This window comes from Sinohyriopsis cumingii, chromosome 17 (genome assembly GCF_028554795.1).
Source record: "Sinohyriopsis cumingii isolate HCF-2022 chromosome 17, ASM2855479v2, whole genome shotgun sequence".
NCBI classification, from domain to species: Eukaryota; Metazoa; Mollusca; class Bivalvia; order Unionida; family Unionidae; genus Sinohyriopsis; species Sinohyriopsis cumingii.
The window spans coordinates 105,765,108-105,837,196 of NC_142977.1; the positions used below are offsets into that span (position 1 = coordinate 105,765,108).

General features: G+C 39.0%; 1 protein-coding gene across 1 annotated transcript; it reads right to left on the minus strand.

Moving 5' to 3' along the window:
- Positions 1-3,294: 3,294 nt before the first annotated feature.
- On the minus strand, positions 3,295-55,207 carry LOC149779618 (uncharacterized). Its single transcript, XM_089940406.1, has 4 exons — positions 54,959-55,207; positions 11,513-11,712; positions 8,174-8,317; positions 3,295-7,171 (listed from the first exon to the last, which is right to left on the minus strand). The coding sequence occupies exons 2-4, from the start codon at positions 11,703-11,705 to the stop codon at positions 6,978-6,980; spliced, it is 531 nt and encodes a 176-aa protein (XP_089796532.1). The 5' UTR covers positions 11,706-11,712; positions 54,959-55,207; the 3' UTR covers positions 3,295-6,977.
- Positions 55,208-72,089: the final 16,882 nt, after the last annotated feature.

A 72,089-nucleotide genomic window follows, 5' to 3' on the forward strand; every position in this document is an offset into this window, starting at 1 on the left:
TAAAAATGGGGTATAGAGATTTACCAGATGAAATTAGCGTAGGGTCGTCTGTGACAAGATGTGTGTTAGAATACGATGCATACAAGGCTAAGTCATTGATAAACAATATAAAGGGAAGAGACCCTAATATAAACCACTTAAAATATGACTTGATTCGGAAGTGTGCTTACTCATCCAAATAATTTGACCTCTCTCAGTGAGATATAAAGTTAACCAAACAACTGATGGAAACTTGTAGGCTGATAGTTTTTTTAATGAGTACTGAATGGTCAACCAAATCAAATGCTTCTATAAAATTAGTCAGGATTGCACCAGTAAGTTTGCCATATTTGATCGGTAGTATCCACTGATCTGTAAATCTCGTCAATGCAGTTTAACATAAATGTTTCTGTCGAAAGCACAATAGAACAAATATGTGTCGATAGTTAGTTGAGTCATTTGTTTCATTTCTCGTATGAATTCCGAATACATTTGGTAATTTAGACGACCGTAAATTTACATAATGTGATACTACAGTTACGTACTTTTTTCAATGATTCGGATATTGATAAATCCGACATTTTCAGAGTTTTGGGGTGAATTCCATCTACACCAGCTGATTTGTTAGTGTCTATTTTATTGATAATATAGGTAGTATCAGTTATTTTAATTACTGGAATATTGAAACTGACATGATCGGGTTACCTTCATTCACGAAGGCAGTAAGTTTTTTTTTCTAAGTTAGGCACTGTAAACTTAAACCTGTCAGGTTAGTGGGGAATATTATATACCTGATATTTTAACTCTAACTCATTACCTGGTGGAGTTGTGTTTAGTGTATATTTGATGTTTGTTTTGGTTGCGTTTTTTGGGGGCAATCTATGGATAAAATTTCTTTACTGTACATTCAGGTAGCAGTTTATCTGGATTGTTTCTTCGTGATAATCGAGCTTTTAATTCAATACAAGATTTTTATTTTCAAGATTTAAGGCATGACTTATCTATATCAAAGTAATGCATAATAAATATTGTATGTTAGTCTACAAACATAAAATACGTCCAGTTATTTCATAGCCCTCATTAGATGAATTAATGTCATTGGAACCGTAAACAGTTGTTAAATCGTGAATTTGTTCGTCGTAATTGTCTTCACCTATTTCATCGTATCTTACAGATGCATCATAAACATCTCTTTCAACATATCTTAAATTACAGATAAACAACTTGAAGAAGATATTCGCTTTTAATAAATGAGAAAAAAGTACGGTGTCCAAATCTCCTCGACAGTGAGTAATCAAAATTACAATTAAAATTAGCATTGCAGAGGGACCTTATGAAGAGATAAGTGGTACATTAATCTTAACTAACTATGAGTTAGAAAAGATGGATAAGAAACACGTTAAGAAAACATGAATTTCTTTTAATGCCAGATAAGTAAAATTATCAGAGATATTGTATTGAGGTTTTTCTCTTGTAGCAGCAACACATAATTACATTTTAATAGGCAATGGTAATGTTCTTGAGGTGCTTCTTCTTGGTATCACAAATACTAATGAAAATATCTTCCTTGGCTGGGACTGCATTCGGAAGTATGGTATGGAATCACGTCACAATTAATACTTCCAGTTCAGTACACACGAATGTAGTTCTAGTCTATTTTTAGAACTTTTTTCCTCTCTCATTTTGGTGGTGATAGAAGAGTTTTATTTATGCATTTTTGGTAGGGAATTAAAGGTAACTGTTTTTTTTCTAGATAATATGAGCTCAGGGTGTTGTTTGTTTGTGTGTATTTCGGCGACAGTACACAGTGAGTAATAAGGCCTTGGTGATGATCAGGAAGTGAAATCTGTGTTCTGTTTACATGCTGCTATGTTGACAGTCCAGCATCTCAAAAAAGAGCAGGTCAACCTTTGACAAGAACTTCACCGTGAAGTCATCTTTGAAGGTATTTTAGATTAATATATGATTTGCATTGACTGTCACACAGTGGAAAGGTCAGTACTGAGAAACAAATATAGAGAATATATAGTAAAATTAATTGTGTTCTATGGCCGTATGTTGCATCGGTAAGGGGAGACTACTTGTGTTGGTATTGTTCAATCCAACCGGTAAGACCTCGTCCTTCTCAAAAATAGGATTCGGTGAAAGCTGGCACAGGTATGAGGACAGAAGAAAGGATCATCAGATTTGCTGAATTTGTTATAATTTGCAATTTTTAAGTCAGTGCATTCACATAATACAGAAATCGCATTGCAGTCCTTGTTGGTTTGACTTGACGGATTAATTACAGGCCGAGCCCTGCTATCGGATCGGATTCGGGGATAGATAATAAAACCACTGCACAACAGGTACAGTAGACTGTAATACTCCATGTTATTTTTTTGTGATAACCAATCCGTTTTTCTCTTCGCTCGCAGATTCTGAATATTTGAATAAACGGTTGAGTATCAGCATAACGATCGTTTAACTGACTATTTAATACTTTGGTATGTTTCATATCCTCTAATACAGTTGCCTGGCATTTTCTCATGTCCTCCAATGTATCGGAGTCGAACTGAATACTCAGTGGCGGTAACTCTCTATCTCAGCACAAGCAACAAAATCACCCTATTACTAGACCATCTAGTACCATGTAGTACCAGAACAGAACATTTTTCGCCTGAAAATAAGCTGAGACGGTCAAACAGCCATCAGAAACCAGCTGAACACTACACGCTTTAGTTGATGTCACATTCAGTGTTAAACGTTTTGTTCCCCAAGAAAAGGAAAGATTGTCACAGAATTGTAGACTTTGTGTCCCGAAAGTGATTATCATCTAAGCTGTTCTATATTAGCTTGAATTTACATAATTGCCTGATTTATTTTGTCTCTGTTTCAGGAGAAACAATTTCAGCATGGTATGTTGTATATTAGTTCAAATTTAATTAACTGTCTCATGTATTATTTGTTGTAGGAAAATGTTTCAGCATTATAAGAACATCTTCAAAATGTTTCTTTTCAGCAGGACAGATTCTCTGAAATATAACTGGGTCTAAATAAAACAATTCTTAATGTAACTCCTATGAGTATGCATACCATATACTAAAATATGATGTGACTCTTGTCTGATACATAGAGTAACTAAATAGATGAGCAACATTCACAGGTTGCTCAGGTTTGGAAGTTAAGTCAAATAAGTACTTGTAGCGAGTACGCTTTATGTCCCTTACAAACGTTCATGCTTTAATAACTATAGTCTTGACTATTTCGACAGGTTTACGTATATGTTTTATAGATATTAGAATCCACGTGGCAGGTTAATATAATTCTTTATTGTTTGCGGTGTCAGGTTTTGTGAAATTCATTCTTTTTCAATAATATACGGTCATTTAACTTTTACTTGTGAACGAGTACTTCTCAGTACTTATGGAATGTGCTAATTTGTTGTCACTTATGCATTGTCATGTTATATGGATATTCTAATATGGTAAAAGAGAAATTAGATAATTATGTAACGTGTTTGCAAACCAAGTTAAGCAGAGTAGAAAATATTCCATTTGTAATTTTATGTCGGCCGCTTTCTCTGATTCCACCTACAAATAAATGCCATACACATCATGTTCATAATCGTTATTATACTCCTGAAGTAGAAAGGAAAGTTACCGCAGGGCACACGACCCTTACCTCCCTAAATATTCACATGTAAGAACGAGCGTTTGAATTGAATAAGTAGACTGAGATCTTGAGAGCAAGTGTTAGTCATCATATCATACCTCTTGCCCCTAGATATTGGTTTGCAAGTCGTCGATCGCTCCGGTGGCCTAGTGGTTAGAGCGTCCGCCTCGGATGCGGGAGGTCGTGGGTTCGATCCCTGGCCGAGTCATACCAAATACTTGCAAAAATGGTACTAACAGCTGACTCGCTTGGCGCTCAGTATTAAGAGGTTAGTGTTAGGACTGGTCGGCCTGGTGTCAGGATAATGTGACTGGGTGGGACATCGTGCTACATGTCTGCGGCATGATGCCCAAGTGCTGGACATCACTATAAACTGCCACACTGCAGACATCGTAGCGATATGACTGAAAATATTTTTAAAAAAGCTACGTTAAAAATCCAAATCACACAAATCACACATTGTAAGGCATCATGTCATACCTCTTGCCCCTAGATATTGGTTTGTAAGGATTCGTATTTGGTTCTACGACAGCGTGTTTGTATCAACAAGGAAAAAGCAATACCACATCTCTTCATTGCTTATTTGTTGTTTTTTTCTTCTGAATTTATCAATGCTTGATTTAAGCATGTATGTTATTCTATCATAACATACCTCTTTGCCCTCATCCGATGGCTTGTAAAATGTGTCCTATATTTCTACAGTGCGTATTTGTATGAAAAGGAATTATTCCCCCATTCCTGCACATATACATTTGCTTGTAAATGCGTTTATAGACTGTAAGAGTTAAGTGATTGTTTACGAAGAAGATAATAATGCCATATCTCGCATCCTTTTCCTTATCAGTCTTATTTGTCATAGCATACCCCATTTGCTCTCATCGTTTACTTAGTAAGCTTGGGCAATGATTTGTAAAAGTAAGTGTCTGTCATCAGATCTCACTCCTTGCACCCAGACTTGTGTATTATTGTAGATGTTGGATCTTACACTATTCCCTTCAGTTATCAATGTTGTTTGTAAAGGTAAGTGCGATCTTGTAAGCGTATGTTTATATTAGACCAAAGACATTCTCTGCTCGTTTTAGGTTAAACGAAACAGTAAGTTTTTCTTTGGAAACTAATTCATTCCTTCTTTCATTTGATAATTCACTCGTATGTAGTCTCTAAATGTTTAAACAATATTGATAGAACATTGCCTCTTTGCCTAGATTGTCCTAAGTTTGAAAGCAACAGTGCACAACAAAAATAAATACTAATAAGAAATTATGTTTACGGTCATCAATTCACCAACTTGAATTGAATAGAAATTGTAACGCTCCTCATAAACATAATATCAATATGGTACAATGTTGAGCAAATTGCAGCGAAATAAAAAAAACTGTTGCCTCACGTTGCAAATAAATAAAAAACATCAATACGACAGCATGCAAGTGGACTGACTTCAAGGCGACAGAAAGTGGTATTCACTTTATAAGTGTTTATCAATGTGACGTATTGTAGAATGTGATTGAGTTCAATGCTATACAGTAGACCACGAACCAAAGAACCAAGCTGCAAACAATTGATATAAGAGAGTGATCGATCACATTGCTATACAGTAGGCCACTAATCGAATAATCACTCTGCAAAAGTTGATATCAAAAGTGATCGATCACATTGCTATACAGTAGGCCACTAATCGAATAATCACTCTGCAAAAGTTGATATCAAAAGTGATCGGCTACATTGCAATACAGTAGACCACTAATCAAACAATCACTTTACAAACGATTGATTTGATCAGTATTGCATTATGTTGAACCCATGAGTGTACTAGCAAAAGTTGCGTACAAGTGTTGCATTGTAAGGATATTTATTTCAGAGAGAGATTGGCTTCTTTCAGCTAAATTAGTTATATATCTGTCTGCCCGTCCATAATGCTCAGTTCCTATGTAAAATTCACATAGGGCCTCATAGTGACATCCGTTATGTTAAATTCTCATAGGGCCTCATAGTGTCATCCGTTATGTTAAGTACTCATTATGGGTTATCACTGCCCATCATTTTAATTTCCATTATGTTAAATTGAGTTAGATGACCATATTAACTCGTGCCACATGTTAAATTCTGACACAGGGCCATAGTGGCACACTGTATTAAAGTTTCCACAGGGATTTATAATGGACGAATCATACTAAATTTACAATGAGCCCCATGGTGTTGTCTGTAATGTTAAATTCCAAAAGGTCCATAAGGCCAATAGCAATGTTAAGGAGAAAGTACTGATATATATAGTACTCAAAATATCATTTGAGATAGTAGTTTACAACATTGTTTGAGTAAGTAGCTCTTAGTGTTTAGAGCCTGGAATTCACAATATAGTTTGAGACGATAATACACACCACTGCTTACAACAGTACTTCGTAGTATTGTTTGATACGTTAATTCACATTATGTTACTGAGATAGTAATTCACAATATAGTTTGAGACGATAATACACACCACTGCTTACGACAGTACTTCGTAGCATTGTTTGATACGTTAATTCACATTATGTTACTGAGATAGTAATTCACAATATAGTTTGAGACGATAATACACACCACTGCTTACGACAGTACTTCGTAGCATTGTTTGATACGTTAATTCACATTATGTTACTGAGATAGTAATTCACAATATAGTTTGAGACGATAATACACACCACTGCTTACGACAGTACTTCGTAGCATTGTTTGATACGTTAATTCACATTATGTTACTGAGATAGTAATTCACAATATCGTTTGAGTTTGAGATAGTCATTTGCAATAACGTTTGAGACAACACTTCACAGTATTGTTTGATACATTAATTCGCAATATTGTTTGGTAGAGAAATTCGCTTCATTCTTTGAGAAAGTAATTCACAATATTGTTTTTTAAGAGAAATTTGCTGTATGCCTTCAAAAAGTAAGTCACAGTATTGTTTTGAGAAAGCAATTCACAATATTGTTTGAGATATTATTTCACAATGTGGTTTTAGTGTATTGTTAGATCCTGTAGAATTATGTACAAGTATTCATAGACTGAAAATATCCACATCGTAGAAAATAAACAACCTATACTGATACGCAGTAATATACTGTTTACGCAGTGTCATTATATAATGGGTCTTACGTTATCATTGCTGCATATATTCTTGTATATATTTTGTTTGAAACGGTTTGCTTGGAAACAAAATTTAGTCATATATCTCATGAAATATGTAGAACCGTCAGCTGTCAGAAATATAGTTATGAGTCTTTTGTTTTATGAGATGAAACTAAAAGACTAATATCTTCATCAGCAAGAAAAGCTGGACCGTACAAAGGTGTTTTCCACAGAAATTAGGTTGGTATCGGGTGTTGCCTTCCAATGATGAACAGCATACCAGCACCGAGTGCTGCTACTGCCGCTATAACAGCTAGTGCTAGGCCAGCGTGATACTGTACAGTTTGCTGTTGTGTGCTTTGGTTTATTTCAGCAACCATATCATTAGTTTTTGCGCCCCATATAATTACTGCAATCAGCATGCAAACACCTGTAAAAGACCATGCACTGAATTAATAAAACTCCAGTCGCACGGTAAGCGATAGGATAATATTGTTTGATTGCACTGAAGATGTGTTCGTGGTGCTACACTCAGTCTGAACTCTACTGGCAATGGGTTCATTTAGGTTTCATCAAGGCCATCTGTTGATACTTGAACCGACACACAAGTCTACAAATCATCAACGGCATAATTTATGTGTAAGTTTTAGAATACTTATAAAGCCAAAAATTATCGATAAAATGAATAAATGTATTTCCCTTGTTTGGACTATCTCATATTAAATATTATGGCATCTCCACATAGTCAAAATTGTACATATTTAATTCAGACTTCCACCGCCAATAATGATGACGTTTGGATAATTAGAGTGTGTTTTATATTGTACAGATGTTTTAGACAACAAATTTGTTTCCAAACGCTTTACAGAGAGAGAATTATTCAAAAATACAAATATAAATTAATTAGTGAATTTCTAAAGTCAACTCACCAACCTTTATAAATTTATTAAACACCTGCACAGATATTTGTTATTCCAAAAATATATTTATATCAATCCATGATGAGGGACAAATAATGTCATGAAACATGATCTTTTTTCGATTGTTTTCTTTTAATCTCGCGCTCATATATTATAAAAATAACTTCTTTAAATTCAAGTTTAATATTTAACAAAATTTTATTTTTTAAAATTTGAATCTTCATAAATGTGAAAATAGCAAACAGAAGGCAAACTGCTTACAAAGAAGCATATTTCTTGCAATCTAAACAGAGTCTAGCAATGATAATTTGACAAATAAGGTAAGTAAAGTAGCTACACACATTTAGAACCTAACTCCTTAAGCTTGCTTAAACAAAACACAAAGACCGAATGTCATTTGTAACTATACTCCCCATTGTCCTTAAGGACTACACACAAGCTGTAGCATATTATCATAACAGCAAGTTTCGCATGCTGTAACTCAAACGACGGAAGCATAGAGTTTAACATACCTGCCGAGATTGCAAGGACACCTGCAACAGTCGATACCTTTGCATTACCGTAGGATGAAAACAAACGAATTATTGCAAGCATGGCTGCAATAGCCACTTGAAGCAAACCAAGCAGAACAAATGCACGAACAGCCAGAACATACTCTGAAAATATAATAATATGAATAAGCAAGGTTTAGGAGAAGCGAGTGCAGCTCCAACTATATGTGTACTGACTGCCATATGGGTACTGACTGACATTTTGCATCTTCTGATGTGTTTTCTGACACACAATATTGCACTAACTTGCACAAAAAAGAAAAAAAAAATCATTCAAGCGAATCCTGTTTTGGTTATTTTCTTCTTCTTCTTGTTTACTTTTGTTTTTGTCTCAACTGGTCGTGCCAGTTTTCAATTCAAACAGCAAATTACGTCTGTAGGGATTCATAAGATATTTGTTTCAACAAGTGACAGATTATACAACAGAAAAAGCAAATAACTTGCATAATTGCAATCATGAACTTGCCAAAAATTATTTAGATCCTCGTGTTCTTGTTTCTGTTTTGCTTGTCGACCTTCATACGCTTGTAACGTAAGAATTTTCTCACTTCTTTAATTATTTATTTTTGTATCTTTACCCAGATCCACTTATCGAAATAAAAGTTCCTAGCTAGAGGCGCCCGATTATGAAGGCAGTGAAAACAAGGTGTTCACGAAGTTGAAGAATGTAAAGATGTAATTAAAACAATATTTTCTGCTTGAAAGCACTTAATAAATAAACCATAGTTTTCGAAAGGCCAGAATTTAGGATGGGACCCAGTATGCTTAACAACCCCTTCATTCTTGATTTCACAAAAGAAGATTGTTTATTCGCAATAATTGAAATAGCCAAGCAAATCTGTGTGAGCTTTGTTTATTTCAAAATCATTCTCCACTGCGTAGCATTTGCACAGAGGAGCCCCCTGCTTTCCAATCAAAGTAGAAACAAAGAATTATTAAAGTCAGCGAGTGCTTTCAATCTTGAACTTGTAAAATCGTGCAGTGATATAAACAAGTTAGTAGATACGAGATAAAAGGAATGTCATTTTATGTAATTTAACTTCTTTGTTTTTCAAGCCAATTAAAAGTATGTAAAAGCGTCTAGTAGGATTTTAGACGGAAACGGTGTCAGACTAATTTAAAATGTGAGAGGAATTGAGTCTTATAGTACTCATGATCACCTTCCACGTAAAAGGCAAACAGTTAATGGATTCAAGTGAAGTTTTTTTATTGCTGAATCAGGTACCTGCTTCACTAAACACTTCGAATGATCTACCTCAGATGTAACAATTCAATACCGTTCGTATTGCTTGGGTTGTACCAAAGGATTTTTCTCCAAACGTTCAGTAGTTATCAATGATAAACATTAGACTTGCATGTATAATATCCTGCATTTATATTGTCTTAGTTGAAACGCTTCATTAACATATGCGTCAGCTGTGCTTCAATTCTAAAATTATAGTCCCTTTATATTTTTAAAGAATATAGTTCCTTTATGTTTTATAAGAATATAGTCCCTTTATGTTTTTAAAGAATATACTCTCTTTATGTTTATAAGAACTTAGTCACTTAATGTTTTATAAGAATATGGTCCCTTTATATTTTAAAAGCATATATTCCCTTTATATTTTTAAGTACCGTATTTATCCTGTCATTTATATACTGATTATTATCTTAAATGAAGAAACTCTTGGGACTGATTTAAAGAAAAGCATTTATTCTTTAGAATATGGTGATTATGCTATGAATGTCTGTTGCCAACAATACACAAGAAAACAAAGGCTTAATTGCTCTCCCGGAAGTGAAATCTGTGACCTATAAGATGTTGCTTCCTACAGTTCATCCCCGGTAAAGAGTGCCTGAGAACCTGTGACAAGAACGTAACTGTACGTTTCTCTAGGAAGGTACTGTTGATCTACTTATTCTTAGTTTAGATCTGGACACCTTGAAACGTACAGTACTGAAAAGCAAACTATATAGGTAGTGTAATGCGTGTATTAAGTCTTGTTATCAAACCTCACTTAGCCATACTCAGTTGCGCCTATAATTATTAAGTTATTAAATGCAGTTGATGTGTTATTAAATGGTGGAAAGCTTTAGGGGTTAAATTTATTTAAGGTGACGTCCAGATCAGGTACGAATATTTTGAAGAAGTTTTGTATTTTGGTGGCTTTTTTTTCGCTTCTTATTTTTAATAGAAAGTTCATTGGCATAATATATAATTTAATTATTTTATCACATGGGAAAAAGAGACAGGCACTACTGAGGAACTCAGGAAGTGTATTGCGTGATTTATGTATTGCTTGGCCAGAAAGTTGTGAAGGTTTATATCACTAGTAACATATGAAGAGGACAGTGGGTCGTCTCCCTTAGTAAGTAATTAAGAAAGGTGGAGCAGACTATATTTTTCCCAATCAAATCATAAGTGAAGAAGTAATCTATCAGCTTGACAAAAAATAAAAAATAAAAATAATTCATACTGAAGAATATCGGATAAGCCAGTTATGCATAGCCAAAGTGCTAATTTAAATTAAAAAAAGACAACAAGAAACGGGCACAAAATAGATGAGTAATTAAACAAATTAGAATTTTATTCCCTCATTTTCAGATTTTTCGAGTTTTTTGTCATACACTTGCCTACCAATCTATATATGTATTAGCGCTAGAAAGCAAGCTCATTATCACACAAATCAAATTGCAATGGAGGTGTACAACCCCAGAAAAAGAGCAGGCGTGGGAGTGTGTTTGTGTTAAGAACGGTCAAATACTCATTTTCATGATCCCATGTGGACCGAAGATACGGAATGCAAACGTATCCAAAGAATAGACTGGCTATGCGGAAACAAAATAACTACCAAAAGACTAAATAATTCTACTTTCTATACATTTCTAGTTTGATTTGCAACGCCCTCTTGCAGATATATAATTCTGTTTACCCTGACTGTCACCTGCAGCTCGACTATTCCTATCCATCACCACCCTCTCCTTATTATCACTATCGTCATCAGCAATAACAATAAATCAAAAGAAACCAAAAACAAACAGTATCACGGACAGCAGCAGCTGAAACTGTAGCATGGTAAAAATGAGAATGACGATAACAACGATAAGGACAAAATGTTATGATTATATTTGCTGTTATTATTCATTATGTTGTTACTGTAATTCATATTTTTGTAATTATTTTGGGTATTATTCAAGGTTACGAAGATAATGAATAAACAATGAATGCATGTCAATCATTTACCATACATCATTAAGTTCCAAGAGAGAGAGAGAGAGAGAGAGAGAGAGAGAGAGAGAGAGAAAGGATTAGGAGACCTTTATATCCCTGTTCGTCCTGACAATCAGCATCCTTTTTATTTTCAAATTTTGTGCAACTCGCCCACAATCCAATGTATAAATCTTTCTTATCTTGAATCATGTGTGACCAGTACGGAATGGCAGTGGATATAATGATTAAGCCGAGGGAGACCCCCGAACATATCAATCCGATGATACTAAGCCTTCCCATGATGAATCTGAAAAACAGATGTAGCTCATGTTATCTACACTAGCACTACTGAAATGTTGTTATCTACACATACTCTACTGAAATGTTGATTCTCAGTATATTGTTCTATGCCAAAGCTTAAGGAAATATCTATCAAATTAAATGTATTGAGATGCCTAACCTTTGTTTGCACTCTATTTTGCACACATTTTATATGTTAGAATGATTCATGTTTCTAAACCAGTTAGAAACATATTATTTGGTATATAGGTCGACATAGTTGTATTGCATACAATTGCATGCTGTAAGCATGCTATCTTTTCACTATGTGCATTAACATTCCCATTTGTTTCTTTTGTGTACTAGCAGCAGAGGGGGCGAACAGACCGAAACTATTTTCACAATAAACCCCTCCGGGAAACTATTCCTCGATAGAGGGCTTATTTCGACGAAATAAACCCTTCTATTCAGAATACAGGACAAAAAAATGTCCCCGATCCCTCGAAGAGTTTTCGCGGGGAAATTAAATCGTGGACAAATAAATAATGGCAAATATTGGAGAAGCATTCACAACTAGATTGGCACGACAACGACTAGCCGCGATTAAAAAATTTATTCCGGTCCATGATTCCGTTAAAGAAAAATTACGAGCAAGACAAGAAGCGCGAGTTGAGTTTGCAACATCTGCGGAGGAATTATTTAAGCCTATTACAGCAGCTACTGGTGAAGTTAAAACTGCAATTGTAGGAAAAACTGATCCTGCTGACCCTACCAAAACAAAACGAGGGTTACTTCAAGCAGTAGAAGAACTTAAACAGCAACAGGCAGATGAAGGTGCTGTAGTTGATCCAGGTGCCGCCGGAGTAGTGACAGTTGCTAAGGAAACATTTATTAATAAATTTACCGAAGATGGTATTACTGAGATAAAAAATATTCCACTTACTAGCGTGGATGAACTTAAGGAGTTTTCTACTTGGATTGTCTTAAATTATCCTAACCGGCAAAATTTTCTAAAACCAGGAGCTGCCTCGGGTATAACCCAGGCTGATTGGAGGGATTATGTTTACAAAGTAAACCGAGGTATTTCTCGAATATCTAGCACTGATGATACCTATAATTTTATAAAAACTGGCGTAATTGGGGTTAATAAGGAACTAAGAGACCAACAAATGAAGGCAAAGGAAAGGGAAAGGCAGGCAAAAATACAGGAAATGGAAATGAAAAGGCAGGAAAGGGAGGAAGAAAAGAAGAAAAAAATACAGGAAAAGGAAATGACAAAACAGTCGAGACTACAGGAGAAGAAACCACCAGCTCTAAAAATAAACCCCGCGATGACACTGCCTGATCCAGTGCTTGAAATTTCATCACCTGAACAAATGGGGGCTAGCGCTCCTGATGATGATTTTACCACTCCTGTTTCGTCGCCCATCCCCCCCGATATATCAGAAGAGGAAATACTGAAAAGCAAAATAAAAGAATTACAAAATGAATTAAAAGATTTAAAGGAGGAAAGAGAAAAATTACAAAAAGGAATACCGAAAAAGGGTACCTACTCTAAGATAGAAAAGATAGAAAAAAGGGAAAGATCTGTATTTGATGAAATTGTTAAAATATCAGCAAAACTAAAGAAAACAGGAAAAGGTTACACCGGTCGCGGATATAACAACCACATCTGTCCTGACAATATCGTCAATGACGTATCACGGTTAGAAGTTCTCATCGGAGGAAAACGCGCCGGAAACAACTCTCCGGAAATTATAAATGAAGCCGCAGATATCTGTCAGAGACTATTTCAGCGTGGCATTATGGATATCGGCGTTTACCGGGGACTCATTGATGAACTCGCAGACGGTTACCACAGCGACTAGCAAATTTAGTTAGAGAAACAATAATTAAATAAAATGATCGTGCACAATTCTCAACCTAGACACGCTAGCGTGTTACCAGTCCGCGTAGTGAACTCGCGATTACCAGTCTACAGAGCAACCTACGGAGATGGTCTCGGTGATACAATTACTGGTTTGTTTTCAAGAATAGCTCCTAAGGTGTTACCGATTGCAAAACAATTGTCGATGAAAGCTATTGATGTTGTCAAGGATAAAGCCCTTGGATCTGTTGGTGATCTCGCCGGGAAGGCATTCGCGTCAATCAAGGACAGACTGTCACGGTTAATTCGCAGATCAAAAAAACCGCCACCGGTGAAACTGGCCAGTACTGAACTTATGCCCGCGGACGTCAGTAAAGTAATAAATCAGGCTGCCAATCAAAAACTTGCAGAGCTTGTAACCCAAACACCCGAACAAATAAATACAAGCTTGATATCAGGAAGCGGAATTTCTCGAAGTGGTCTTCGTTTTAGAAGACAATAATTTTATATAATGTTCAAACCTATATCTGATCCAGCGTTCGATATGGATGCACCAACACTAAAAGATGAGTCCGTGCGCGATTATCAGTATTATTCTTATGAGGCAACAGTGCCTAATCAACGTGGACGAATTGAATTACGAGTCCAGGATACAAGTAGATATTTCCTGCCCGCTGAAGCATTTCTTGAAGTCACGGGTGAACTTGTAACAGATGTTGTCGCTAATACAGAATACGGAGCTAATGTTCGAGTTGGTTTTGTTAACAACGGTATCATGGCGCTGTTCAAAAGTGCTTCATACAGCATTGACGGAAGAGAAATTGAAATAATTCAGGATAATGTTGACGTTGCTACAACAATCCTGGGATTAGCGAGATACTCAGATGATTACACTAGATCAGCTGGTCCGACTATGATGTTCGCTAAGGATAATTCTGATCATCCCGAACACAGATCTGCTATTCAAGTACAAACAGCACAAGGCACTGCTGTAGACCCGCAACCGGCTGGATTTGCGGCCAGGCCAGGTGCTGCATTTCCAATATTAAGGCCTAGTCCAGATTACAATTTAGGTTTTGCTACACGTAAATTAATGTTATCAGGTGAACGTAGGAGATTTTCATGCGCAATTCCACTGTCTCACATCTTTGGATTTTGCAGACATGTCAGAAAGGTTATTTTTGGAGCCAATCATACAGTTGTACTTAACCGAAAAAGTGATGACGTTGACGCTATCTGGCGAGAAGACGGTGTTGCTGGCGGTAAAGTAATATTATTCAAGCTTGCTTTGTGGATGCCAGTGATGTCCCCATCGATCACTGAAGAGCAACGATTACTCTCTTTCATGGACACAGGTGGTAAATCACTGATATCGTGGTTAACAACATCAACAGATTCCATTCAAGGTGCCGGTGCTGGGCAGTTCACGTGGCACATAGCATCACAACAGGGAATATCAGCGCCGCGACATATTTTTGTTGCACTCCAGCAAAATGCGAGGTTGTCTTCCCAACTACAGAGTAATATGATATTTGACAAACTTGGTGTCTCTGAGGTTTCGCTGCGAATAAACGGGCATCAGGAACCATCCGAGGATATACTGATAGATTATGAGCGAAATGAAGTTGCACGGGCGTATCATCGTTTGATGACATTTATGGGACGTGATCAAAATATTGATACCGGGTTGCAGATATCACAACTGGATTTTACAACGCTGTATCCGATTTATTACTTTTCGCTGGAACATTTGGATCTAACAAAACAATCTGTCGTTGATATACACTTCAAAGCTCGTGTAGGTGAGTTTCCCCTCGGCCCGCCTGCTGGTTTTAGAGCGATCGCTGTCATACTCTCCGATAAAGCAATGCTGCTTGAAGGTGTTGGCGGACGAATGAGAGTTATTGACGCTCCAATCGAGAATATGTAACGCAATTAAAATCAAACTTAGGATATAATGTCATACAGTCACGTTAATGTCACCTTGACTTCCGGTCAAACGAAGAAATTGCAATCGAAGAACGCAGGCACGTGCGGGACATCAATAACGTTGCGACGAGATCAACTTGTTGGTGGTCCAAACAAGCTGTCGTTGACTAATACTCAGCTTAAACATTTTAATAAGGCACTAACAGCAAAAACCGGTGTCCGACTTGATTTCTCTGCTGCAGCTATCAAGGACATGACTAAAACCGGTGGAATATTTCCCCTCATCCCAATACTAGCTGCTGCAATTCCAGGATTACTTGGCGCAGCGGCAAAAGCTGCAGCGTTAGGTGCAGTTGGAACCGCAGCTGGAATGGCACTAAAGAAGGCAACCGGAAACGGATATAAGGGGGGGCGCGTCGGTCTAAGATTATCGGGAACTCCATCACCAGCGGCAGCACAGGCGATAGCACTCGGTGCACTTGGACCGGCAGCTGGAATGGCACTAAAGAAGGCAACCGGACACGGGTACAAAAAAAAGGGACGCGGTCTAAGACTACCAGGAACTCCACCATCATGGTATCCAAAAAAATTCTAACGCCGTTGAGCAATTTTGATTTACTCGATGCTGTTAAAAAATTGCGTATAAAACATTTCCGGGGGGTATTTATGCGAGATCAATTACCGACGCGGCCGCGGAATCCAGAAACTGGCATTATCAATCTCGACAACAAAGATGGTCCTGGAACTCACTGGGTTGCTTACGCGATCGATCCACGTGGAATTATCTATTTTGATTCGTACGGTTTAGCACCGCCAGTTGAGTTTCTCAGGTATGTCCGCGGAGTGCCTCGCACTCTCAACAGCAGATTTTATAATGTTCCAGTGTGGCAGTCGACGCTACCAACACAAACATTAATTGATCCGCCCATTTGTGGTCGCGAAGTATTGAACGTTCTTGATGCAATCTCAAGAAATCCAGCAACTCCTCCGCATCGAGCAGTGTATGAATATACCGCATCGAGAAATGCTAGTGTTTCCCATGCTCGCATTTGAAAAACAGCAATAAGAATAATGGTTGATATTTACGGAAGACCTTCCGCGCGAAGAGGTAAATCAAGCACAGATGTTGATCTCTCAAAATATGCGACCCGAGATGAAATCGATAATCTTTTGAATATAGCTGGAGTTGACCCAGATGAAGTTGCTATTTTTCAAGACAGGCAAGGAAAACTAAGAACGAGCAACATTAAGTGGAATGATATAATTCGCAGAGTTCTTGGAGCTATCAAGGATAACTTCGTTGCATTTAGTGATGGCGGCCGGATCAAGGACTCGAATATATCAATCGCAAGCATCAAAGACAGTATTGATAAAGGTGTTGACAAGTGCGTGAAAAAAGACGGTGACACGATGACAGGAGAACTCAGCATGAATGGAAACAAAATAACCGTTCTAAAAAATCCGGAAGGTCTCGAAGATGCCGCAAACAAACAATACGTCGACGCGCAGTACAAACTCGTTGTTGGCCTAGTCAGCGACAAAGTAACAAAATCCGGCGACGTAATGACCGGCGGACTTGACATGAGCGGCAACAAAATAACCGCGTTAGCGAATCCCGAATCCGACCAGGATGCGTCAAACAAACAATACGTGGACATCGTCAACGGTAAACTAAATACGCTGCGTGCAGAGTATGATGTTCACGTGGGCGCGTTTACAAGACTTCGAAGAAACTTCGCAAAAACTGATGAGGCCGTGGATAAGTTCTTTGGGGATCCTCCAGTCGTCGATGTAAAACTCGCTGATGTAAAGACCGACATTAACACGATCAAACAAACACAGCACGATATAGTATCGGGTATTCCTGATATCGTTAACAAAACCAGTTTGATTAAAGTTCCCACTGGAGTTACTCCCGGGCATATCACCAACATCGTATTCACGGTATCATCGGGATTCGCAACATGGTCACGACAAAATAACACTATCAAATATACAGCAACAGCCACCGGTGTTTACAGGTTGTCTGTGTTTTCAGCCGCTAAATTTGAAATCTTCACAACATATCCTTGGAGACATTCCACCGATAAGTATTCGGGGGTTTGCACTGTAATACTAAACAGCGGAACCGAGGAAACATTTATGCTTGAAGCCGAGGACGATAGTTTAACAGCAACATCTTACTGGTTTTGTTTGGAATTCGTCGCTGCAACGTCTCAATTGGTTACCGCGTAATTGAATAATGTCAACGTTGAAATCCGAAGGATTTCCAGATGCTCAACAATATCGATACAATCAAGTCCGTGAGTGGCAATCTGAGTTAAAAACTGTCATCGAAGTAACCAGTCAAAAAGTAAAAAAATACCGCAGACGCATAACAGTGTTAGACATTATGGTTTATTCAGTATCTGCCGTTGTTGCATCCGCGGGAGTAATACTATCAGCGGTCACTCCGGTAACTGCAGCAGTCGCCGCCACGATCTCTGTTTGTGCGGCCACAACAACAGCTGGAGTTTTCGGCATCATAGCAAAAAAAATATCATCATGTGCTAACACAAAATTACACGATTACACGACAAAATTAAATACAGCCACGACCGCATATCAGAAATTATCATCGCTGATATCATCATCGTTAGACGTGCAAAGTAGCGACGCTACGTCGATATCAGATTCTGAATTCAAACTAATGTCAGATGCGTACAATGACTATTTGAAAACTAAACAAATAAATAATGTCACTGATGGCAACGCCACAAGAACTGCTTCAACAAATAGTCACAAACACAACACCGGTAAGGACCACAATGATCTCAGTGTCCTCGACGACACCAGAATTCGGTATTAATTTTCGAACTCCAATTCCAGTGAGTGAAATCGCATTAGCAAAGCTCAGTGTGTATCACAGCTGGCCTAATGTCAGAGCGGCATTATTTGGTGGTCAGCAGCCAAATAATTCGTTTGTGTTTTCGTGGAAAAGCAAAGCCGACTCTGACGAATTCGACTGGGATACAATTACGCTACCCACTGGGAGTTATCAGATCGAAGAAATCAACAATGAGATACAACGCCAAATAAAACGAATCACCGGCAAGGAAGCCAAAATATCTGTGACCGCGCACGAACCAACGCTGTCTGCGGTCATTGAAATCTCAACACCGGGATACGCCGTGGATATTTATAGCAGCTCTCTTCGAACAGTATTAGGATGGCCACAAAAACGACCCGAGGTCGAACCGGGTCCACCAAAACCTGAAAAATCGGATTTCGAGACCGATAAACAAGAACTGCACGACCTCGTGTACGGCGAGCATTTATTATTTCCAGATCAATTACGATCAGGCCAAGCCCGGTTTTCAACATTAGATAGACACCCCTTGGATATAATATATGTAATTTTCGAAGACGGGAGATTCCGTGAATACCTTCCAGAAGACATAGAAGCTCATTTTTTTAATCCGATCAAACAAGCACATAAACAACAGCTAGAACTGTTGCGAGTATATTTTCAAGATTATATCTCTGATATAACAAAACCACGCACGAACATTATCACCACCATAGAAAAACTAAACAAACTCGTATCCACGATGGAATTTATGAATCAAAAAGTAATTCAGAATCTACTGGATCTCAAAGGCGATTATGGAACCCAAAAAAGATCGAATTTTGCATCCCGATTTGGTATTCCCGTGAAGGATATTTCAGATTTTAAACTTCCTGGATATAACACGCACACGCTGAGAAAATCAGTCTCTGATCTCATCGCGGAATCTTTTGAAGATATTTCCGACGCGTACTCGCGAATAAAACCACAACCTGTTATTTTAAGACACGACAACAGTACAGCATCCGATGGCAGACACATCTCACCCGGGATCGTTTCGATCACAGATGTGGTCGCGGTCAATCTTGTATGTGACGTCATCGACGGTAGCTACAGCGCTAGCGCTGACACAACGATGGCGACGCAGGGGTTTATCCTGTATACGTTCACACCAAAAGATCCACCGGGTTTTTTGATTGTGCAAGAACCAATCAATGTGGTCTATCTGCGGTGTAATAATCCGTGGTTGTCAACGATAAATTTCAAACTCGTCGACCAACGGGGGAATTTGTTGGACCTGCGTGGCGAGACTGTTAGTATAAACCTACTGGTGAAATCCTGAAACTCGAAGAGTTTCTCACGCAGAGCGTTTCCACATTTAAAAAATTGCAGTTGTGTATAATGCACGAGTATATCCATATCCGAGTTCGCGTACATGACAAACAAATTCTCAACGCGGCAATCAGGACTGCATTTGGAACCGCTGGCGTTTCTGGAAACTCAAAGAGTTTCTCGGAACAGTATTCGGAACTTGACACTGTCGAGTTCCCCGTCGGAATAGTCGTTGACGACCACGGCAACGAAGACTTCTTGTTGACACGGCCACAACAAGAACAGTTACAGAAGTATCACACGATCACAGTTTTTTGTGACCGAGAACACATCATGAACTATTCTCATTCGTGTATTGATGCTGAAACACTCAAGCAAATTTTGAAACTCTAGCGTGGAAACTCAAAGAGTTCTGAGAAGTCTAAAGACTTGAGAAGTCCTTTGGACTTCCATGCTTGCATATCCAGAAACGCTAGCGTTTCCACAGTAGAATTTCAAAGACAAAAAAAAATAATACTTTTTTTTTACCATTGGGTTTCCAATGGGGGAAGACATTTCCACGTTAGACTTCCACAGAAATGCTTGCATTTCCAGAAACGCTCTCGTTGGAAGTCGCAGAAATGCTTAATGTATCCAGAAGTCCTTGCATTTCTGGAAACGCTAGCGTTTCTACGTCGGAATTCTTTATTTGACTTTTTAATTTTCTCACTCTGGAGTTAATTAATTTTTGAGTCTCATACTCGTGTGATAGTGTAAGACGAATACTTTCAACTGCACGCGTCAACGGGATAAATTCAGATACCTGTTCGTCAGTAACCGTGGCAAGTGATTTGTAAATGCGATTTTGCAACTTCTTAATGAACCTGTATCTCGCGGGAAGAGTATTCTTCTTCGTTGATAGCTCATTCAAGGTTTCAAAATCTGACATAATTGTTTCAGCGTCTGTTAAAATATTAAACCCCCGATTTTTCAATTTTTGAATTTCATCAATTACGACATTAATACTCGTGCGATTCATATATTATAACTATTTTTTTTATCTAACTGAGAAGTCTTAGACTTACAAAGTTGAAACATTTTTCGTTTTCGAGTTATCGTCGTCGACGATATAACAAAATGAGATTTTTTGTTTTAGTCGTTTTGAAAATGCTGTTTTGTTAATCCCAGCTGCGACATTCTGTACAGAAGGTGGACAAATATCGTAATACTTCGCGGCGGCGTATATCGACCGGAATACTATTTCGTCGCCGGTCTGTGTATTACGACCCCGGACAGGTCTTGCAACTTTTTTACTACGTCCTGTTTTACCCGACAGGCAGTTCTTGCTCTGGGTGACCATGCGAAGATTGTTTATAGAGTTATCAAGTATATCACCGTTAATGTGATCAACAACAAAACCATCCTTGATCAGTCCATGATGACATTCGTAAACGAAACGGTGACATAAATACTTTCTTGTGGGGCTAGTAAACACCAAATAACCAGCATTATTTGCAGCACCGATTGGCTTCTTCAGCCTACAGTTTCGTACTACCCCATCGTGATTTGCTTCATATTTAGGAATAGTTGGATGTGGAACAAATTTTTGTTCGGGGACGAATTCTTGATTCATTATACTATAAGAAAACCATTTATCTAATTCATAATTTATCTGAAAACTTATTTATGTAATCACGCTCCGAGAGAGTGTTCGAGTCTGGATTTTTTTTATAGTAATACCATTTTAGTGCTCGATAGCGTTTTCCACCACACGCTAAACATAATTGCGTTTTCCCCCGTGTTCCAATGCCACATTTGATACACGGCGTCGGTCCTAGACTTCCACGGCGGACCTGTTGAGCATGTTGTCCACAGTATTCGCGCCTGCATAATTTGTTACATGGCACGGTCGAATTTAGTTTGATCCACTTGCATGAGTGCGCTTGCGCACCAGAGAAACTCTTTGAGTTTCCGTTCATTATATATAATATACCTGTCTATTTAAATACTTATCCTAATTATAATAATGAGTTTCTCAAGACTATCCAGAATAAAACCTGCACGGGGTCGATTCGATCTTGACCGGTTAACTTTTGATCGACGACGACGAGAACTCACACTCGTAATTGGTGTTATCAAGAACGCCAAAGAAGAGTTTCGTCGTGATGGTGCTGCACATGTGTGGTCTTCGTATAAAATCATTTCTGGAAACGCGAGCGTTTCTAAGTCAGAGACTTCCAATGCCATCATTGATGGTACCATCAACGATACAATCGCGCGTAACATAATTGGGTATCTCGACGATAGAAGATATTTCATACAGATAAAATTTATTGTTGGAGTCGACGACACGGAAACAGGTGAAACAACGTGGATTATCAGAGACAAACTAGACCCTATTCTTGATGCCCGGCGGGGGAAAACCGTCGTCGTAACCAAAGACTCAAACCCGGGAGTACTTGTTGGGATTGATACACCGTATTATGCCAGAGCGTATCCTGTGACCGCAGTCATTTATGGAATTTATCCGATGAAGAAACCACGCGTTGATAAACTCAAACCGATGAAGATGTCGGAGTCGTTGACGTCATCATTGACAGAGTCAACAGGGATAAAATCCCCAGGGTTGAATTGTGTAGCCGAGCGAGTAATGGAACATTTTAAAAATGCCGCGCGAGGAAACGGCCTAACACCGCTAAGACAGACTAAAATAGCAGCGTGGGCGGCAAAAGTAGTGGATGAAGGAGCGTCAATAAATGATGTTGCCGAGCTCGAACGATTACTAAAATTTCCTATAACGGTTTCATCGTTGACCGGTGAGATATTGTACAAGAGTAAATATGATTCCCGTGGAGCACCAATAACTATTATCGATCATAACAGTCACGCCTGGACTGACTCGGTTAGGATATTTCCTCGAGATCGTGTTGTAAAGTATTATCCGGAATTGGAAAATGCTAGTGGTTCCACGAGCGGAAATGCCAGCATTGAAACTCGAAGAGTTTCCATGTTTGATTTTATTTATCAGATAAGTAAAACCGATCCAGTGTCGGTGTGGTTATTCCGAAGTGACCTCGAGGGAGAGTTTGATCAGTTTGTGAAACCCAACGGGGAGGTATACAGAACGGCGGCATTACATCACGAAATGAAAAAACTCGCAGAAAAATATCATGCGGGCAACACTGATACGTTACTGACGCAGTGTTTTACTGTCCCGGGTGTTGTCACGCATATAGCCCGAGAACGAAATTCATGGAGACCAACCCCGAAGAGTTTTCTCGAGGATATTCAACAGAGCTGTATCGAATACGGACACGGTGGTTTGTGGAATACCCAGTATGATCACCGCGATATGATATCCGTGGATATGACGGCGTGTTATCCAGGAAGTTTTCTTGGGCGGGGAGAATGTACTGAGTATTTTAAACGGTTTGGTCACATTACAAACTCGATGACAAGAGTAGCTGTTGACGGACCATTGCCTGATTTTGACCTTACCGGGGTTGCTTGTGTGTCGTCGTTTAAATTCGCTACGGGTTTACATGTTGTGTGTTATGCTTGGTTTGGCAGACATTTCGTTGAACAGCGATGGGCACCAATAGTGTTATTGCGATACATGCTTGACAGTCGAATACTGCTGTCGCTGACGGTCAGTGAAGCGATTATATGCTACTGTCGTCAAACCGAAGTTTGGTTGCCAACTCCGCAAGTCACCGTAGAAATTGAAAATTTCCGAGAATATCCAGAATCGTTTATCGACACTATCATCGAAAGAGCTCCCCGAACTGATGAAAGCACCGCAAAAGATCTAGGACGAAGAATAATAGGAAAATTTACTCAAGGTGGAGCGTATGATCATAAACTACATCATAGTCGATTAATCATGGACGAGGCCGAATTGGATCTTATTGTCGCTGATGCCGCCACGAATAATACGTTTTGTACCCGCGAAGATGTGTTTCTGTCAAACGGGGAAAAATTAGGAACTGTTGTTAGTTATATCGACGGAGAATCATCTCAGTACACACATTTGAGATCTTCGATGCTAGCTTATGTATCAATAAACCTATTGTCGATGATTAATAGGTTTCCCGTTGACGCAGTGAGAGTTGCAACGGATTCATTCTATATCGATAAAAAACACTTAGCGGCGTTGAATAAGGTTATACCGAATGATCCATCGTGGGGTTCATGGAGAATAAAAAATGAAATGTTGCATGGATATTGTGAATCAGCTGATGTTGAAATCGAGGATGAATATCGCGGCGCAGAAATATCTGGGAAATTTTCAATTTCTACGACAACTTCGCTGCCGCCGGTGCACGATCCTGTTGTGAGACATAGAACAGTTTATCTCAACGGGGCTGGTGGTTCCGGTAAGACAACTCGCGCGATAGAATTATTTAGAAACTCTGACATGATTGTGCTAACACCCACACATAGACTTGCCAGGGAGATGCGACAACGGGATGTTAACGCTTGCACGTATCACAGTTTTTTCAAATACAGCGGCGGCACGTGGACACCTGAACGAATGGGAACGAAATATATCCCCGAGAAAATAATCTGGGATGAGATAGACACTGTCCCGTTGGATACATTAAAACAGTTTCTGGATTGGTTGCTAAAGAAAAATACCGCAGTTGTTATGTGCGGCGATCATGGTCAACCACCGCCATTTACAGGTGAATCTCCACACACGTGGCTGAAAACTTTTGTAGATTATTATGAGGAAATAACTAACGATGTTAGAGCACTCGATGAAACGCTGAAAGAGTTTAAGGCGTTGATCAGGCTACAAAACGATAAAGTCCAATGTGAGATAATGCGTGAAATAATTCCAGAGACTTCGCTGAGCGACTTTTGGGAAACGTGGAAACCAGGTGATTTAATTGTGGCAAGTAGAAAGATAGTCAGGGACACACTTCAGCAGCGGTTATTTCAGTTACATCAGAAGAAATTTCCAATGCTGGTAGTGCCATTGTGTTATAGACCAGCTGATACGCGATTGCAGAATATTGATGTTGATATTCCAACGCGCGCGTCGTCGGTGGAGAAACAGAATTTAGTATTAAATGATATTGTGTTAGTTGACATCGATGCTGTTGAACAGGCACTAGCGATGAATAAATCCCCGTGGACGCTAGGATACGCTATGACCGTCCATAGTTCGCAGGGACTAACTATTTCAGATACAACAGTTTGGATCGTTGATGATCGCATCGAGTGGTCAAATTTAGTTTATTTAGCCGTGTCAAGAGTAAGAAGGATAGGTCAGTTACAAAGAATTGTATTAGATGATGTTATCAACGACAGCATCAACAGATCAATCGCTGATGATACAATAAGAAAGAAATTAGCCGGTTACAAACAGAGCGACAAAAAAAATGGTAGAGAGTTTGATCCAAGTTTGGATGTTGAATTTGTAATACAATTACAACAACAGCAGAATAATCACTGTGCGAGTTGTAATTGTTTATTGCTGTGGCAGTATTCGAAAAACGACCCAAGGCAATTCACCGTAGATAGAATAGATAGCAGTCGCGGTCATACACGTGAAAATGTGATGTTGACCTGTCTTGAGTGTAACCGACGCAGAGGTGTTGCTGCAGTTATTTAAATGATTGAATCACTTCAGTGCGGATCACTTTAGTGATCGGGGTGGTAATTGTGTATCCTCGGGAATCACCTGAAGTTGCTCGCGTTTAAATCCGCGTTGAGGAGCAGTCGAATCTAATCTGTAGATTGCGTTTCTCCCAGTTGATCTGGTTATGCTGGATATCTTATGTGTAGTAACACTCCATGTGGGATCGGTTGCTCTTTTTTTTCCTCCTTCTAGTTCGCCTGGTTCGTATAAATATCTAACGGTGACATTACCCAGTAGTGGGGACGCTAGCGTCGTTGGCTGCGTTGAAACACGTTCACTGACGCGGGGTATATATTTTTTTGTGATTGCATTTACAGGCCTCATGTTTGTTGTTCTGGTAATTTCATTATTCAGTGCGGCTATCACGTTTGGCAGTCTTGCAACCCATTCACGAGATCTCGTATCGTAAATGAATTCCCTCGCGTACTGGTATCCGAATAATCTCTCAGCGAGTGTTCTATTAAATCGCTCAACAATTGCCTGATCGTGATGAATTTCAGTATGTCCTCGTCGTATGGTAACGTTATGCTGCTTTGTCAGTGATGACACCGCGCCCTGAAATTCTTTACCAGGATCAACTTGTAATAATCGGGGCCAGCTTAGAGGTCCTCGCTGATAAATTCGTTTAAACGCAGAGGCGACTTCGGACGCTGTTTTAGTCGCTAACGGTTCTGCTTCTTTGTATCTACTAGCAACATCAACTACTGTTAGCGCGTATTTGTATGTTTTTCTACGGACAGTATCATGAGGCAGGAATAGTATGTCAGCCTGATGAACTTCATTGGGGGTACTAACATCAAAATGTGCAAAGTTGATTTGTCGAGGTGGTGGTAGGTAGATTTGCCATATTGCTTGTTTTGACAGCCATTTTTTGGCAGCCTCGCGTGGTACTGATGCCGCGTTGGCGAGTTTATTAATTGCTGAGTTACCTCTCCAATATCCGATTGGGGAATAATAAATCGCTTGCATGGAAACACTAGCGTTGGAAGTCCTTGGACTTGTCTGCATCGTTATTAATTATCCAGCGCCTAATGCTAATTTAGATTTCATCGCTGATCTTACTAACCAATTAGCGAGTGACTCCCTAAATGATTTATTTTTTATGGCGCTTAGTGCATGAATTAATTTCACATCCGCGATATGCCTGTCTTGTAGATCTTTACTTCGATAAGCAATATCATGTATGTGACACGCTGCGTCGATAGCGTTTATCGGATACTCGCCGGGTTTGGGCTGATCGTTGCTGTCAAGCCTGATATCTAGTCGTGTTCCCGGACCGCAGTAATTGTATCCTGGGAGATGTTTTTCTCCGGGATACTTTCCCCAAGGGGTACCTGGAAGTCGTCCGAGGGCGGCTGCAATGTCACCACCTCGTTTTTTTTTTGAAATTTAAATTTTTTTGTGCCACATCGCGTACACGTACCTGAAGTTGCTAGTCTGTTATTTTTTGTTGTAACCGTTGTTAGATCATTCGTAGGGGTTCGTGCCCGACACTTCACACAATATAGATCCATAATTATTATTCTTTGTATACAAATGGAAATTACAGACTTTTCTGCGACGCGGCGAAGGGAGCCAATCAAGCATAATTCGGTGTTGCCAAATTCTATCAGAATGATTATCATTGGACCGTCAGGATCGGGTAAAACGCAGTTGTTGCTGAACCTGATTATGAAGTGGATGAAGTGGGATAAGCTGTATTTGGTAGCACCATCTGTAGACGATCAGCGATGCTATAATGTTATAAAAGATTTTAATGAGAGTGCAAGCGCGCTGAGTGAAGACGGTGAGGAAGTAGTTGAATTTATCACTGATATCGAAGAAGCTCCCAGCGTTGAGGACCTCGACGGGGAAAAAAATAACCTAGTAGTGTATGATGATGTGATGCTGGATAAACAAAAAAATCCTGCAAGGATATTCTCCCGGGGTCGTCATAAAAACACTGATGTCATTTATGTTACTCAACGTTACACACAAATACCAAAAGTAATCAGGGATAACTGTAATCTTCTTGCGATATTCAATGGAGTTGATGTTCATACACTGAGAAATATTCATCAAACCTGGTGTGGTGGCGATATGGATTTAAATAAATTTAAAAATTTCTTCAGTCATGCTCAAAGAAAACCTCACGGATTTGTGACAATAAATTTACACGATCCCAGAACAAGATACCGTATTGGACTTGATACACTATTTGCAACATAAAAATGTTTTTCCTTGGAAACTCATTTCGTAGAGCAGCAGAGGGGATGGACCCGACCCATGGATTTTTCAATAACGACCCCGCCACGGAAACTGTTTCAGATTTATTGAAGTAACCCAAGTTGTCAGTGCAAACTCAACGAGTTTGTCCCTGGAAACTCTTCGAGGGATCGGGGACATTTTTTTGTCCTGTATTCTGAATAGAAGGGTTTATTTCGTCGAAATAAGCCCTCTATCGAGGAATAGTTTCCCGGAGGGGTTTATTGTGAAAATAGTTTCGGTCTGTTCGCCCCCTCTGCTGCTGTACTTATATATGCTGAATCTACAGGAGGAGTGGATTATTGACACATTTACAGCCTCAACACGTGTAAAGGTAGAGTGGTGTACTCAAACATGTATAGCCTCTTTAAATATGAAAAGGAAGAATGGCCGATTGACAACCTCTATAATAATTAAAGGAAGAGTGGCCGATGGACAACCTCTATGATACGTAAAGGAAGAGTGACCGATTGACAGCCTCTATAATAAGTAAAGGGAGAGTGGACAACTGACTACCTCTATAATTAGTAAAGAAAGAGTGGCCTATTAAGAGTCATCATACACACATGGAAGGAAGAGTGGCTAGTTGACAAAGTGACAGCCTCTAGAGCAGGGTTCACAAACACGTGGCCGGCGGGCCGCATGTGGCCTGCCAAGCCGTATCCTGTGTCCCGTAAAATGATTTGCGTTACAAGGTGTCATGAGAAATAACAAAGGTGGTGCGACCCTTGGGCCCTCATGCGGCCCTCGGGGTGGTTTGAGATTGAGACATCTGATCTAGAGTGACTTATTTACGGCCTCTATAATATGTAAAGGAAGAGTGGCATATTGACAGCCTTTTCAGTATGTAAAGGAAGAGTGGCTTATTGGGAGCTCTTATTCACACAGTGAAGGAAGAGTGGCTTATTGTTAGCCTCTGCAAATATGTAATGAGTGGCTTATTGACACCCTCTATAACATGTAAAGGAACATAGGTCTTTTGACAGCCTCTATAATATGTAAAGGAAAACTGGCTTATTGACAGCCTCTATAATATGTAAAAGAAGAGTGGCTTATTGACAGACCTTATACACACCGTGAAGAAGAGTGGCTTATTGACAGCCTCTACAAATATGTAATGAATGGCTTATTGACAACCTCTATAATATGTAAAGAAACAGCGGCTTATACAGCCTCTATAATACGTAAAGGAAAAGTGGCTTATTGGCATCCCTTATACACACAGTGAAGGAAGAGTGGCTAATTGACAAAACACCGTCTCTATAAACATGAAGAATGACTTATTTACAAGCTATATAATATATAAAGGAAAAGTGGCTTATTGACAGCCTCTACAAATATGCAAAAAGTGGCTTATTGACAGCCTCTCCAAATATGAAGAGATTGGCCTATTGACAGCCTCTACAAATATGTACAGAGTGGCTTTTTGACAGCCTCTATAATATCTAAAGATTGGGCTATTGACAGCCTCTACAAATATATAAAGATATGTCTATTGACAGCCTCTACAAGTATGTACAGAGTAGATTATTGACAGCCTCTATAATATCTAAAGAGTGGCTTTTTAACAGCCTCTATAATATCTAAAAAGTGGCTTATTGACAGCCTCTACAAATATGTAAAGAGTGGCCTATTGACAGCCTCTACGAATATGTACAGAGTAGCTTATTTCCGGAGGTTATACTATATCATTCAGGTTCATAAAATACCAACACGATTTAAGATATTGTGCGGTCTTTATAAGATTTATGATATTGTGCAGACACTGTAAGAAATGGATATTATATAGAGTTTATGAATTTAGGTCATTGTGCAGATTTTATAAGATTTAGTATAGTATGCATACTATGTAAGATTTTTGTCACTGTGCATACTTTGTAAGATATGGAGTATTGTGCTGATTATAGAAGATTTAGGTCACTGTGCAGACTTTGTAAGATATAGAGTATTGTGCTGATTATAGAAGATTTAGGTCCTGTGCAGACTTTGTAAGATATAGAGTATTGTGCTGATTATAGAAGATTTAGGTCCTGTGCAGACTTTGTAAGATATAGGGTATTGTGCAGAGTTTGGAAAATAAGAATATTGTGCAGACACTATATGATTTATGGCATTGTGCAGACTTTAGAAAATCTGAGATTTTGTGCAGATTTTAGAAAAAAGTTTTTATAATAAATAATGTTTTGATTCATGTAGGTGAATCGATGCTCACTTTTATTGCCTACCAAATTTAGATTTTCAGATATTTATAAACGTGTTATTTTCAACAACGTGTAGATGATGTTTTAAAGTACATGACTTAATCTCGTGAACATTCAAATACATCTCATTAATTGCAGTAATCAGCAGAAACTTAATTAAATTACACATGTTATAGAAGGCGAGAATATAAAATACATTCTTATCAGCTACAGTGTTGTGTATCCTTCTTCGATTGCTTTGTATTTGAAAGAATATTTAATATCCAAGAAAGAAATGCGCCATTATTTACTTGCATATATTTAATTTCAGCTGTGAGATAGTGCTATTATTCAAGAGGCAGTGATCTTCCTTACTTAGATCAACAAATAAAGAACAGTCTTATTGCAACTAAAACATAGGCTTTCTTTGCAAGATGCTGACTCAAAATCATAAGATATGAGACATTTGGGGCATGGATTGTAGAAAATGAGTAAAGCAGTATCGCTGGTTTTGGGATCCGAGTTTGCAGAGTTTACATCATGCGCATGTCTGGACGAACTATTCAGTAGCATATAACTTTGTATAGCCATTATCCAGCTAGTTTACGAAAATAAGACTTACTTGCTTGGATTTACTTCAATTTAATGAGGAACCTTCCTTTTATGCCGCCATTTAAGATGAGATTTTACTTAGATCGTAATGAGGTATGAAATATATATAATTAAATAAAAAACGATCAATTGTGTCAGCACGTCTGCTTCTTATCACATAGACAAGAATTTTCATAGTATCATCGCTGTGGTCATCGCGAGGTCCTATCGTATTAAATTACAAAACGTTCGCTGCTTCCTTTTTTATATTATGTTCATGGTCAAACAATGCATTGGAAATATAACATCTATATTGTATGAAGAGAACTACTCATCGTCGATTTGATCTGATCGGTTAACTCAAATGTTCTTTAGGAAGCAAATCATAAATATTTTGTATCATCTTTACAATTGTTTTTGTGTGCATTATATTTATTATATTCTTGACCAGATCGTTGATGAACTTATTCCTATCAACCGTTGAAATTCATCCTTACGCTGGTCCTTGTACGACAATGCATTGAATGCAAAATTGTCGAAATTCAATAAATTCAATAAATCGGTTTTCAATGAAACCTGATTCAATCTATCCATTTCTTCTGACGACCATTATCGCCAATGTTACCACAAGTAATTTAGGAAAGATTGTTTAGGCGATACTCACGGTTGCTTCATTATGTATGTGAAAAATATCGCTTCTTTTCCAAAAGTGACAGGAGCTTCAATTAAATGGTTTAGACTGCTTATGAGCTGAACGTCCGTCAAATAAACTGACCGAACTACATAAGTATTCTGTTCCGATTCGCGGAAAGAACAAGTTCAAATGAGTTTTGCGTCGGATTCGGAACAAAACACTTATGTAGGTTTGTTTTGTTGTATGTCCCATTTTTATTACAAACCTTAATACATTTAATTGAGGCATTCGGATGTTTATGAAATATATTTTGCAACCCACCAAAAGTCACCACGAGACGTACAAAATGTAGATAACAAAATCTGATTTTTCGCAATTTCAGTCGCAGTCAGTGGAACTGCTGCTTTCTTTGACACATCTTCCTTTATGTCGAAAATGTTTATAAATTTTACACTCAGATTTACTAAACAAATCTGAATCCCCTGTACTATTAATAGACTATTAAAAGACGCTAATACTATTATTATTATTATTATTATTAATTTGGGAAACACTCCGCAGATAACATTTTTAATGTCTGAATCTGAAATGGATTTGAGGGCATTGATACCGTAGGTGATTAACGTTGTATAATGTCTCTTCTCCATGTTTTCAGAGCTGCAGCTGGGAATGAGATCAACAATGTGCGCAGTTCAAATTTCTCTTTTCTTCAATTTCTTACACCTTTTTAAGTCCTTCGAGTCGAGAATACAGGACTTTGCGGCTTTTGCAAATTCATTACAAATATAATTGATTTAGCCAAAATTATTGGCCCTTAAATAACAGGCCCATAAGCTTGTTGCATACACGTTTCCCCTGTTTTCCCCAATGCCTGGTATTGACCACTTCGACCAAAGTAAATTATTTTACCCTGTGCAGGTAGTTTGTAGCAATTGTTTTGTTAATAATAAGTGTTGGATCATAACTAATAAAAATCTCTTTCAAAACGTTTTCTTTTTATGGAAATAAATAAGAAAATAATGAATAAATAGAACGTCTTTACAGATGTATTGTATTTTTATCCGCTATCCAATAAAAATCGCCTACGTCCTATACCGATAGTAGTGAATGGGGGCACTTTACGTATAATGGGAATTAGCATTACAGACCCCCCCCGGGTTAGATTACGTACAATGGAAATTTAACATGGCGAAAAATCGTGGGTCAGATTACGTACAAGGGGAATTAACATGGCGATAAATCGTGGGTCACTCTACGTACAAGGGGAATTTAACATGGCGATAAATCGTGGGTCACTCTACGTACAAGGGGAATTGAACATGGGGAATAGAGTTTGGGTTTGTTTAGGGACAAGGGGAATGGAACATGGGATTTTTTTTTTCTTTTTTTTTTTTTAAAAAATTGTTTAAAAAAGGGGTAGGCAATTCAAAGACTATCTCTTTTCGAGAAATATGGCTGGCCCTGAAAAGGGCCTTTGGGTTTATGTTAATATTAATATTAACATAGATGGCATCTCTCACATCTTCTTCTTCTTCTTAAACTCCTTCTAACTGCCGGTCCATACACAAGTACCCTCTTCAGACATCCTTGTCTTTCTATATAAACTCTCCTCATCCATAGACTTGTATCTGTCCTATCAACAACAGTCCACTTGGACCGGACATACATGAGCATGTCCGTCCTGAACATCATTGTTGACACAAGGGTTGAAGATTGAACGTCGGTCCACATCTTGAGGCTCCGAGAAACAGGTGAATCAATGCAGTGAACGGCGCTTATTTATAGGCAGAGGTAGGATTGAAACGAATTGAGTTCATTCACCAATCCGAACACGCGTTACAAAATTCAGCCAGTCGCATCCAATCCGAAGAGAGCAGTCTGTGACGTCACGTAGTCAATATAGATTTGCTAGCGCTTGTGTGCAGTCAATCTATGCGACAGTGATTCAACATGACGGAAACTCAGAAAACGATCCATTGGGGTGCACCAGCAGGGGAGACTGCCCAAGGGAACCCGGACTTACTTTCAGAAGAGGTGAATTGGGATTTTGTGGATTTTCTCTCTTCGCAAGAATTTGTTCCGGAACCTGCGTTACCTTCTTCATTACCGCAAGTGGAGAATTTTAGACAGAGACAGAAAGAAGAATTGGAGAAATTTATACAACGACAAAAGGAAGCGGAACAAGCTTTTCTCCTACAGCAACAGCAACAAGAAGAAGAGGTAAGAAAAAAACAACAGCAGCAACAGCAAGAAGAAGTAGCAGCAAAGAAACAAGAGGGTGAAAATCAAACGGTCACGGTACTGTTGGACATTTTAGCGGAGTTAAGAAGTCTGAAACAAATGTATCAGACTTCTTTATCACGACCGAAGAGAATACGACCTTCCCGAGCTAAACACGTCAACCCTGTGACTAAGCCTACCGTACCACCCTTAGTGATTTCAACTCAATCATCATCAACATTACGCAGTCCAGAAGTAGGCCTTGGCCGTGGCAAAGGCATAAGGCAGTTAAAGTTGATTGCTTAAACTCACCCCTGCACCAAAAAAGGCCCTTTTCAGGGCCACCCACATTTCTCGAAAAGAAATACAATTTCAATTTGCCAATAACTCAAAAAGAAAAGAACCACCCATTTTACCCTTATAGTACGTGTCTGTGTATGAGTGCGTGAGTGTAGCTTCTTATTTTAAAATCACAACTCAAAGACACTTACCTTATATCATTAATTTATTCTTTTCTCCATTTTTTTACAATCCAATTCACAATTCACAACACAACACTTTAATTAAAAGTTCATTGACTTCTTCTTTCTCCTTGTTTAGTCTCTCTGTTTTTTGAATTTCTTCACCGTCTTTTCCTCATTTTCTTCCCTTCTTCTTTTCTTCTTCTCCTGTTTCTTTACCTCTTGTAAATACAATTGTCTTTTTTCTTCCTCTTCTTCCTCAGAAGAATCCCTCTCTTCTTTCGAAGAATCCCTCTCTTCTTCTGAAGAATCCCTCTTTTCTTCTGACTCCTCTTGTTTCTTTTTTGGGCAATCTGGAGACCAATGTCCTTTTTCTTTACAATAATAACAGGTATCTTGACTTTTGTCTTTTTTAGTCCCTGTTTTTGTTCTTGTTTGACGGTCTGGACACTCTGAAGACCAATGCCCTTTCTTCTGACAGATATAGCAAGTATCTTGACTTTTATCTCGAAAGGAAGGAGAGTAGTCCGTAGGCTGGTCTGAAGAGAATTTTCTAATGACCCCTCGCAAAGCTCTGACGAAACGTTCCATCTGGTTAGTCTCTTCCATCGTTGTACTCGGCTTGAGAGTGAAATGAATAGTAAAAGGATAAGACACGCACCCTTTTATATACGCTGGTCTGCTATGACTATAAAGAAGCTCATGGTGTTTGAACTTGAGTCATTTGACTTTTTACTTTCAAGATGAAACGATCTAATTCATTCGAGAAGAAAGAAGAAGAAAGTAAGAGGCAGAAACGTGATCTATCGCCTCGAACCAGGGCTGAAATCTTGGCACAAATTCATGCCAGTGATTTTGAAGAGGACATGAGTGAACCAGAATCAGAACCCTCTAAACCAAGTTCACCACCCTTAGTCAACCCTGAAAAGTACTATTCCATTCGAGAGACGGAAAAGCGCTCCTCTAGAAAATTTAGAACCACGGCTTACAAATACACAGTGAAGTTTAAAGATTTCAAGGCTGACGTGCCGTTAGAGAAAGCAGAAGTGTTCATCACTGAGGTGTGGGATTCTTTGCTCACTGCACTCAAGCAGCAATGTCAACCCAAAGAAGACGATCGCTTGAGACTTTCCATACAACACGACGGTTTGAAATCCCCTGTTTGGATCGAGTTTAGCACCCCTGCAGAATTGACCGCTTCCAAAGTCATGGACAAGATTCAACACGTGCAACAATCTAATGACCAGTTTGACATCACCGATGGAAAAGCCACACTGGACATGACCCACGTCTCTCCTCCTCAAGGAACTGGACGCAAAAAGATGTTATTGGTGGACGACCTTCGCAACACCAAAAAGAGTCTCGTCCGAATTAACAACTCTCATGACCAGATGTGTTTAGCCCGTGCCATCGTGGTGGGACGAACCTATGCCGACAAGAACGACACGGTAGAATGGAAAAGAACCTGGAACACTATTCAACGTTCCCATCTAGCCAAACAACGAAACGAAGCAGAACTCCTGTTGCAACAAGCCGGCCTGTCCAAAGACACACCCTGTGGCATTCCTGAGATGCAAAAATTGCAAGATGCCCTAGCTCCACGCTACACCTTAAAAGTGCACCCTCAAGAAATGCGCGGGCCTCTGTTGTTTCGAGGCCAACATTTTAAGGACGGAAAATACATTCACGTTTATCATCACGATGACCATTTCGATACGATTACCAGTATCACCGGATTCCTGGGATACAGTTATTACTGTGAGAAATGTGACCATGGTTATAATAATCGAGAGCGACACAAGCATTGTGGATCGAAATGCTCAGGATGTTTGGCCTCTTTACCCTGTCTGAGCGAAGAACCAGTGCCTTGTTCGACTTGTCTGCGCACGTTTGTTAGCCCTACTTGTTACCAACAACATCTGAAGACGCAAGGTTCACAGCAGAAATGTGCTTGTCAACTCCTGAGATTGTGCCCTACGTGTGGACAAGGCATACGTACCAATAGTACCAAGGCACACGTATGTTCAGGAAAAAAGAAATGTCACATTTGTCACCACATCGTGGACTTGGAACACCAATGTTACGTGCAAAAATACCAACCCCCACCAGAGAAAGAGGACAGTCACAAGAAGAAAGGCAATTTCATCTTTTTCGATTTCGAATGCATGCAAGAGACCGGTATTCACATTCCTAATTTCTGCGTGGCTCATCGAGCGTGCGAGAAGTGCATTCAAGAACCTATCTTCAGTCATTGCCCTCACTGCAGCAAGATTCCTGGAGGGCGTGAAAAAATCTTTCGGGGACCAAACACGTTAGCCGATTTTGCCCAATGGGTCTTAGACCCCATCGACAAGACGTGGAGCCAAGAGGACATCGAACTTTACGGAGATTGTCATCGTCATGCCACAGTGATGGCTCACAATTTCTCCGGATACGATGGACAGTTTCTTTTGAGGTACTATACGGAACATGGCACCGAACGTCCTAAAGTGACTTTGAACGGAGCCAAAATCATTTTCATGCAAGTGGGACAAGTACAGTTTAAAGATTCGATGAGCTACTTGGCCATGCCTTTGAGCCGAATGCCTAAAACGTTTGGAATGACAGAAATGGCTAAAGGGTACTTTCCACACTTTTTCAATACGGAAGCCAATCAACACGCCGTTCTACCCCATTTGCCTGAGGCTCACTATTACGACCCCGACAACATGCGTACCGAACAACGAGAAGCTTTCTACGCTTGGTATCAGGCTCACGCCTCGGACCCTTTCGACTTTCAGGAAGAAATGTTAAAGTATTGTCGTTCCGACGTGGACATTTTACGGCGTTGCTGTGGAAAATTTCGAGAACTGTTCATGGAACACGGAGGGGTCGATCCTTTGAAAGAAGCTTGCACCATTGCCAAAGCGTGTTCCTTAGTGTATCGACAACGATTCATGCCTGAAAACACCGTGGCTGTCATCAGTCCTCAAACGACCCACTTTGTCAAACGTCAATACTCGGTCAAAGCCCTACGTTGGTTACATTACTTGTGCGACAAGGAAGACAAATGGATTCAGCATGCCCGCAACGGAGGAGGCGAAAAGACCATCGGAACGTATTCGGTCGATGGTTGGGACTTAGAAAACCCCAAGATCGTGTACGAGTTTAACGGTTGCTTATTTCACGGATGTCCCGTCTGTTACCCTGACCGTGGCACTAAAAATCAGTTTTTGCAACGAACCATGGAAGACTTGTACCAGGACACTTGTCAGCGGCGCCTAAAGTTAGAACAGCAAGGATACCAAGTGGTGGAAATGTGGGAACACGAGTACGATCACCGTATGAAAACCGATCCCGAGTTTAAACGCCTCGTGGAAAGTTACCAGTTCATGGACCCGCTGAACCCGAGGGATAGTTTGTACGGAGGAAGGACCAATGCCACCTGTTTGCTGTACCAAGCCGACGAAGAGAAAGGAGAAGAAATCAAATACTTGGACGTGTGTTCGCTGTATCCCTACGTGTGCAAATATTGTCGCTTTCCTGTAGGGCACCCGCAATTGCTGACGGAACACATCGACCTGAAAAACATTCGACAATACGAAGGCTTGATCAAGTGCAAAGTTTTGCCTCCCACGAACCTATACCATCCCGTCTTACCTCACCATTGTCAAGGCAAACTGATGTTTCCCTTGTGCCGTACTTGTGCCGAAACGTGCAACCAAGACCAACCTTGTCAGCACACCCAGGAAGAACGGGCCTTGACGGGAACCTGGGTCAGCGTAGAATTGTTCAAAGCTCTGGACATGGGATACCAACTGTTAGAAGTGTACGAAATTTGTCACTTTCCCAAGACACAACAATACCGCAAGGGTGACCCTACTCAGAAAGGCATTTTCGCCGACTACGTGGATGCCTTTTTCAAACTGAAGCAAGAAGCCAGCGGCTATCCTTCCTGGTGTCACACTCCCGAAGACCAAATACAATTGAAAGAGAAATACTACGAACAAGAAGGCATCACTTTAGACCACATCGAGAAAAACGAAGGCAGGCGATCGTTTGCCAAAGTGATGTTAAATTGCTTGTGGGGTAAAATGGCACAACGACCGTGTTTACCCAAGACGGAATATTTGACAGAACCTTCCCGCTACTTCCAGATGATTCACGACAAAACCAAATACATGAAACACGTGGACGTCGTTAGAGAGGATTTGATCTTGATCAATTACGAAGAAGATCTGGACTTTGTACAAGACGAACCTTTTGGAAATGTCATCATTGCGGCTTACGTGACAGCCCATGCTCGCTTAAAATTGTACGAAGCTTTAGAACTGTTAGGGGAACGCGTCCTGTACTTTGACACGGACAGTTGCATTTACATCCATCACCCGATTCAACATCACCCTGACATCGAAGGAGACCGTTTAGGAGCCTGGACAGACGAGCATCCCGACGACAAGATTCTAAGTTTCGTCAGTGGCGGTCCCAAAAATTACGGCTACGAATACCGTGACAAACAAGGAGAAGTGCACACGACGTGCAAAGTGAACGGACTGACTCTGAATTATCGTACCAGTCGTGTGGTCAACTTTGGGGTATTGAAAGAAGCCTTGCAATCGGGAGAGGATGGAAACTTTAAAGTGACCACCTATCAACCGAACAAGATTGTACGTTTACCCACTCACCACATCGTCAGTCGACCCTTGGAAAAAGTCTATCAAATTGTATACCAGAAGCGAGTTCGACTTCCCAATCATTTCACCTTACCGTACGGTCACGTCGGTATTGGTCTGTATATAAAAAAGGAACCCTAGGCAAGATCGATAGTTCATTGTGACTACCAAGACCGAGCGAACAAGATGAATACTTTGAAAGAGGCATCGTTCCAGTTTGGGGATTGTAAAAAAGTTGTATCTTCCTCTAGTGTGACTAATATTGGATGGACAAGACCCATGCATTGCGACGGAAAATGTCCGGAAGGAAACTGCGATTGTCCATGTGGTTACCATTGTAATTGCGTAACGGAGTTTGCAGACGAGTGCGATTGTGAGCCTTGCGATGGATACGATGCTGTACCTTGTGACCTGAGCGATGCCGTAAAGCATCATGGGAACTTTAGTGCCCCTACCCCTATCATGGAAAGTGATGCTGTGCGTGTCAAACCTGTGGGATGCGAAAGCGATGCTGCTCGTCCTCTTGGACATTTTACTGGGTTTCGTTTTAAAGGGGAATGTTCACCTTCACGTCTACCCCCCTACGGATGTCATCCAGCCCTGAGCAAACTCCTACCCATGTCACTCAACCCTCATCGAAACGAACCTGTGAAAGACGAATATTCGTTCCCTGTGCGTTTGTCGGAATACTGCGACTTTGAAAATCGTCTTCAATCGTTCAAAGGAAAATGGCCTAAGTATCTGGGAGGACCGACCCCCGAAGAATTAGCCAGAGCCGGATTTTTCTACTTGGGCGAAGGAGATAAAGTCAAGTGCTTCAGTTGCGGTGTGTCACTTCACCACTGGGAACCGCAAGATTCGGCCTACGTAGAACATGCTCGATGGTCACCGAATTGTCATTACTTACCCTTAGTGGGACCGAGACATTGAAGTAACTTCTTACCATAATAATCTGTTCATGGATACTTTACAAGAGAACATTTGTGCTTTGCCCGTGGAGTTGAGAGAACGCATTTATCGAGAACTGGTCAAAATACAAGTGAAACGTAAAGAACAATTGCATCCGTTACGTCACCGGTGTTTGAACCACTGGTACCTGAAGGCTATACAAGGATTGATTCAATTGAAAGTGTTCCATCGGACAGACATTGATCAACGATCCTCTAGTTTTCAAAAGGATTGGTTTGTTATGGACGATTCTACCTACATCATTGTAAACGTACTGCATCGAATTCCAGAGGAAGAGTTAACGAATTACCAACATCTTGAACGCAATGTCAACTTGGTGAAAGAGGAAACTTCTGAACGAATTGTAATGTGTAGATTAGTGACTCAACGATTTAAATTCGACACTGAAGTAAAACCATGTTTGTGCAAAGAGTACATTTCTTGTGTCAGACCAAAGAGAATTTAGTATGACCTATTCATGGATACTTTACAAGAGAACATTCGTGCTTTGCCTGTGGAGTTGAGAGAACGCATTTACCGAGAGCTGGTCAAAATACAAGTGAAACGTAAAGAACAATTGCATCCGTTACGTCACCAGATCTTTAACCACTGGTACCTGAAGGGTATAAGAGAACTGATTCGTCAGAAATTGTTTCAGTGGTCAGACCTTGTTCAATACTTCCAGGCCCCCGATGATTCACGTGTTGATCATTTTGGTTACTTCGAGATTCACCTAGAGCAACCCATTGAGGAAGACGAGGTAAAGGATTACCAACATATTTTACGTGGAATCTACTTAGCGGAAGAGGAAACTTCTAATCGAACTCTGACGTTTCGGTTACAGTATGCAAGATTTACATTACCCACTGGAAAACGAAGATCACTGGCTAGAAAGTACGTGTATTCTTTCCGAAACAAAGAGACTATAAAAACAGGCAGCTATGCCACGACTTATGTCGTATGTAATCCAACAGATTCCGTGGAAGGAACTCAATGACCATATTCAAACCGTGGATCATTACCATCGATTATTGCAAGAACTGTATCCATTCAATTTGGGACGACAAGTGGTGTGTGTCTTAGTGACTTGTTTTCTGGGATTTCGTTTACCAGCCGATTCTTTGTGGACTCTTTACGATCAGTACTTACCACCTCCATGGCCTTAAACGGTCACGAAAAACTCCTTTTGCTCAAAGCCTTGCGGTTTCATCTGGATACTTCTCGACCTCAACAGGAAAAAAAGATTCGTCAACTTTTAGCTACCCAAGACGTGTATGACGATGTGTGTGTAGCTTGTGACTTACACCCTCATTGGACAGATGTTCGTGACTGGAAAAAGGGGGGTTTTGAGGCTTGGACCCAAGAAGTGGCCCAGTATGCACAAGAGTTGTTCAAGGAAAAAAGTTACTTTTCAACCTGTGTTAGTGACGGTGCCAGAAGAACCCGTCACCGAGAACAACCACTCGCTTCAGGACAGGACTGTCATGGACATTCCTGAAAGGTCATTCCGGGAGGACACTTGTGTGACAATACCTCATGTAGAGACTGTAAGAACATTACACACTGTCCCTAGGACATCTTGGTTACCCAAAACATGTTGTACAGACACTTATTTATATTCCACTTTGATCGCTTTGCTGTGTTTTATATTCCTGTACATCACTATTTGGGTTGTATGTATTTTTGTCTTTCGTGTTCATATTTGAAACATTCAATAAACGTGTTCTGAAAAAGTATATAAACTCTTGTCTTGTTTGTTTTTTCGTGTCACAAGTGACATTTCTCATACCATGGCTACCTCTGCTGTCTCTGCTCCCTCTTCCTCTACTGTCAAAGTCATCGACGAACACTTAGATCGTGCCAGTTGGGAGGCTTTGTATCTTCGCCATCCCTTTAACATGCTCATTGCTGGACCTAGCGGTTCAGGCAAAACCGAATTCGTCAAACGTTTGATCGAACATAAACATCATTTGATCGATCGACCCCCTCAACGGATCGTGTGGTGTTACAAAGAGTGGCAATCGGCGTACAACCTCTTGCGAGAAAGTCAAGGCGATTCCATCGTGTTTGTGGAAGGCATTCCTAAAGAAGACGACGGCATCGTCTCTGACTCCCGTCTAACCCATCTGGTCATTTTCGACGACATGTTAGGAGAAGACGAAGAAGAAATTAAATTGTGGTTCACGCGCAAAGGGCATCACCGTAATGCCAGTGTCGTTTACATCACCCAAAATTTGTTTCAACAAAGTAAAGCCCATCGTACCATCAGTCTCAATGCGCATTACGTGGTCTTGTTTAAAAGCCCTCGAGATAAATCGCAAGTGCAAGTCTTAGCCAAACAGTTAGGAACGCCTTGGCTGACTCAGGCGTACGACGATGCCACTCAAACGCCACACGCCTATTTACTCGTCGATTTGAAACCTACGACTCCTGAGGATTTGCGATTTCGTACCCACTTGTTTCACCACTGGTGCCAAGACGGAGGGCCTGTCCTGTACACGTCTCCGTCCTCGACTTCATTTCACTCCCCATCAAAAAATCTATAAAAACCTCAGACCCTTTTTCGTCTGTCTCACTCTCAGTGCGAACATGACGTCCCTTCAGTCGCATCTTCCCGTCAAATTGATTCGTGCCTTGTATGGCATCAGTCGAGAAAAAGATCCACAAACACGAGCTCGTGTCTTAGAAGCTAGTCTCAAAGAAGTCTTACGATGGTTCACGGTGACGGCACGTCAATTACTCCAAGGAATCATTCAGATTCCTCATCAAACCAAACGCTTTTTCGATCGAAACAAAGTCGCTTTGGTCCAACTGGCCGATCCCCGCATCGACACTCAAACCAAAAAACAAATCATTTTGAAACCTGGAGGGAGCGGTACTCTAGGAGGGGTCATCATTCGCTCACTCTTAAGATGGGATCCTAATGCCCCCAAAGTTATCCCCAAGACAAAAGTCCAACGAAGCCCCAAGAAGAAAAAGAAAAAGACCAGGTCCCCAAGAAGAATAACTTCTCCAGTGGCAGGACCCTCCTCTTACCAGACACCACCCCGAATAAAGAAAAGAAGCCCCCAGAAAAAGAAACAGAGAAAAAGTCCTCAGAAAAAGAAAAGTCCACAGAAGAAAACTAGTCGCAAGAGAGGCACTGCGGCCAGGACGCAGCCTTACACTCGCAAACCACGACCTGCCACAGCGTCTCCGACAGCCTCACGTTTGTCCACTTCTCCGTTGATGTCACCAGGAACTGAAGAGTACTTGGAGACGTTGATTACACCAAGAACTTCTCCGTTGATGACCCCCAAAAGAACTTCCCCAGTGGCAGGACCTTCCAATTTAGCGGCAGTGGCTGCTGCTCACAAAGTACCTTCTCCCAAAATCAAAGTCCATGAAAGATCGGGCATGTTACAAAGTTTACTGGATTTGTCCAAGCAAGAACTGGCTCGATTTAGTCCGTTACGTACCCCTGCACGACGTGTCATGCCTGTCCTCAAACTGATACGACGTAAAGACAATCAATGGCGACGCGTTCCAGTATAAAAAAGGCCTGTGACCGAGTAGGATATCAGTGTTTTTTGGTGCTCCTGAAGACTCAAAGATGTCACCCTCCAGAAAACCCCAAGGAAAGAAAAGGAAAGGACTGCCACCACGTTTAGCCAAACATGGGGACATGTTATCTGTCCTGTCCAAAGCTTCTCCACCCCTACGAAAAAAACTCATTCAAACGGCCTCCAAAGAGGTCATCGATACCGTCTGCGAATGTTGTTTGAACGTTTTGAAACAGAAAAATCGCAAAAGTACGGTCAACTCTTGCAACGACTGCAACTCTTTCACCAGAAAGCTTTAGACGAAACAGCTCTACCCACTTTGAAAGATTTTAAGACCTTGATGAAAAGTCCAGCACCATCACCAGTACCAGTACCAGTACCGGTACCAGTGGTCAAGAAAGAAAAAGGAAAAGAAGAAGAAGAAGAAGGGTTTCAAACTCCACCAGAAAAAGTACGCAAGTTAACAACACCACCTACCTCCAGAATTGGATGGATTAAAAAGATGATGGCCACCCCTTCTTCATCACAAGAGAAAAAGAAAGTGAAGACAGAAGTGAAACAAGAACCGATATCCCCTGCTCAGACATCCTCCTCTTCGACACCTATTGCCGGTCGCACACGCAAAGCCTTGCAATCCAAGAAAATACCCCAAGAGAAAAAGAGTAGCCTCTTCCAAGAGTGGGTGCCTTATTAACACACAAACACAAAAAAATGGAAAAAGTCTTAGCCAGCATTTACTACGATCCCTCGCATCCTGCAGGTTACGCAGGAGTTCAAAAATTGTATCGTGCTGCCAAAACTCGACTGAAAAGTCTCCGTTTACCTCAAGTGCAACGATGGTTACAAGAACAAGCTACCTACACTTTACACAAACCCATTCGACGTAAGTTTGCCAGAAGTCGCACCCGAGTGGAAGGCATCGATCATCAATGGCAAGCCGATTTAGCCGATGTCTCTCATTTGGCCAGCTACAATCGCGGCTACAAATATTTGTTTTGTGTCATCGACGTCTTTTCCAAATTTGCCTGGGTCGTGCCCTTGACTTCCAAATCCAGCAGCGAGTTAGTGCGAGCCCTGCAACGAGTGTTGAAACAAAGCGGTCGTCACCCTCTTCGATGGCAAACGGACAAAGGCACCGAATTTCTGAACCAAGCTTTCCAAAAAGAATTAAAGAAACGTGACATTCATTTTTTTACCACCGAGAATCCCGAAACCAAAGCCAGCATCGTGGAACGTTTTCAACGCACTTTGAAAGAACGCATGTGGAAATATTTTACGCATCACCACACTCTGAAGTACATCGACATCTTACCGCACCTGGTGCAAGCGTACAACCAATCTTACCATCGAAGCATCGGACGTGCCCCGCAAGACGTGACTCCCGACAACGAAGTGCTGGTGTTCGAGCGCCTGTTCGGTACGTCCCCGACGAGGGCTGTCCCCAAGAAAAGTGGAGAGTTGACCGTAGGAGATTGGGTGCGCATTGGCAAAACCAAACGCACTTTTGACAAAGGTTACTTACCTAACTGGACGACCGAACTGTTTCGCGTCACTGGACGAGTGCATGGCCGTCATCCTACCGTCTATAAATTGGAAGACATGAACGGAGAAGTACTCAAAGGAACGTTTTATTTGCCCGAGTTACAACGTGTGACCAAAAAAGAAGACGACGTGTACGACATCGAAAGCATTCTCGAACGCAGAACCCGTAAAGTGGGCAAACGACGTGTCAAAGAAGTCAAAGTACGTTGGAAAGGATATCCACCCAGTTTCGATTCTTGGATCGACGCTTCGCAAGTCATCGACTATAAAAAGAAGAAGTGACCATCATGCCCTTTCACACATCAGACGCAGCTACGTCGACCACTCCTTCTTCCCCTAGTTCTTCTGTGCAAGATTTACAAAAACAACCCTTGTGGGTGTGGTGTGGAGAACGTGTGCCTAAAACGCAAATCGTCTTTTTCTGCCAAATCTTCGTGGTGTATTGTGTCATCGGGGCAGCCATTGCCAATTTGAGTTTGCAACAAGGAGACAAACAATTGTGGACCATTTTATTGAGCAGTTGCATCGGTTACCTGCTTCCCAATCCCTCCCTGAAATTCTCCTCGAACGGGAACCCCGGGAACCTTGTGTCCAGTGCCAGTGTCAGTCACAACCACAACCAGAACCCCATTTTGGGTGGAGACACGCCTCTGACGTCCACTAACCCCTCGGACAGCCACAGAACTCTAGAATTATGAGTCACCAAAACCAATTTTACTTGACCTTACCCAGTGACAGTTCCATGGAGGTGTTTCCCAATAACACGTTGTGCTGTTACACGGCCAAATTACCTCAAGCCATCCCCTTAGACCACGAAGCCCATTGGGAAGTGGCTTTAGTGGAAATGATTCACCCGACCCAAGTCCTCAATGTCCTTCCCAATCAAAATAAATTTGATGTGGAAGTTCTTGACGAGCAATTGCAACAGGAGTTGGATAAGAGAGTTACCATATCTGACATTAAAACCTATAATGAGAAAACTCAAAAGTCGACCTACCACTTGTCCATTCTCCCAGGCTATTATTTTAGTGGTCAACATTTGGTCAACACCATAGCTACCAAGTTTAATGGCGTGTTTGGGAAAGCTTTTGACATTGTCAAGAACAAAAGTGTCACCATGGAGTACCACAAAGTAGCTCGTCGCTTCTTGATGAAATTTGAACGGACTAAAATCCTGTCCATTTTATTTTGTCCTGAATTGTTTGACATGTTGGGCGGAGACATGAACATGAGAATGACCATACTCAAGAACAACGAATTACCCAGCGTTTACGACAACGAGTCTTTTAGCAAGTTATTTCGTACCCCGGTAGAACTGAACCAAGGACTGAATTTGATGTTCGTGTACTCCGATGTGGTGGAGTACAACGTGGTGGGACACACCTCCGTGCCGTTACTGCGTGTCATTCCTTTCAAAGTGGATTCTGCCGCGAACGCTGACGAGGAAGGTGGAAACACTTACCACGTCCACCGCGAATTTGTCCATCCTCACTATTTGCCCGTCAGCAAGTCGTATTTGGACACGGTCAGCATTACTATAAAAAGAGATTTAGGACAAAATATTCCATTCACCAAAGGAAAAGTCACGGTGAAACTCCATTTTCGAAAACGGTTCTCTCACGACTCGTAAGTAAGTCATGTATCCAGTGTACCGAGGGGTTGCTCGACAGCGAGGACACGGTTTAGGAGACATGTTAAAATCGGCCTTTCGTTCGGTGGCCCCAGTGTTGAAACCGATGGTGACACGCGGATTGCACGCCTTGAAAGATGCGGCACTGACGCAAGGCAAAGAATTTCTCCAAAATGTCATCATCGACAAACAAAACCCTAAAGAAGCCTTCATGAGGGCAGGCAAAAATGTCTTGCTGCAAACGGGCAAAGACATTTTAGGTCGACGAGACACACCTATAAATGCCCTGCACGCTACCGAGTCAGGCATTCAGCAAGGACAAGGCAGAAAGAGACGACGAAGAAAACACCCTTTCACCAGACTTCAAGCGAGAAAGGCCAAGAAAAGAAGAACCGTTCGAGACTTAGACGTTTTCGATTATTGAGAAAGAACAGAACAAAATGATGCACCGAGAGTCTTGCGCTTGTTCCAAAACGGAACTGGATCTGTTTACCATGCCCCCAACCATGATGACGATGCAAGAATCCCAGTGGGTGGAATTTCATCCCGTCTCCTCATTGACCGATTCCGCTCCCATCGAGTTTGAAATCAAAGGACAACCCGAAGATTACACTGGTCAACAGTGAAATCATTACTGACTTGAAAAGGCCCTAATCTGTAGTATTTTGGTGTGCCGAACACGAATATAACCGTGAAAAATTTGTATTGGCTCTCGTTTTGAAGATATTCATATACCTCATTTTCTATGTTTCACTGTGTAAATTTCTCCAGTAGGACTGCAGCAACATCCGGAATAATGATGTAACATTGCATAATACCATCATGCTCACATCATCCACAGTTGATTGCATCATTTTCTGATGCAATGCAATACTAATGCCATGCGGCTGCTGAAGTAAGTTGACGTCAGCAGTGTACTATACATGTGTAGGCCTATTGTACTAATGCCAGGCGGCTGCTGAAGCTGACGTAAGCAGTGTACTACATAAAGCCCAATCAGATAGGTTCAGCATTTAAAATATTTTAGACGTTGTGCGAGACAGTTCAAGCTACTGTTACATAAAACTTATTATTTTATCCATTTACGTACAATAAAGAACAGTAATGCCTCGAAAGTGTGTTAATACCGCGGACAATTTTTGCTATATTTGTGGGGAAGTGACATTTGCCAACCAGAAGAAAAGTATCAATTCTCAAGTGAAGAAGGCATATCATCTTTACTTCGGATGCAAGGTTGGTGACCAAGACAAGTCTTGGGCTCCGCATATATGCTGTGCTACATGTACAACACAGCTTTCACAGTGGTTGAATTGCAAAAGGTCATCAATGCCGTTTGCAGTCCCAATGGTGTGGAGAGAGCCAAGCAACCACCTAAATGACTGTTACTTCTGCTTGGTTCCTCCTCTTTCCGGCGGAATAACGAAGCGAAAGAAGTCGAGAATAGTCTACCCAAACATTCTGTCTGCATTGAGACCAGTTCCACATGGTGAGGGACTTCCTATTCCAGAACCTCCAGCAGAATATTCTCTTGATTCATCTGACGAAGACAAAGGTGAGTCGACCTGTTCTTCTCCTGGTCCATCAGCATGCAGTGATCCAGATTTTCACTGTGGTGCATCATCAACCCCACACAGAATAACACAGGAAGAACTAAATGACCTGATTCGTGATTTGGACTTATCAAAGAACAAGGCAGAATTGCTAGGATCAAGACTCCAACAATGGAATCTTCTAGAAGAAGATGTCACAATTACTGCATATCGAAAGCGCCACCAGCAATTGGAGCCTTTCTTCAGAAAGGAAAGTAATCTGATATTCTGTTCCGATATTGAGGGCCTCATGAATGCTTTAAAAATCACTCATGACCCACAAGAATGGAGACTATTTGTGGACTCTTCGAAACTGAGTCTCAAGGCTGTGCTTTTGCACAATGGAAACATTCTTCCATCTATTCCAGTAGCGTATGCTGTCCACATGAAAGAGACATACGATAACTTAAGGCAGCTACTGAATTCCATTGAGTATAACAAGTACAGCTGGCACCTCTGTGGTGATTTGAAGGTAGTTGCCCTTTTAATGGGACTGCAGTAAGGATATACAAAATACATGTGTTTCTTATGCGAGTGGGATAGCCGAGCAAGGGAAATGCACTACATGAGGAAGGAATGGACTCACAGGCAGAATGTAGCCATTGGAGAGAAGAATATCCAAGACCCAGCTCTGGTTGAGGCTCAGAAAATCTTGCTACCACCCCTTCACATCAAACTAGGTTTGATGAAGAACTTCGTGAAAGCCATTGACCGGACTTTGCCAGCATTCCGATACCTGCATGAAAAATTCCCTCGACTCAGCGAAGCAAAGATTAAAGAGGGAGTTTTGTGGGTCCTCAGATTCGAGAGCTTTTCAAAGATGACCGGTTCAACAACTTGCTGGAAGGTGACGCGAAACAAGCATGGAATGCTTTTCGCCTAGTTTCTACAAACTTCCTCGGAAATGTTAGGGCAGAAAACTATAAGGAACTAGTAGAAGACATGTTGATGAAGTATAAGAAACTTGGCTGCAATATGTCTCTAAAGATTCACTTCCTTCATTCCCATTTGGATTTCTTTCCTAGCAACTGTGGTATTGTTAGTGATGAACACGGCGAACGTTTTCATCAAGATATCGCAACAATGGAACAAAGATACCAGGGAAAATGGTCCACTACAATGCTGGCTGACTACTGCTGGACACTCCTCAGAGATGCTCCCGAACAGCTGTACAAGAGACAGGCGAAGAAATCTAAGATGTAGTCAATGACTTGATTTTTTATAGGTAGGCTATTACAGTTGACCTTTTACTATTGGAATGCATTTCGTTATGTAAACATTAATTTCTTGCAGATTACAAAAAAACTAGAGCCAATTTTGCAATTTGACTGTCATATTCGTGTTCAGCACATAAAAATTGATAAGAATTGACTAATTTTATTTCAGTAACATGACTTTTGTAAAAATTTGTTGTCCAGTGTTACATCGATTTGAATAGCAGTTACTTGTACTTGAAAGTCAAAGTTCTAGATAAGGATGATGGTGGAATAGATGACACTGAGAATATAGCTCCCGTCAACAATTTCATGCATTCCTTGTTCAGCTCAGTGGACTTGTACTTGAATAACAAACTGGTCAGCAGCAGCATGGATACTTACCCTTACCGTGCCTACCTGGAAAATCTCTTGACGTACGGAATAGATGCCAAGGATACCCATCTCAATGCCTGTGTGCTGTGGGAACCTGACGAAGCGGGCAAGTTCGACCTTGTAGATGGAACCAATAGTGGCTTTGAGCAAAGAGAAATCAAAATCTTAGACAAGAGGAGTTTAGAACTGATGGATCGTTTGCATTTGGACATGTGGTTGCAAGAGAAGTATTTGCTGAACGGGGTCAATGTCCGCCTCAGACTGAATCGAAGCAGTACCGCTTTCCATTTGTTGGCTGATGCTACTAAGGCTCCTAAAAGCAAAATCGAAGAGGCCAAACTCTACGTACGACGCGTGGAAGTGTTACCCAAAGTAGGTAACGACATCAGTCAAACGTTGAGCAGAACAACCGCCAAGTATCCCATACGACGTGTGGAAGTGAAAACGTTCACCATTCCCGCTAACCATCATTCCATGATCGAAGATCATCTGTTTCAAGGACAGTTACCCAAACGTTTAATCCTTGGCATGGTCGAGAATTCAACCTTCAACGGACACTTCGCTAAAAATCCTTTCAACTTTCAGCACTTCAACGTGAAGAAAATCGAAGTCAGTCGCGATGGCAAGACCTTGTGTACCAGACCTTTCGAACCCGACTTTGCCAAGAACAATTACTTGAGATCGTACTTGTCCTTGTACGAAGCCACGGGCCAGTTAGGAACCAACACCAGTCACGGCATTACGTACGACGATTATGCAGGAGGCTATGCTTTGTGGGCTTTCGATTTCACTCCAGACCAGGGCAGCGACGAGGGACATTTCCACCCTATAAAATCAGGCCAGATTCGTGTGGAACTTCAGTTTGCAAAGCCACTGGACGATACAGTGAACGTCATCCTGTATGCCGAATTCGATAATACCATAGAAATCAACAGTTTGAGAGAAGTCATCCTAGATTACTAGAAACCATGGAAGACTGTTATCCCTCTTTACCTAGTGGAGAAACTTTGGACATGGAATGTGAGGAGACCCTGGAAAAAGAAGAAGTAATCATGATGAAGTCGAGATGGCCAGAACAAGAAGCCCATTTAGTCTCCTGTTTTGCCAAACACTTGGCGGACAAAATGACGGAACTGATCAAGAAAAATTGTTATGGATGTCAAAACGATCATCCCAGTCAAATTCAACACGATAAATGCCTGATGTTAAGTCAAGAAGAAAAATTGGACGAGTATCTGGACGAAGCTTGGAGTCTCATCTCGGACAAAGACGTGTTGCACCAGTGGTATAAAGACTTGCGTGAACATTCTTGTCCACCATTAACCACTCAAGAGATCCATCGTATCGAAGCTGTCCTGAATCAGAGTGAGGAAACAGAACGAATAACCGTTTATTCGTCAGACATTTTCAAGCAAAAAGTCAGGATCGAATTGACGACGTATTATTACCTGTGAAGAAGAAAAAAACCACACAAATGGATACCTGGGAACTTTATTACCTTTTGAACCACAGTTCGTATACGGCTTCTTGGAATCCTGTTGTCTGTGCTAAAGATGAACTCCCTCATCGCAAACCTAAAGACCATCAAGCTTACGTGATCAACACGGACGAAAGTCATCTCCCAGGAATCCACTGGGTAGCCGTCTACTTTCCTCAAGAACGATGTGTGGAATATTTCGATTCGTACGGATTGCCCCCTTTGGAAGACGATATAATCGACTTTATGAGAAGAAATGCTCAAACCACCCGATTCAATAACGTGAAATAACAAGGCACAGATTCCTTGGTGTGTGGACAGTACTGTGTGTATTTTCTGCATCATCGCAGCCTGGGCTATTCCTTAGAACATTTAGTGACTCATTTCGATCCTCGTTCTTCTGCTAGAAACGATGTGAAAGTAGATCGATGGTTTTGTGACCATTATGCTTATCTTTTGTCTCAAGCTAGGAAACGTAGTGTCCATCAATGGCCTAATGATTTCCAACAGTGGAAATCACAATTTCATTCACAACGTTGTCAGCCCTGTTCTAAGTAGATTGTCAATTGAGAAAAAAATGTTCGTGATTTGAAAAAAATTGTTTGATGTTATAGTGTTGGATAATTGTTAAAAAATGTTAGAGTTGTTGTTGTTTAGTGTTAAGTGATTTTTGAATAAAAAATGTTGTGTTTTGAAAAAAATGCCTTTGTGGTTTGTTTAGCTATAAGAATGTTGAATTGATGCTCTTTCATTTCTTACTATCCCTCTCATGACACTCACTGAAACGTTGAGACTAGAAAACCGTGTGGGGATGTTTTCCTTCACGTCCGCGCTTTGACTTTAAGAACCGGGTTGTTCCCAGTCTAACCATCCATTGTTGACTCATCCTCCTACGAAGATGTGCTCCAAACTAGCTAAACTCAACGAAGCCTACGTGAATTTGCATAGGGTCAGACACAGTCTGATACCGAAGCCAGAAGAAATAGAGAATGTGAGAATGTTAAAAATCACTGAAGACCTGATAGAAGAGCTCTTCAGAGAAGAAATGAACAGGGAAAAAGAAGAATGGACAGAGAAGTACAGACTTCAGAGACAGCAGCAACAGCAGCAACAGCAACAGCAGCAACAACCTGAAGCTGACAGAGGCTTTGTCGATTGCCGTATCGACACGAAAGAGTTCTTCTTCTCTTTTCGAAGAAGCAGACCTATCGCCAGAAAGTCTATCCTCAGAGGACATCGCATTCTTAGAAACTAAAAAGAATGCCATAGCAAAACAAAAAAACAGCCCTTTTCAGGGCTACCCAATACTCTAGAAAAGAAATAACCATCAATTTGCCAATGTGTGAAGGTAGAGTAGTGTGAATATAAACACTAACTCTTGCTTTTAAAAATGTGAGGGTATGTGTTGGTGTGTTTGTGTTAGTAAGAGCTAAAGTAAGTTGGTGTGGATAGTAGATTAAAATGATGTTTGTTTTTTGGGTGTTAGAGGTGAATATTTGGGGTTAGATTGGATTGATTTGGGTATGTGGATAGTCTATTGAAGTGATTTATAAAAAATTTTACAATAGTGATGGGTAGCATAAAAAAGTGAGTGAGTGTTTCTTTTAGGTCCGCGCGTTGTTGTTGTTTTTTTGGTCATGATCTAGGTAAGATGAATTTTATGTTTTAGGGGGATGTTTTCCTTCACGTCCGAGCTTTCAGTATAAATTAAAAACAAATCGTCAGTTGGGCCCATCGTCGACCTGTTAACAGCAAGACAATGAATACAAGGATTGTGAAGCTGCTAGAACTCCAGATGCACCTGGAATATGCCAGGCGCATAGTAAACGAACTATCAGCGGAGGCTATCGTAGAAGAAGCAAGAATGAAGAAAGAAGAGGAGGAGAGAAGAGAGAGGGAAGAAGAGGAAAAGAAAAGAGAAGAGAGGATGTCGTTCAATATTCCCGAGACAGAGGATTGGGGTGTTGAAGCGAATCATCCTCCCTCTGCGCTCCCCAGAAGAAAGGTGAAAGAAGACTGGGGAAGAAGATGCGTGTGTGGCGCAAGGCCAGGAAGGTGCAACCATTAGATAGGTGCATCTGGAGTTGAAAAAAACCAACAGCCCTTTTCAGGGCTACCCAGTACTCTAGAAAAGAAATAACTATTAATTTGCCAATGTGTGTAGGTAGAGTAGTGTGTATATAAACACTAACTCTTTTTTTAAAAAATGTGAGGGTATGTGTTTGTGTGTTTGTGTTTGTATGAGTAAAGGTATGTTTGTGCGAATAGTAGATTATGGGTTTCTTTATTGTTTCTTAGCAAATGTGGAGAGTATAGTTTGGGTTATATTATATGAAATGAAAAAGTAGGGGATGTTTTCCTTCACGTCCGCGCGTTGTTTGGTCATGATCTAGGTAAGATCCATTTTATGTTTTTAGGGGGATGTTTTCCTTCACGTAGGCGCTTTAAGTATAAGAACCCACAGTATTCGTCGTTCAAACCATTCTACATAGAAAATGGCTTCAAACCACCTGGATAAATTTCAATCATTGCAAGACGTCCTTGACAATTTGGGCATGATAGAACAAATGCTCGTACGACTCGTTGAAGACCACTATTCTTATAGTCCGCATAGAGTAAAAATGGAAATTAACAACTTAAGAAAAGCAAAGGACATGATCAGTGGTGTGATGAAGGAAATAAAGGAGGAGAAGGAGGATGAAGAGGAAAAGATAAGAATAAGAACATGGAACGAAAAAATTGAAAAAGAAGAAGAAAATGAGAAGAGGAAGAAAGAAGAAGAGGAGGAAGAGAAGAAAGAAGAAGAGGAGGAGAAAAAAAAGAAAGGGAAGAAGAGAAAGAGTGTTGGAGATAAAATAAGAAGTTGGTGGAGGAAAAGAAGAAATTAGAAGCAGAAGAAGAAGAAAACCCAAAGGCCCTTTTCAGGGCCAGCCATATTTCTCGAAAAGAGATAGTCTTTGAATTGCCTACCCCTTTTTTAAACAATTTTTTTTAAAAAAAAAAAGAAAAAAAAAATCCCATGTTCCATTCCCCTTGTCCCTAAACAAACCCAAACTCTATTCCCCATGTTCAATTCCCCTTGTACGTAGAGTGACCCACGATTTATCGCCATGTTAAATTCCCCTTGTACGTAGAGTGACCCACGATTTATCGCCATGTTAATTCCCCTTGTACGTAATCTGACCCACGATTTTTCGCCATGTTAAATTTCCATTGTACGTAATCTAACCCGGGGGGGGGGGGTCTGTAATGCTAATTCCCATTATACGTAAAGTGCCCCCATTCACTACTACCGATGGTCGAATTACGTCCTGCTCAGATGAATTAAGTCGTCGAGTTGACGATCACTGTCACGTATGCATAATCACATGATTGACTTTGTGCACATATTGCTCATTGCCAAAGTAAGGTAAACAACAATGGTGGTTGTATAGAAACGTTTACTTCGTCTCTGATTGTGGCAATATTACTATAATATTATCATACAGGTTAGAGAATCTTTAGTTAGTACTATGCAGAGATTCGAATCCAGGCCCCCGGGTAAACGGCACCCATCGCCTTGCCTGCACACAGCAGTCCATATTCAATTACGACTAAGCGCACATCACCAAAAATAATGCAACTGATTCGGTGTTATAGGCACTCGTGTGTAGCAGACACTCGCATGACGACCTAGTAATTAATTCTTATGTATCTTACACAGTCATTCCGGATTGCTATAAAAGGAATCAAGGTATATAGGACTAATTATAGAGAATTATAAATATACACCAGACAGAACGGAAAGTGAAATCCCTAGATTCGATAAGAAAATGCTTGATAATAGTTGGCAGAATTATTATTTAATACAAATAATACTACCATACAGGTTAGACGATTTTTCATTCGTACTATTTAACTCACATCATAACATCTATAAAATATCACAAGTGTATTGGTTTACCATTATCAACAATGCCTTATCAAAAGGTTCAAGTTAACGTACACGTCATTACATGAATCTTGAAATAACTTATATGTTAATGTTATACATCTGCGTGGAAAAAAATACAAATTAATCATTTTGTGATTTAAAAAAGGAATATTAGTCAAACCATCATTAGTATCCTTAAGAGTAATTTTTTACAAATCAATGTTACGTAGCAATTATTCTGCTACATCCCATAACATATATAAAACATAAATTTTGAAACTGATGTTCTTAAGTCTACATCACATATACGAAAATCATGTCTTCAAGGTTATAAATGTCGGAAACTGACTGATACGTTATACAGCAAGTGTCCAAAGGGCTGATGAATTTAAGAACTATAGCACTAAAATTGTATTTAGGAATTGCTATACCTGACAATCTAAGCAAATTGTATTTTCTGTACTAATTCCAATTGCATTACCTTGTGTACCAGCGATGCAGACTGGATCCGATTTATAATTATCTCCACCGGAAGATATGTCTCTTTTTGCTTTGAATAAAATGTCACGTTTTCGCCACAGTCTCTTAAATTCTTCTCTATGGAAAATAGAACTGCTGTGCATCTATCGTTTACGTCATAGCATTTTTTCTTGTAATATTTTGGTAGATATTTGCGTATTTGTCTCTATTGTTGACTTCTAAAGACATAAGAGAACTGCACTTCTTTGTACAGAGCGTCTTGCTTCACATTTATATAGGTTTGTCCCGGAGTAAGTATGTCCAACAGAAAAGCTGAGGGTAAAATATTAATAGATACTACATATATTAGACTTATTCAAGCGTTACACATCCGCGACATGTTTACTTTCAGTACAATACAATATGATTCGAACAGCTTTGGGTTGAAGAATTTTTTCAAACTTTTGGCAACGTGATTGGTTTCGTCGACCTAACCGCAGTGAACAGTCGGTCTAAATCATTTTGATATTACCTGTCCAGATAATTAAATTTATACTTCCAAACAGACTTACTGCAGTTGAAAATTTTACGTGTCACATTTCTATGCACGCTTATTGCGCGTACTCAAGCCCCATAACACGTGCAAAAGGGAATTATATACGTTCTAAAATAAGCGAGAAGGAACAATGCATTATCCAGTTTGCTTATGTGTTCTTTAGAAGAGCTGTAATGCCGATAATTATTTTCCCTCCCTCTCCCTTCTGCAGTGTTTAAGTATTTACCTAATTTTAACAAGTAAACACGTAAGAACCAGATACACAGTTTTTTTCCAAAAGCAATACCAAATTATACATGTATAAATTGGAAAGATTTAAGATTTAATGAATATTTGATAATCCCATGATTGTAATACATCCTACATTACACTAAATAACTTCACTGCAATTTGGGACTATATCCAGAATAAATAATGGTACACTTGGACTCTATCCAGAATAAATAATGGTACATTGGGACCTCAGCTCGTTCTTGGGATGAGCAGGTTCATAAATATGGAAGTATTGATTATGCCAAAATTGTGATAGCAAAAGAGAGTATATTGTTTACAAAGAAACATTTAATGATCTGCAAATGAGAATCACTTGAAGTATATGTCTATCTACAATATGATAAGTTTTACAAGAACGCTAATTATTTGCATTGTCTGTAGAAAGCCAGAGATAAAAATATTTACATTGTGAGTGCTTTCAGTTGAAGTATATACATAAATTTGTGTATGTACATATGTATGTGATTCTTGGGCTTTAATGGTAAGTCAGCACAAAGATGGCTACGAAAGAACAAGCAGTACTATACAAAGTCCTGAATATATAGGGTGAACACGTATTACATAAATGGTATTGAATCAAAAGGTCCAATATTTTAACTGGCATACATTGTTATAAATTTTGTTAATTAAGTCCAATATAAATATTTATTTCGTAAATGGTACTAACAAATATATTGTACAAGAATGTGTTCCACAATCAGTGGAGACTGACATGGTATGCACGCTGGCTGTGTTACCCTTTTAAAGTCATGTATAAATCAGGTATGTGTGGCAATCGGCACAATACCGAGTAATCTCTTTAAATATCTACAAGGGATGCGATAGTCACTGATAAGCTTGATGCTCAGAAGAGCTTGATTGTAAAATTTTCATACTATATATTATGCCAAGTATGATGAATACATATATATATATATATATATATATATATATATATATATATATATATATATATATATATATATATATATATATATATATATATATATATATATATATATATATATATATGTATGTATGTATGTATGTATGTATGTATGTATTCTGAAGTCGCTATATGGACTCTTTCATTTGAAAACTGATGACTGCGTGGCAGCTTTGGCTGTTTTTCTAACCTTTCATTACTATTAATACCAATGTGACTACGAAGTCAACAGTGCAGACGTGCAGAGTAGCATTTTACCGACGTATGAGTAGATCATGTTTCTGCATCCAGTTTTAAAATTTACGGATTTGCAAATCCTTCATCGTGGACATATCAACAGAGCTGATCTTGATTAAAGCCTTTTAACATTGTTATTGTTTATATGCTTTATGATAGTTGACATTTTTACAAAACGTTAATATCTATTTATTTTTGAATCCTTATCGATTCAAGCGTAATTGTTTTTATCCTCCCAGTTAAATCCAGTTACGTTCATTAAAATTCGAGCTTTTGACCAAATTTCGTAATCGGGACGACCAATTATCCCGATTATTATTACTATATTCCTTGTTGGGTCAGGACAATCAATGTTCGGTGTACATTTTAAAAAGATATACATGAAACTGAAATTCCCAATGACATTGCAGAGAAATAGAATTTTATTCCTCGTAATCAGTTGTTCAGTCATGGAACAAATGGAGTTTTTATATCTGACATTAAAGTCATTGAGTTCATGTTGGAAATAAATTTGACTTAAAACATCTTACACATTTTAAATTGACAATTGTCCACGATTATTCATACATTAGATTTAAAAGTGACGTTTTTCAAACGGAACAAATTCATCATGCACCTGGTAACATATATAAACTGATCAGATTTCAACATGCTGGTATAGGCTTTTATCAGACCTTGATCATAGGTGGTTTGCAAGTGTGGATATATGATTTATCGTTAGAATAAAAGGGACTTTTACCAATTCATCTTTGCAGTAAAGGTCATTTTATTTCATTTAATAAAAGTCAAGTTCGAAAAGTTGGAAGTCCCAGTGGGTGGCAATTTAATCATAGTTGGATAGAGGGGTGGTCCTCCAAGCTGGTCAGTAAAGGTTATTTGCGTAGCCTCACTCTCCCAGCTGTCCTATCGTTCAAAAGGTAGGCTGCATGTGCCCGTAAATATTTTAATATTTGCAGAGATTCAACAGTAAGTGAACCCTGTTTAAAGCCAAGTGAGCGTATCAGTTGACTTTTTTAAAATTAAACTAGATATTAACGTTCCACTGGGAATGAGATGCAAGAACTTATGGCTGGAGGGCGTATCCAAAATTGATTTGGGTTCCATTGGAAGGACAAGTGGAAAAACATTTTAGAGGTTTGTTCCAGAACGGCGCAACTTGTATTGACCAACCTTTTAATAGAATATTTATTTTTATATCCGTTATAAAACTGTTCTCTCAGATGTCTCGATTAATAATGGCGTGGCTTGAATGTCAGAAAGATAGAGAAATTGTTTCAATGTTTGTTTCTAAACTGACTAAGCCAATTTCGATCAGCTTGGTAGAAATGCAGGGCATCTTGTGTCAAACTCGCTTCTTTAGGTCCTTCTAAACTCTCTCTTACAATGACGCATAATGTAACCTGAGGAAAACTGTTTCTAAAAGGTTCTTTAGAATAACGAAGTCATTTCTCTCAAAATTGGGCGGAGTAGTTTCTATGATAAACTTTATTGTGCATTATGTGTTTTTCCAATCTGCCCCGTAACTAACAAACCTATGTAAAACCTATTTACAATTTCTTCTGCAGAACAACAGTTGAGCCAATATCGATCAAAAACGGATCGAACTCTGAATAGCTTTTGTTGCATAGTGTATTAAAATTGTGTATCCGGCGGCTACTCTAAATCGGATGTGGCTTACATTAGAAACTAAAATGGAAATCATTTTTGGACTTCTTTTTTCGAACGGCTGAGTCAATATTGATCAACAATATATGGCATAAATTACTTAGGACGTGCGCTATGGAAGTCTTGCCCGTGCTGACTTACTTATCAATTCGATCCAAGATATTTGTTCGACTTCTCTCTAGACCCGATAAGCCAATTAAATGAAACTAGATACGAATCTTCGTAAGCGCATGCTGGAAAACTTTATTCTGTGGTGGTTCCTGGCTTCCATATTAAACCAGATGGCTTCCTGTCAAACTTTATTCTGTGGTGGTTCCTGGCTTCCATATTAAACCAGATGGCTTTCTAATTTAGTCTTCTTCACTCTAACGACTGTCTAATATTTATCATTCTATGTCCGTACAGACTTTGGAGTGGCTTGACAACTTTGATCTCTTGTTCGTTTTAATACTCACCGCTGCAGAAGAGAGGGAATGTAGAATGCTTTAAATATATCCTTCCTACCTTACCACAATTTAGTTAATGCAATTAGTATTTCATAGGTTTCGATGTATTTGCATAATGCACCTTGTTATATGTTATGTTCATCATCTAAAGATAGGCATTCACTCTTCGTTGCGGATGGTGACGTATACTTTTCGGTTTTCAAAAATGGTTTATTTTGTTATTTTGACTAGTTGTACGCAGCGAGTACCGAACTACTCATATAAGTGTCAGCTACATCCCAAAATTTGGATTCGCTTATTAGATGAAAGAGGTAACAATCTATACCAACAATTAAATTTATGTTTTAGATAGAACTCTCTACTCATTACAGCTAATGCTCCATTGCGGCAATCACTAGTGCACACATTTTCACTTCTATTCATCTATATGTGCAGTAAATGCATAATATTAATTTAGAAAAGAAATACGCCAGTTTCTAAACTGGCACGGCACATATCCTCCCATATGGTGTGCAATAAATCACATTCCCTTTTCCCAAGAAGCTTAATTGAAAAAAAAATAAAATAATTGTTCACGTGCGACCAAAGATTTGCATATGTTCATATGTTTGTTTTCGGACATTTACTGTGTTTAGTGTGCAATTATGTTGTATTAAGCTTTTATTCTTAAACCACAGAAACAGCGGAGACAAGTTTTGCCAAAACAAATGTACACAGAACAGTCAGGTAAAAAATTGCATTCATTAGATACACTGTATTTAACATATTGACAAATCCTGAGAATTTAGAATTTACAATAACCAGTTGGTTATTTTTTGGACAGTAATTAACCTTCAAACTATATTAAGAAATTTGCATGAAAACCAATACGTTTTAAGTTTAAGAGCAACCCTTTATATCAAACTCTTCCGAAAGTCTTGCTAGTATAAACGACAACGGACTTAATCCGGTTGCCTAACCAGGCTGATGTTGTGAACTTATATCATATTGCAGAATGAAGTTATTTAGATATTCATATACTCACTTCTGAGGAGTTCAGGAATTGCATATATTGTGACACCAAAAGCTACCCTGATAAGCACAAGATGGAAACGTTGGAAGACGTTGATCGTACATCTGATGATTATTCCAAAGTTTCATTTGTTAATAGGTCTTCTTCTCAACAGTATGCCTGGTACAAAGTTGTCTCAGTCTCATACGAATACTTCGAACTCTTAATCTGGCACATGTGTTTGACTTACACTTCTCAAAGACTAATGGAAAATCATTATCTTCTCCTACGTACGTATATCGTAAGAAGAAAAAAAATCCATTATTTTTTATTGTTACGGGTAGAAAATAAGCAACAGAATAAGTACTGAGCTATTGTTATTTCAAAGAGGTTAAATCCATGGTCTTGTACTGAAAGAAATACATTGGTTGAGCCAAACAAACTCTTGTCTGATTTCATTATGGAGAATTATGAACCATTAATGTCCAGCGATTTGATATATCTTGTAAATGATTCTAAAAAACCTGTCCCTAAAATATCAGGTGAGCTTCTAAGAGTCGTTTGTCATCAGGTTTGTCATCAGGTACATCGCTTTTATTTTATTACAGTGAAAGTGCTCGTTTTTAATGCTCCTCTCTATTATGTTAATTTTTGCTGTTAACTTAGTCGAAGTAGTGACAGTGACGACTTTACCCATTGCTGGTGTTCATTTATTATTAGGCAAAGACCTAGCTAAAGATAAGGTTGTGGTTAATCCACTTGTAACTGACAAGTCTTGTGTGGATAAGAAACTAAATCATTTTGAGACTGAAATCTCTGATATGTACCATGCTTGTGAAGTTATCAAAGCTATGACAAAAATAGCTCTTGATAATGATGTTGATCAGGAGATTATTACTTTAGCAGACACATTTGTTGGTCAGTCTATTGATGAGGTCACTTTTCCGACTGATATTGATCAAACAAAAGGTATTGATCACGCTGATCCTCTTGTAGTACTCATTTTCTCTACTTAATAAGGGTGTCGAAAGACAGGAAAAATATCCTCATATCCCTTGCTTGTTTTAGATGGTTATTGGCGAAACTGAAGCCATATAAGTACCGGTCAGTTATTTTTGTGAAAAATAGGGTCTATGTGAGATATTGGAGACTGATTATTTTGGGGTCGATAAGACTTGTCACAAGATCCTAAATTATTTTGTATTGCCTTAGAATTAAAAGTGATGTTTCTCAACGCTGCAGCTCTTGTCACACTTGTCAAATAGTACGAAAACACAATCAAACGATTCCTTAGGATGACCATCTGCTTTTGGCCATTTGTAAAATAATGGTAGAATGTATCGGTCCATTGCCTACGACGAAGTGATGCAACCAATACATGTCGACTATAATGTGTGCGTCCACAATATTCACAGAGGCAATTTCTTTGACAAATATTAAAATTAAAAAATAGTAAAAGCTATCATCCTAAATGTGAAAGGGGTTTGTAAAGATTCATCAAACCTTGTAAAATATGATTAATGCTTTGATACAGGTCAAGATTGGGTTAGAGTATTCGTTTGTTTGCAGTTAGGGAATTAGTTCAAGTATCATTAAGCTTTTTAGTCCTTTTGAACTCATTGTTGGATATACTATCCGAGGTGAATTGAAGGTATTAAAAGAGAAACCGCTTTCAAATCAAGATTCCAAGAATAATTATTTTGACTAAGTATATGACTTCAAAATCTAGTTGTCAAAGTCATGTGAAGTAGCAGGAAATAATCTTCACTCTACTTAGTCAAAAATGAAACAAACGTATGATAGAAGTTAAAGCAAATAAGTGTTCAGAATGGTTATAAAGTTCTGGCTCTTTTTCCCATACCTCTATTGTCCATACCTCAAAATCTTCTTTAGGCTAAGTATGATGCTCCTTATATAAGATTTTGATAGAGATATCCCTGTTAATCATGCAGTAAATTTTGTTGTACCTGTCCCACACAGTGAGGACTTAAACAATAACATGTATACTGACAGGTGACTTCGGAATTCAGAAATTCGACCAGAAACCTTGACAAATACAGTCACAAATGTAGCGAACTGAGAAAGATATTATGTGATATGATCACTCTTTTCCAGATGCTCCACCACTAACAAATTAAATCTACCATGATATTGTAGATTCTACACCACTGAGACAACACCCTTATAGGATGAGTCCTCACAAGCAGGAATGTTTTAAAAATGAAATTCAGAATTTGCTGGAGAATGATTTTATTTAACCAAGTAAAAGTAATTTGAGTTCACCATGTATTCTTATGCCGAAAAGAGATAATAATTTCCTTGGGTGTACATGCTGTACAAGTGTGAACAATGTCTCGATGTTTGTACTGACAAAATTTGAAATGTAAACAGTAGTTTTATATTTGGAATGAGTTATGGCAAATTTCATTCACGAAATGAGCGAAGGTAATTTATTTGCAATTTAAGATGGACTTTATCTACGTAACTTTATTCCTTTTGGCATAAATAGTTTTCGTCAAAGTCCGAGCGTTTAATGAACTTGATAACATCTGGTCTAGGTAACTGCAATACGTACATTAGGAAATCCTTTGAGCGACTAAGTGATGCACAATTATGTTTTGCCGTTCTTGTATCAAATGTTTCAGGATATATTTTGTGACAGGTTTAAGTTAAACCTTTAGAAGTTAAGATCGAGGCTATCTCTAAATTCCCAGTGCCTATCAATAAAAGCAACTGAATTGACATGTTGGTAGGGTTGGATATTATCGGAAAGTTTGCTCAACTTTTCCACTTTTGCAGAACCCCTGACAGATGTTTTGGGTGAGAAATGGAAGTTGTATTGGTCTGAGAAATATTGGGAGGCTTGTCATAAAGTAAAGACAATACTTGAGGTGTACCACTTCTTTGAACTCCAGATTTCAGTCAATAATTTAAAATGTATGTTGATGCAAGTGATATAGGGGTTGGTGGCCTATTGTTACAATAAGACAAAAATGGTGTTCATTCCAGTGAGCTATGTTCTAAAATTTAAACAACCACTTTAAAACTAGAATCAGGGATTGTTGAGGTAGAATGTTTTATTGCATGAGTGCAACATTGACACCAGGCGGAAGTGAGGAAAACATCATTTGCTTGCAGTTGCACTTTCAAAAGGAAAGAAGTTATATATATATATATATATATATATATATATATATATATATATATATATATATATATATATATATATATATATATTGTATCAGTCATAAGACATCCTCCTATGTAATTTTAATTATAGACATTTTATATTAATATGTAAATCAGGTTTTTTTAAAATAATTCTTTCTCTTACTTTTTGTGGGTAGTTTTTGTGTTATGTATACTAAATTGTTTGCTTAACTTTTGTAACTGATTGTGGATTGCAAGTGTTATTTGTAGAGAAAATGTTTACTTGGATTTGAGTACAGGGTTGTTTGATTTCCCCTTCCATGGTCTACCTGATTTCTGTCAGGATGTTGTAAAATATTTAAGGAGACAGACCAGAACTTGTTTACGAATTTGATGGAAATTACCATTCGAAATGACCTTGGCCCGGGCATTTTCTTGTGTCATTAGTCAGATGACGGTATATATAATTAATTTAATTTAATTGAGAAGAAGAACAAAACTGAACATTAAGATAGTTTGACATGAAACTTGAGTACGCCGAAACTACAGCTCCCATTCGTAAAAATTACTGATGCGTTTGAGAAAGAAAGGCTACATTAAAAAGTAACAAAGCATAAGGGTCGGGTCGCAACATGTGCGGTTGTGTAGGTTTGCCATATATTGGAGTTAAACAGAACGAGTAAACTAAAAATACCCCGTACTGCAGTAAACAAGGGACAACTGGACTGCTGTTTCTTCCTGGTTAATCTATATACATGTTGGGTATTTAAACGTGGCATACAATGCATTGTTCCGAGATAATGGCAAAGTGTATCTGACATTGAGTAATAAAGGTAAAATGTTTGATGCAGAAAAATAATTCATTTTGAAACTACAATAGTACTGGGTGCCGCGAAAACGTCTTCGTTCGAGACTGCCAGCGAACTGTCCGTAAAAAGATGAATTTCCATTGTGTATGCACTTCATTTCATTGATTGCTGTAAATAATATGCAGATAAAGTGAACTGTCTAAATACCAATATATCGTACTATATTGCTATCTTCTGACCCAACACTGTCAAAACAATATAGTAGTATATCAGTCTACCAATATTAACTTACGGTATATTAGATTATTTGTTGTTACTGTTGTTTTTATACCAAATCATCCACAGTAACAGGTACATTAGTAGAACGAACACGTGACAAAGGTATAGGGCATTTAAAACTCATCGCATCCAGTTGAAGAGTATGTTAAAAAACGACACCCAAAGGTCCTTTTCAGGGCCTCGAAAAGAGTGTCTCGTCAAAAATAACTAAATAAATTAAAACTTAAATCCATTTTCTCATGATGTTTGAATAGTGTTATTGTGAGAGTGCGTAGGTCCTCGTTTTCAAGAAAGACCAAGAGACCCATAAGCCACAATCGAATTAGAGTCGTGCTAATTAGTTATAAATTTTCTAATCATTTAATTTTAATTTGAAAGTACGAAGTGTACTATGATCATAAACTTTAGAATTTACAAACTAATAGGTCTAAGAAAATTTGGTTTTAATATAGAACGGTGATGGTTGTGGTCGTGGTTGTTTGAAAGATATTATCAAACTGTGCTTTCAAGCGTAACTGAGATCCCATGGGAAGAGGCAAATTTGATTAGCCCTTAAAAGGGCCGAGGTTAAACATCATCAGGAAACAGAAGTCCCTTCAAGTGATCAGGCGGCATAAACTTCCTGCTGACAATTTCTTCAGTCAGTTTCGGGCAGATGATATCTCCGACAACTAAGTATTTACATTCTGTCCATGCCTAGAAGGATGGAAATTCCATTTTGTTGATCAACTGATTCATAGGGAAATTGGAGTCATGCGAAAATTCTCCCCTAGGATTTTTTAGACTTCCACCCTCGAAAATTTATTCTCACGAGGCAAGACAAATTTCCCAAGACATTCTGATCATTTGTAAGTTTCCAGCACCAGTCTTAGGTCTTCCGTGTATGTTGGTGCAGCAATTTGGTCATTAACAAAAAATCAAATTTCACGCTCCTTGATTTGGTCAAAAACGTAGTTGACCACGTTTGCTCTTTGATGGGCAGTAAGTCCAGTTTTACGTTTTGATTGTTGGTTTGGTTGATCTGCGGTTAATATACTTTTAGAAATAGATTTTATTTTGCTGACAAACTCCGAATCTTCTAAAATCTTAGCATTTGCACACACACAAAAAAAATGCTAACTGTGGCCTAGGACAAGTAGAGGGCTTTTACATCTATATGCAGAACTGTTGAGTTCAGTATTTGATTTGGGATGGAAATATTTATTCAAAGAATTATTCTCTGGAATTACAAGGTGCTCAATAATATTCTTGGACAGAAACATCAATTTGGAGTTATGGTGAATTCAAACAAGGATACATTGGATTATATTATCATCAAAAGACTGTTGGTACATTACCACTGGAATGTAATTATAACTTTATTCATTAGGACTGTTGATATACATGCAATTTAAAAATGTTGATATTAGGCTAGTTGATATACCCAATAATGTTGGTTTTTCAAATTGTGATCCGACCATGCCACACTAAATCCAACTGATGGACGATGTAGTTTGTTTAGACTCGTTTTGATCTGATGGTTGGTATGTGTAGACTATACAACGTGTTTTGAGTTGTTTTTATAGGGTGTTAAATGTTTCACGTAGAGTATGAGCGTGCGTTTGCAAGATTGTATCTCCTTCTCTTAAATCGTATTGTATGCTAACAGGAGAAGGTTTGAATAGTATGTATGGGCTGTTCGATGGTATAGACTGTGTGATTGATAGTATGATGCTGGGATAGGAATACACGAGTCATATGTGTTCTACACATGGTATACAAAATACAGCTGCATCTCTGTGATTAAAACTTAACATTCGCATGCCATAATTTATGTTGATGACCCAGCTCACTTGAATATGAGTTATGTATGTTTAATCTATATAGTTTTCTATATCCATGACTAAATGTTATATATATATATATATATATATATATATATATATATATATATATATATATATATATATATATATATATATATATACATATATATATATATGTATATATGTTCTAATTCACCTTTGTCCAAAATCAAGTAAAATGTCTACCTGACTAGTGACATTTAGTGACAATATGTCGCTATGCATACAAAGTAAATATTCAAATCATATTAATGGCGGTAAATATGATTATTTGAATCGGAATATAAGACTTTACTTTTGACTTGGAAATTCCTTAACCTGATGAGAACTTTGCATGTTTTAGAAAGGAAACTGACCTACATCTGAGTTCTATTATCGTGTCATAGTTCTTTTTATATAAAAATTGTTTGTTTGAAAAATTGCACATTCCTACCCACACATCCTAAATGGAGTCAATCTTATTGTTGTTTTCAATTTTTAATTTGGATTGATTTATTTATTTAAATTATTCACTGTAATCATATTATTTTGGAATTATTGTGAAAATATTGAAGAAATTTTAGATTATTTTAGATTATATTATTGTGATATATAAAAAGACTGTTAACGTATAGCCACATTTCAGGCCATTGGCACATTATTAAATTCAAGACTACAGACACATCAGCACATTAAATATGTGAATTTATTTGCAACACCACTGGAATCCATTGGGAACACTATGCATATGGACATGTGATAGAACTTTTAGGACCACTGAGAATTTATTTCACAATATTGTAAGTTCTTTTTAATTTTACTTTGCATCATAAGGAAAAGAATTATAAGTATGAACTGAACAAACATTGTCGTTTCTTTTTGTTCACTCTTTTCTATTGCCTAGTTTAGGACAAATATTCGTGACAGTGAGATACAAACATATTCGATGAATCCCACAACATTATCATGACATGTTAATGTATACCATGTCAACTGGCAGTAGACATTACCTGTATACAATATTTAAAACCAATACAACTCTAGTGATATTAAGATGAAGACATTCTATCCTGCCATGGATATAAATATATTGATCTACAAAACTGTCCGAAGATTTACACCCAAATACCATATGATGAAACTGTACATCGTCACTAATTAGATTGAGAACTATTTACACCCAAATACCATATGATGAAACTATACATCGTCACTAATTAGATTGAGAACTATTTAACCTCAAACACCATATGATGAAACTGTACATCGTCACTAATTAGACTGAGAACTATTTACACCCAAACACCATATGATGAAACTGTACTTCATCACTAATTAGACTGAGAACTATTTACACCCAAACACCATATGATGAGACTGTACATCGTCACTAATTAGACTGAGAACTATTTAACCTCAAACACCATATGATGAGACTGTACATCGTCACTAATTAGACTGAGAATATTTAACCTCAAACACCATATGATGAGACTGTACATCGTCACTAATTAGATTGAGAACTATTTACACCCAAATACCATATGATGAGACTGTACATCGTCACTAATTAGACTGAGAACTATTTACACCCAAACACCATATGATGAAACTGTACTTCATCACTAATTAGACTGAGAACTATTTACACCCAAATACCATATGATGAAACTGTACATCGTCACTAATTAGATTGAGAATATTTAACCTCAAACACCATATGATGAGACTGTACATCGTCACTAATTAGACTGAGAATATTTAACCTCAAACACCATATGATGAGACTGTACATCGTCACTAATTAGACTGAGAATATTTAACCTCAAACACCATATGATGAGACTGTACATCGTCACTAATTAGATTGAGAACTATTTACACCCAAATACCATATGATGAAACTGTACATCGTCACTAATTAGACTGAGAACTATTTACACCCAAACACCATATGATGAAACTGTACTTCATCACTAATTAGACTGAGAACTATTTACACCCAAACACCATATGATGAAACTGTACATCGTCACTAATTAGATTGAGAACTATTTACCTTCAAACACCATATGATGAAACTGTACATCGTCATTAATTAGACTGGTGAGAACAACACCGGTTGCAGCAGACCTTCGTTTCCCCGAGTCCATTGCCATGTACATGAACCACGTGTTATATGTAGAACATGAATAAATGAACATAATTATCTGCCTCTGAAATTCCTATATGAATTTAACGATTATCATAATACTTACATTAATCGTTCACTTTTTATATTTAATTGCTACACTAGAAACCTTTTCATTTAAAATGGGTGCTCCACCGTTGTCTGAAATGACATTTATTTAAATGCAGACTTCATGTGCGGTAGACAGGTCTATATAAAAGGTGAACTCTGTGTGCATATATGTCACTAAACGTATCCAGAAATATGAAAATGCATATTGTATTAATTTGTGTCTTTACAATGCATTTTAAATTCACAGAGGTATTCTGAATCCATGAAACGGGCGAAACAGCGAGAGAATGTCTTCGACCGGCTAACATCTTTCGAGTGTCCATCCCGATCCTGAAAAGTTGAATTTCGACTACGTTTTGAGAATAATTTCAATGCCTCTGCTGCCAATTTCATCGCTGATGGCGCTGCTGTCTTTACGGTTCAGGGTTACTCGGGTACTGCTGTGAATCCATCCTTGTCATGACTAAGCGCAATAACCAGATGAGCGGTAAGGCCAATGTCTGGTTTGTCCGGGAATCAGATTTGTCAGCAGTTGCCGAGCGTCTTAGCCTGGAATGTAGATGGGCGACACAATGGCTACGTTATATTCCAACTCACCACTACGTTTCTGACACTGAAAGTTGAGCACTGGTGACTGTTTTGTGTTTGTACGAACATATTCAGCGCTTCATTAGCGATAGTGGAGGCGAAACGGCATTTTGTTCTTTTACCACGACTTCGTTTTTTTTCATGTGAGTCTACTATCGCAAGGATGTAAGTTTTTCCTGTGACACTGGGTATTTGAAAATGTGCTAGCGAGCAAATTATCTTAGTTGTTTTACCTTTGGCGATGTGGCAGTAATAGTGGTACGGTAGGCATGCTAATACTAAGGGTAGGGCTACATGTCTTTCTAATTGGGAAATTTTGCTAACGGCTCGTTTTAGTTTTGATGTCTTGTCAGAATCAAAAACTGCAGTTGCTTCAATCCTTGCGATTATATCATTTATTTCTATTTAACTGATTTCGGTTGTTGTATCTGACTTTGCTTATACTTGGGCAGCCACAGGCGTTAGTGGTTTAAATATTTGTCTGCACAATCTATAGTACTCCCGAAAAGATGCAGAAGCTTGGCAAAGTTGCTTACGATGCTTGACTCCGATGCCACATTCCAGACAGGATATTTGTTTCATGCTTCAGGCTTTTGAGTATCTTTTCTACAGTACTCGTAATGGCATAATGTGCCATAGGGTTCGCATTTTCCAGGGCAGGTTGCTTTGCATTTGTTGCTTTCCAGTACCACGAGACCTCTGCATTGGAGCGTCTTATTTACATACGTGCGAGCGTTTTTCTAATTAACACAAACACGAGTACATTTTCCTGTTCGCACTCACTCGTTCTCTTCATAGCAAACATGAATCTGTAAATCAATGCTTGCAACATATTTGACCATTCTTATCTCAGAGTAATCACAGCAAAATCCTTCTGCCGTGTTGAGTAAAACATTTTTTTTCAGAAAGAGGTCCGCCTCAAGAAGCGCAAAGGAATCATTATCGAATACGATATCGACATAACTTGTTTCGGGCGATTTTCGTAATTACCCAAAAATGTCGAACCTTGCACGGAGAATTTCATCTACTTTGTTCCTGAAGATGGCGTCTGAAAATTTCATTCGATACTTACGCTGCCTATATCTTTTGGCGTGCTAATGTGCTGTGTGAAGTAAGTTGGGTTGAGATGTTTTTATACTTAAGGCCCCGAAGAATGAAACATTCTCGTCACTGACTCATCAAATACATCACTCGCTTCTTTCGCAGTCGCGAGTTATCCTGAGTTTTTTTTAGGGTGAACACTTTCATGTACGATATTCTGCGGTTTCTTTTTAGTTTTCTTATTCCTCGAATATCTGCCCAACATTGTTTCTTTCTACTTCTTAGGTCACTCCCAGATCCATCACTTTGCCCTGAGTTGTTTTCGGAGCATATTTCACGCCTCTTGTATGAACCGGTATGTCTCATTGAAACGGTACAGTGATTTTAGTTTTTCCGCTATACTTCTGATCTTCCAATCTTTGGGCAGGATTACGCCATTGCTAGCGATATCAATAAACTCTTTCATATTGCTTTGGTAGTCTGTGGCTTGTATATCAGACATATGTATACATAACCGCCGCAATATGTTTTTAATTTACAATGTTTCTATTACAGGTAGCTTGAAACGTAAGTAAAAGTTTTGAAAGGTTTAGTGATAGCCTGTATTCATTAAGCATTCGTGGTTATATAAAAATTGATTCTACAGAGTAGAAGAAACTATGTATTGATATTGTTTTAGGTGAATGCAAGCTTTTCATAAACCCAGTCTGGCAATTATTTGTATGAATTGCCTATGTTCGTATCGAACTTGTTCCCGTTCATAGCTCAGAATGAAATATTCTCATATTTCCTTTTCGTATTATCTGTGACCTTTTGCAAATATATTCCTTTTGACCAGATTTACTGTAACCTTTGTTGTATTGAACTTCATTATCTTGTTTGCCTCTGTCTGATCTCGATCATGGCTTGACCTTTGTTTACATCTTACCATGTTTATCTTCGGCTAATGTGGGTATGTGAGAAAGCTTGCCAGTAGCTTCTCGTGGGTCGGTGGTTCTTTCTGGGGTTTTCCCGGGTTCTTCCTCCACCATTAATACTGGCCGCCATGTATAGCCTTTCGTGTGCTGAAAAATGGCGTTAAACCCTACAACAACAACCATGGTTATCAATTCATTTTTATTACCCAGATTCTACTGCTGTCATCTTTCAACATAATTTTAAAAATGCGCTGTAGTCGACAAATGGTTTGTGAATATATGATATTGAATAATTAAGAAGTAACTTCAGAATCATAGTTACGTTAGCTGATTATTTTTACGCTTCGATTATTTTATATACGTTGGTAAGACTGAGAGTCTGTCATAGTGCACTGTTTAATAAGATAATGGCGTATTTTCATTCCACGACAGGCTCTCTTTTAAGCATTTATTCTTTTAGACTAATACAATTATCATGCAGTTTTAAAACCTCTACCTCGGGGATATTTAAATCTTCAGCGAATGTGGTTTGGCACCCCTCTCAATAAAAAACACACCAACTACGCCAGAACCTTTTACATCTAACGATCGCCTTTGCCCAGTTACTGTCAGTCAACAAATGCGTCCATGTTAAATAACAATCTACGTCTTTCTTTTCTCAGTTGAGACAATGTTGGTTTAAGACATTCGATGGTAAACGTAACTGGGGTGGATACATCAGAGAATGCCAATTTGCCACTATATAAATATTCTATGAGTGCTTTTTCATCCACTGTTACAGTTAACGGTTTCGTGTTTTATGTGCAGGTGATATGATTCCATGCTCTCCTTGAGTTAGTAGTGGTACATCAGGGTGATTCCAAATGGCAATTTGTACCAGATTCTTAACAAAATTATATGACAGCTCATACGAGTTTTTCGTAACACCACTTTCACGCAGATATTCCTTGAGAGGTAGTGCAAAATTATTACCAATGTTAATATCCGCTGAAATTTGGTCCAACACCCAGACGGTAAATTCCACAACCACGTTACATTGGTCACACTCCATTATTACAAACAATTACAGAAATCTAATTTTAAACATAAACACCAAAGACAGTTAAATACCCGTCAGGATAAATGCTGAGTGCTTCAAAATGAATTCATCTTCTGTGACTAACTGTGTAAAAAATATATACTTAACTGTCCGGCCTGGTAACAGATGATAT

Excerpts from the sequence above, each read along its gene's own strand:
- LOC149779618 (XM_089940406.1), bottom strand. The coding sequence starts at position 11,705 with ATGGGAAGGCTTAGTATCATCGGATTGATATGTTCGGGGGTCTCCCTC. Across the intron at positions 8,318-11,512 it reads GGACGAACAGGGATATAAAG|AGTATGTTCTGGCTGTTCGT; the intron begins GTCTCCTAATCC and ends TTATATTTTCAG. Across the intron at positions 7,172-8,173 it reads TGTCCTTGCAATCTCGGCAG|GTGTTTGCATGCTGATTGCA; the intron begins GTATGTTAAACT and ends GGTCTTTTACAG.